At 46.3% G+C, this 65640-nt stretch overlaps 1 protein-coding gene across 1 annotated transcript; it reads right to left on the reverse strand.

Moving 5' to 3' along the window:
- Nucleotides 1-16032: 16032 nt before the first annotated feature.
- Nucleotides 16033-28270, reverse strand: LOC120036680 (tumor suppressor candidate 3-like). The gene is made up of 6 exons (XM_038983067.1): nt 28104-28270; nt 25102-25219; nt 22345-22485; nt 20269-20409; nt 18821-18910; nt 16033-16053 (listed from the first exon to the last, which is right to left on the reverse strand). Exons 1-6 carry the CDS (start codon nt 28268-28270, stop codon nt 16033-16035), a joined length of 678 nt encoding a protein of 225 aa, XP_038838995.1.
- Between the last annotated feature and the right edge of the window lie 37370 nt (nt 28271-65640).

Here is a 65640-nt window from a genome sequence, read left to right on the forward strand (position 1 = left end):
TAGGCGGATTAATGGGAGGGAATGTAAAATTATAATGACCTTTTGACCCCCAAACACCCCTTGAGCAACAGCAAATGGATATAGGAGTCATAATATGCAGATGGAAGTGTATGCAGGTGTATTACGAGTGATTGTGTGTGTGTGTATGCTTTGGGGCCTCAGATCTACCTGCCTCCATCACTTTTCCAGTGACTAGAGACACTGAGTGTGTGTATTAGACCTCATTTGGCCCATAGGGAATATGTCTCCACGCTAACTAAACAACAATACATGATTCTTACTCTGGTTATTTCACTACATTTCAGTAGAAATTTCCACTCATTGCACTTTCAAAATCGCTTTGGCTTTTCCAACTAGAGAAACTAATGGAGAGAATTTGTCAAACAGAATTTATGTTGATGATTTCTCATCAGAGAAAACCCATCTCGGCGATAAGCAACCTGATAACATCGTCTTCTCACGCGATCGGCACGCCCAATAAAATATTACTCATCCCGGTTTCTCAATTAATTTCCCCCATTTTTCCACTTGGATGGTTAATCTCATTTTCAATCAAGGAAAACAACGGAATCAGAACAGCATCCCCGTCGCTCCCGAGTCCCAACCCCCGACTCCTAGTCCCAGAAATACAGGCTGAACCAGCATCCCCGTCGCTCCCGAGTCCCAACCCCCGACTCCTAGTCCCAGAAATACAGGCTGAACCAGCATCCCCGTCGCTCCCGAGTCCCAGCCCCCGACTCCTAGTCCCAGAAATACAGGCTGAACCAGCATCCCCGTCGCTCCCGAGTCCCAGCCCCCGACTCCTAGTCCCAGAAATACAGGCTGAACCAGCATCCCCGTCGCTCCCGAGTCCCAACCCCCGACTCTTAGTCCCAGAAATACAGGCTGAACCAGCATCCCCGTCGCTCCCGAGTCCCACCCCCCGACTCCTAGTCCCAGAAATACAGGCTGAACCAGCATCCCCGTCGCTCCCGAGTCCCAACCCCCGACTCCTAGTCCAGAAATACAGGCTGAACCAGCATCCCCGTCGCTCCCGAGTCCCAACCCCCGACTCTTAGTCCCAGAAATACAGGCTGAACCAGCATCCCCGTCGCTCCCGAGTCCCAACCCCCGACTCCTAGTCCCAGAAATACAGGCTGAACCAGCATCCCCGTCGCTCCCGAGTCCCAACCCCCGACTCCTAGTCCCAGAAATACAGGCTGAACCAGCATCCCCGTCGCTCCGAGTCCCACCCCCGACTCCTAGTCCCAGAAATACAGGCTGAACCAGCATCCCCGTCGCTCCCGAGTCCCAACCCCCGACTCCTAGTCCCAGAATACAGGCTGAACCAGCATCCCCGTCGCTCCCGAGTCCCAACCCCCGACTCTTAGTCCCAGAAATACAGGCTGAACCAGCATCCCCGTCGCTCCCGAGTCCCAACCCCCGACTCTTAGTCCCAGAAATACAGGCTGAACCAGCATCCCCGTCGCTCCCGAGTCCCAACCCCCGACTCTTAGTCCCAGAAATACAGGCTGAACCAGCATCCCCGTCGCTCCCGAGTCCCAACCCCCGACTCCTAGTCCCAGAAATACAGGCTGAAGCAGCATCCCCGTCGCTCCCGAGTCCCCAACCCCCGACTCCTAGTCCCAGAAATACAGGCTGAACCAGCATCCCGTCGCTCCCGAGTCCCAACCCCCGACTCCTAGTCCCAGAAATACAGGCTGAACCAGCATCCCCGTCGCTCCCGAGTCCCAACCCCCGACTCATAGTCCCAGAAATACAGGCTGAACCTAGAATGGTCTGGCGACATAAATCAGAATGCAGAGCGTGAGCGTGGGACGGCAGGTTGAAAAACCTCTGCAATACGCCGCACGGACGCATCCAATTAATCTGATGGATTAGGTTTTGTTCCCTCAATTCATTAGAGGGAATATTCCTCTCCGTCTGGGATTAAAGAGCCGCGCCTCATTGGCTGCTGCCGGCTTTAAGATGAATGCAACAACAACTTACAGCAAACAGTCCGTAACTACACACCTTTACATAGAATGGAAGCTTACATTAGGTTCATATCTTCAATGTCTACAAACGTTCAATGACATGTAAAATAGGTTCCCAAAGAGGTCAATAACTAAAAGACACACATATACACTGAGTGTAGAAAACATTAGGAACTAATATTGAGTTGCACCCCCCTTTTGCCCTCAGAACAGCTTCGATTCGTCGGGGCATGAACTCTACAAGGTGTCGAAAGCGTTCCACTGGGATGCTGGGCCATGTTGACTCCAATGCTTTACACAGTTGTGTCAAGTTGTCTGGATGTCCTTTGGGTGATGGACCATTCTTGATACGCACGGGAAACTGTTGAGTGTGTTAAACCCAGCAGCGTTGCAGTTCTTGACACACTCAAACCTGGCACCTAGTACCATACCCCGTTCAAAGGCACTTAAATCTGTTGTCTTACCCATTCACCCTCTGAATGGCACACATACACAATCCATGTCTCAATTGTCTCAAGGCTTAAAATTCTTCTTTAACCTGTCTCCTCCCCTTCATTTAAACGAGTGGTCACCAACTGGTCGATCGCGATAGACTGGTCGATCTCCAAGGCATTCCTAGTCGATCACCAAACATTTCTGTAAAAACACAACGATAAAGCCTTGCATTCCTATTTTTTTTATTTGTCACGCGCTGTTGGCGGTAGGCACACCGGATTCAGTTGCCCTGCGCTACGGGTAGGCGAAGTGTTTCTATTTTCAGCCCTTACATATGTTTTAAAAAGGTACAAACTCTGCCTTCCCGGGGGGTGCAAATCAAGTGCACTATAGGCCTACCACTGGCCAATCGGATGGCTCAGATTACCGTGTCTGCAGTAACTAGGCAGGCATAAAATAGATCTACAGCAAAGTTGATACTGTGAGACTTGTAAACTTTGAAAACCATGACTTTGAGAGTCAACGAACACATCAAAGAGCTGCTGTTTTTATGAGTGACTTCATGTTCTCACCCAGCACTGTCAAGTCAACACTTTTATACGCCATAAAATGTGCGTTCTTCCTATTTCCACTCGCCCTACAACCAGCACTGCAGCAGTAATGAATGACTACAACCAGCACTGCAGCAGTAATGAATGACTACAACCAGCACTGCAGCAGTAATGAATGACTACAACCAGCACTGCAGCAGTAATGAATGACTACAACCAGCACTGCAGCAGTAATGAATGACTACAACCAGCACTGCAGCAGTAATGAATGACTACAACCAGCACTGCAGCAGTAATGAATGACTACAACCAGCACTGCAGCAGTAATGAATGACTACAACCAGCACTGCAGCAGTAATGAATGACTACACCAGCACTGCAGCAGTAATGAATGACTACAACCAGCACTGCAGCAGTAATGAATGACTACAACCAGCACTACAGCAGTAATGAATGACTACAACCAGCACTGCAGCAGTAATGAATGACTAAAACCAGCACTGCAGCAGTAATGAATGACTACAACCAGCACTGCAGCAGTAATGAATGACTACAACCAGCACTGCAGCAGTAATGAATGACTACAACCAGCACTGCAGCAGTAATGAATGACTACAACCAGCACTGCAGCAGTAATGAATGACTACAACCAGCACTGCAGCAGTAATGGATGACTACAACCAGCACTGCAGCAGTAATGAATGACTACAACCAGCACTGCAGCAGTAATGAATGACTAACAACCAGCACTGCAGCAGTAATGAATGACTACAACCAGCACTGCAGCAGTAATGAATGACTACAACCAGCACTGCAGCAGTAATGAATGACTACAACCAGCACTGCAGCAGTAATGAATGACTACAACCAGCACTGCAGCAGTAATGAATGACTACAAACCAGCACTGCAGCAGTAATGAATGACTACAACCAGCACTGCAGCAGTAATGAATGACTACAACCAGCACTGCAGCAGTAATGAATGACTACAACCAGCACTGCAGCAGTAATGAATGAGTAGGAAAGTGGATCTATAGGCTTGTGTTGTTATTATTAGCGACTCAAGTTTCGCCATCAGCTGGGTGACGGTGTCCCTTTTTGGTCAGTGTCAGAGGAGGAAGGGGAGAACCTGACCATCAGCTGGGTGACGGTGTCCCTTTTTGGTCAGTGTCAGAGGAGGAAGGGGAGAACCTGACCATCAGCTGGGTGACGGTGTCCCTTTTTGGTCAGTGTCAGAGGAGGAAGGGGAGAGCCTGACCATCAGCTGGGTGACGGTGTCCCTTTTTGGTCAGTGTCAGAGGAGGAAGGGGAGAGCCTGACCATCGGCTGGGTGACGGTGTCCCTTTTTGGTCAGTGTCAGAGGAGGAAGGGGAGAGCCTGACCATCAGCTGGGTGACGGTGTCCCTTTTTGGTCAGTGTCAGAGGAGGAAGGGGAGAACCTGACCATCAGCTGGGTGACGGTGTCCCTTTTTGGTCAGTGTCAGAGGAGGAAGGGGAGAACCTGACCATCAGCTGGGTGACGGTGTCCCTTTTTGGTCAGTGTCAGAGGAGGAAGGGGAGAGCCTGACCATCGGCTGGGTGACGGTGTCCCTTTTTGATCAGTGTCAGAGGAGGAAGGGGAGAGCCTGACCATCGGCTGGGTGACGGTGTCCCTTTTTGATCAGTGTCAGAGGAGGAAGGGGAGAGCCTGACCATCAGCTGGGTGACGGTGTCCCTTTTTGGTCAGTGTCAGAGGAGGAAGGGGAGAGCCTGACCATCAGCTGGGTGACGGTGTCCCTTTTTGGTCAGTGTCAGAGGAGGAAGGGGAGAGCCTGACCATCAGCTGGGTGACGGTGTCCCTTTTTGGTCAGTGTCAGAGGAGGAAGGGGAGAGCCTGACCATCGGCTGGGTGACGGTGTCCCTTTTTGATCAGTGTCAGAGGAGGAAGGGGAGAGCCTGACCATCAGCTGGGTGACGGTGTCCCTTTTTGGTCAGTGTCAGAGGAGGAAGGGGAGAGCCTGACCATCAGCTGGGTGACGGTGTCCCTTTTTGGTCAGTGTCAGAGGAGGAAGGGGAGAGCCTGACCATCAGCTGGGTGACGGTGTCCCTTTTTGGTCAGTGTCAGAGGAGGAAGGGGAGAGCCTGACCATCAGATGGGTGACGGTGTCCCTTTTTGGTCAGTGTCAGAGGAGGAAGGGGAGAGCCTGACCATCAGTCTGGGTGACGGTGTCCCTTTTTGGTCAGTGTCAGAGGAGGAAGGGGAGAGCCTGACCATCAGCTGGGTGACGGTGTCCCTTTTTGGTCAGTGTCAGAGGAGGAGAGGAGAGCCTGACCATCAGCTGGGTGACGGTGTCCCTTTTTGGTCAGTGTCAGAGGAGGGAAGGGGAGAGCCTGACCATCAGCTGGGTGACGGTGTCCCTTTTTGGTCAGTGTCAGAGGAGGAAGGGGAGAGCCTGACCATCAGCTGGGTGACGGTGTCCCTTTTTGGTCAGTGTCAGAGGAGGAAGGGGAGAGCCTGACCATCAGCTGGGTGACGGTGTCCCTTTTTGGTCAGTGTCAGAGGAGGAAGGGGAGAGCCTGACCATCAGATGGGTGACGGTGTCCCTTTTTGGTCAGTGTCAGAGGAGGAAGGGGAGAGCCTGACCATCAGCTGGGTGACGGTGTCCCTTTTTGGTCAGTGTCAGAGGAGGAAGGGGAGAGCCTGACCATCAGATGGGTGACGGTGTCCCTTTTTGGTCAGTGTCAGAGGAGGAAGGGGAGAGCCTGACCATCAGATGGGTGACGGTGTCCCTTTTTGGTCAGTGTCAGAGGAGGAAGGGGAGAGCCTGACCATCAGCTGGGTGACGGTGTCCCTTTTTGGTCAGTGTCAGAGGAGGAAGGGGAGAGCCTGACCATCAGCTGGGTGACGGTGTCCCTTTTTGGTCAGTGTCAGAGGAGGAAGGGGAGAGCCTGACCATCGGCTGGGTGACGGTGTCCCTTTTTGGTCAGTGTCAGAGGAGGAAGGGGAGAGCCTGACCATCAGCTGGGTGACGGTGTCCCTTTTTGGTCAGTGTCAGAGGAGGAGAGGAGAGCCTGACCATCAGATGCAGGTACCATCAACCCAGTAAAAAAAAAAAAAGTGAGTTATTTTAATGTCTGCTGTGCCTCACAAGTAATACAACAACTGATCTACTACCGGTGTGATCATATAGCCTACCTCGCATGTTAAAACAATGATCTATTACCGGTGTGATCATATAGCCTACCTCGCATGTTAAAACAATGATCTATTACCGGTGTGATCATATAGCCTACCTCGCATGTTAAAACAATGATCTATTACCGGTGTGATCATATAGCCTACCTCGCATGTTAAAACAATGATCTATTACCGGTGTGATCATATAGCCTACCTCGCATGTTAAAACAATGATCTATTACCGGTGTGATCATATAGCCTACCTCGCATGTTAAAACAATGATCTATTACCGGTGTGATCATATAGCCTACCTCGCATGTTAAAACAATGATCTATTACCGGTGTGATCATATAGCCTACCTCGCATGTTAAAACAATGATCTATTACCGGTGTGATCATATAGCCTACCTCGCATGTTAAAACAATGATCTATTACCGGTGTGATCATATAGCCTACCTCGCATGTTAAAACAATGATCTATTACCGGTGTGATCATATAGCCTACCTCGCATGTTAAAACATGATCTATTACCGGTGTGATCATATAGCCTACCTCGCATGTTAAAACAATGATCTATTACCGGTGTGATCATATAGCCTACCTCGCATGTTAAAACAATGATCTATTACCGGTGTGATCATATAGCCTACCTCGCATGTTAAAACAATGATCTATTACCGGTGTGATCATATAGCCTACCTCGCATGTTAAAAAAATTATCTGAGAAGAACATTGCAATGGGCAGGGCAATTCAAGAAAAGTCCACATGCAGCGATAATGTATTGGGCCTATAGCCTACTGCACAAACCTCATTACTACAGTACTGTTTTGAATAGGTTAATGTTGCATAGGCTAACGTTTTTTAAGTCATGTTAACAAAAAAAACCTGAACGGTGGATCTTGGCTTGCAGTTTGACTCAGAAAGTGGTCTCGACAAAAGGTTGGTGACCACTGATCTACGATGATTGAAGTGGATTTGACAAGTGACATCAATAAGGGATCATAGCTTTTCACCTGGAGTCACCTGGTCAGTCCGTGTTCCTGGAAAGACATTCCTAACGTTCTGCACTCAGTTTATTTACATAGATCAACTCTCACGTAGTCTTGACAAGGTCTACAAACTTCTAATGACATTTATAAAAGCTCCCAGGTTTTCCGTGTTTAAAATAATCCTATAAAACTACGGGTTTAACCTTTTAATACAGAGATAGGAGTATAGACAAGACACATCAATTGACGGCTCAATCTACAGTGGGAGACACCAGCTAAGGTAACCCTGTAAATAACAGAGACCTTTTCTCAAAACTACCAAACAAATGTATTTTCAATCGTCTTTTTCCTTCTCATGCATACAGACCCTGAACACTGAGGAAATGGCTCTTCAGGTTTCCATCTACACACGTCCTGTTCTCAATCTCATCTCAACACTCTGACATTCCAAACAACAGTACATGCTACTAAAAGTAAGTTCCCAATGAATTAGTAATACAAATTTTAATCTGGTAAATGACGGCGAGCTCACACTCACAGCTTGAGAAAAAGAAAGCATCCAGTCCAACACGGTTAACTTGTTATTTTCCAGAGGGCGCTCCAAAAACAAATAGTTTCCCAGAGAGCCACGGCTGGTGCCTAATGGGGTTTTGTGTTGTAACCTTTAACAAATGATTCTGTTCATTGTTTTTACCCAATGTTTCCGCGGCCTCTGTCTTCAAAGGTCAAAAGACGTGGCTCGAGGAGCCAGATAAATGAGGAGTTAACCAAGCAGAAAGGAGAGGCGGAGTAGGGAACAGGGAGAAACAGAGAGTGTGTGTTTTGGTTGGCGAGAAGCAAAGGGAGAGAGATGATTCTTAATTATACTAATTGTATACGGGGTAGAAGGAAGGAGGAGGAAGTTCACCAATCACCCATTACTGATCCCTGTATTCTAACAGGTTACAATGCCACCCCATCACCCATTACTGATCCCTGTATTCTAACAGGTTACAATGCCACCCCATCACCCATTACTGATCCCTGTATTCTAACAGGTTACAATGCCACCCCATCACCCATTACTGATCCCTGTATTCTAACAGGTTACAATGCCACCCCATCACCCATTACTGATCCCTGTATTCTAACAGGTTACAATGCCACCCCATCACCCATTACTGATCCCTGTATTCTAACAGGTTACAATGCCACCCCATCACCCATTACTGATCCCTGTATTCTAACAGGTTACAATGCCACCCCATCACCCATTACTGATCCCTGTATTCTAACAGGTTACAATGCCACCCCATCACCCATTACTGATCCCTGTATTCTAACAGGTTACAATGCCACCCCATCACCCATTACTGATCCCTGTATTCTAACAGGTTACAATGCCACCCCATCACCCATTACTGATCCCTGTATTCTAACAGGTTACAATGCCACCCCATCACCCATTACTGATCCCTGTATTCTAACAGGTTACAATGCCACCCCATCACCCATTACTGATCCCTGTATTCTAACAGGTTACAATGCCACCCCATCACCCATTACTGATCCCTGTATTCTAACAGGTTACAATGCCACCCCATCACCCATTACTGATCCCTGTATTCTAGCAGGTTACAATGCCACCCCATCACCCATTAATGATCCCTGTATTCTAACAGGTTACAATGCCTCTCATGTGAGCTGTACCTCTCCACTGTCTACCCATTCACTGGTCTCCAGACAGACACTGTAGCATTCCTCAGATAAGAGTCAGAATGTGGTCTACAGCGGAGGCATTGTTCAGGAGTAGGACGCCTGGTGTATAGGATCAATATTGCACAGAGCCTGGCCCATTGTGAGTGAGAAAACGTGCATGTGTGAGAGAGAGAGGCAGAGACACAGAGAGAGAGAGAAAGAGAGAGAGAGAGAGACACATAGAGAGAGAGAGAGAGAGAGAGAGAGAGAGAGACACAGAGAGAGAGAGAGAGAGACAGAGAGAGAGAGAGAGAGAGAGAGAGAGAGAGAGAGAGAGAGAGAGAGAGAGAGAGAGAGAGAGAGAGAGAGAGAGAGAGAGAGAGAGAGAGAGAGAGAGAGAGAGGCAGAGACAGAGAGACAGAGCGAGACAGAGACAGAGAGGAAGAGAGAGAGGCAGAGAGAGAGGTAGAGACAGAGAGGCAGAGAGAGGTAGAGACAGAGAGAGCGAGAGAGAGAGAGAGAGAGAGAGAGAGAGAGAGAGAGAGAGAGAGAGGCAGAGAGAGAGGTAGAGAGAGAGGTAGAGAGAGAGAGAGAGAGGCAGAGACAGAGAGGCAGAGAGAGGTAGAGACAGAGAGAGAGAGAGGCAGAGAGGCAGAGAGAGGTAGAGACAGAGAGAGAGAGAGAGAGAGAGAGAGAGAGAGAGAGAGAGGCAGAGAGAGAGAGAGAGGCAGAAACAGAGAGGCAGAGGCAGAGAGGCAGAGGCAGAGAGGCAGAGATAGACAAAGAGAGGCAGAGACAGAGAGGCAGAGACAGAGAGAGAGAGGCAGAGACAGAGACAGAGACAGAGAGAGGCAGAGAAAGAGAGAGAGAGAGAGAGAGAGAGGCAGAGAGGCAGAGGGAGAGCGACAGAGAGGCAGAGGGAGAGCGACAGAGAGGCAGAGGGAGAGCGACAGAGAGGCAGAGACAGAAATAGACAGAGACAGAGAGAGGCAGAGAAAGAGAGAGGCAGAGAGAGAGAGGCAGAGAGAGAGAGAGGCAGAGAGAGAGGCAGAGGCAGAGAGAGAGACAGAGGCAGAGAGAGAGGCAGAAACAGAGGCAGAGACAGAAAGAGAGAGATACAGAGAGAAAGAGAAAACACAGTTCAGATGAATGGAGTATGTTTGGATTCCTGTCTGTCTCTGTCTGTCAGAGAAAATACCTAAATATTCTGTCTGTCCTATCCTAAGGTATCTGGATAAAGTTTGTCAACCTTCCACATTCTTATCATCAACCATCGTAATGTCACTATTACCAATGCCAGATCACCATCCTCACTGTCATCATCACTGTTATCATCATCATCACCACTACCACAATAATCATATAATATATCACCTGAAACATCACACACACACACACACACACACACACACACACACACACACACACACACACACACACACACACACACACACACACACACACACACACACACACACACACACACACACACACACACTACAATACAATAAGGACACTAGCGCTGCACGTCTCAAATGTGGCGTTAAAGTCCCAGAGAGTCCTCGCTATCCTCATAAGTCATTGTCCACATAACCCTGAGATTTTCCAGGGGCCAATACTAGCCGGGCCATAAAACGTTACGCTGTATTCTGCCAGCGCCCCTGTATGCTGAGCAGGAGGCCTGGAATTCATACAGCCACATTATAATATTTCAATAAGAACCTCCCATAAATTCAATATAGCAATACCGCTGACACATGCAGCCATATTGATTCAATCTCTGGGCTGGGAGACAGATGGCCTGGGAGAGAGAGGAGGAAGTGTTGCGACCACAGAGGGGTGGGTAGATGGATACAGACACGGAGCCAGCGGGTTAAAGTCCATTAAGGTGAATGGGGGAAGACGATAGCCAATTGTGTTGAGAGTTCCGGGAATGATTGACAGGTGGAGGGGTTGTTTAGGAGATTTCTCTCCCGCCCTAGCAACCACCGTCGATAGAGAAGCACTTCTGATCATCTACTTCAGACCTCAGTAAAAAAACATTGGTGCCAGACAGTAGAAAAGGCTTCTCTCTGGGCTGGGAAGCTGGTGGGTGTGAAGGGTTTTTGCTCCAGCCTAGCACTAGCACACATAAAAAAGATATTTAGAAAAAAAATCACATATTTAAAAAAAAAAATATATATATATTTATATAAATAATTTACCTCTTGCTCCCGGCGAGCCTTTAGTTGTTTTCTACTGCCGGTCCCCGTAAGGAAACGTTTTCCATCAAAGTGATTCATTCACAGTTAATCAGCGTTTGTTTTTCAGCTTGTTGTTCTCCTTCTGTTTCCTTCCTCCATCCCTCCTAGGTCTCCCCATTCTTAATTAAGGCGCTCGTTCGCCACAAACATTCATTTTTAATGCTCCAGTCCCTTGGAATGGAGAGCTAAGCATCCTGGAAAAGGGCCCAAAATACAAATACAAAAATCTCCTGTCTGAAGTGTTCTTTTATTTCACGCTTTGGTTCACAGTTCAATTCACTTAATATAGACTCAGCCCACCCCCCCCCCCCCCCCCCCCCTGAACATCTCCGGGAGAAAACCTACATATTTGCTAAGACGCAATAAGTGACAACGTTCTGCTCGGATTATGAAAAAAATATGAGATTTATATATACTTGAGTCGTGTCTTTGGGAAGCAGGGCGGAGGAGGTTGTGTGCAGACAAACTTAATGAAGTAATGGGTTGGGATGATATGGGAATGGGACGTGAGGCGTGGCTAATGTGTAGGCGGAGGAGATAGCCGCCCTAGCGGCTCGCTTTCACAGATGGATCCGGTCAGGGTGAACTCAAAAACATCCAGATGGAGCTTCATTAGACTCAAACGTTGAAGTAAAACATATTTCTAAGGGGTCGAGAGAAGAAGGTTCTCAGGCTCTGAACATCCTTTTCTGACCGTCTGTTAGGCTGCTGAGGTGACGTTCCACCAAACCACAGATACGGGGTCAGATATTGTTTCGTCTCCCTCATAGCTAAGGTTCAGATTGGGGTTAATATAATCTGATCCTAGATCTGTGGTTAGTGGCAATGTCTACTTCGAGCATCCTCCTCTGGAACTGCTTGAGTACACCATTTTGGAGCGAAAGGCTAGTCACTCTGAGGGATTGCTTCAGCCATTTTGGAGCGAAAGGCTAGTCACTCTGAGGGATTGCTTCAGCCATTTTGGAGCGAAAGGCTAGTCACTCTGAGGGATTGCTTCAGCCATTTTGGAGCGAAAGGCTAGTCACTCTGAGGGATTGCTTCAGCCATTTTGGAGCGAAAGGCTAGTCACTCTGAGGGATTGCTTCAGCCATTTTGGAGCGAAAGGCTAGTCACTCTGAGGGATTGCTTCAGCCATTTTGGCTCAATCTAATGCCACAGTTTAAGTTCCTGGATACGAAAGTCCACTTCTACGAATTGGTGCTCTTGAATGGCAGTTGGAGATCTCCTTTTGACCCAAGGGAGAACGACTGCCCCCTCTCGTTGAAGCCACGGAGGCTGACCGCGGTACTGCAGGAAGTGTTAGCAGAAAACAGGCCCCACATTATAGTGAATGCAGATCTTTCTGGTCAATCTTCCTGTAAATAAAGATGTTTTTAGAAGGCATTCATGGTACCTCTAATTGCTTCTAATATAGCAGATGTATATCCTGGTATATTTTATAAGGATAACTGACTTACTAAATGGTAGCCTGCAGTACCCTGGGTGGCCTTCAACTTGAGTTCCTCAATGAGAGAGGGCAGCACTGAGCTAGCCTGCAACGTAACTTCCTGAAGTATCTCAAACTGCTCATAGACTAACAAATGGACTTTGTTTAGTCACCAACATCTCTCATTATCCGGGATCCTCCAGAGCAGTTCTTGGGCACTGATCAGATACAATTTAATCTAGTTTAGTCCTGTTTGGTTCCCATTCATCAATTGATACATTCAATATACTCTTCCAGGATTGGGCCATTTTTTATAATGTTATTATCCTGTCTGGTAGCCAACTGCCTGCAGCCAAAAATACAAACAAAAAAAGACTGTGGGCAGAGAGGGCTGTACGGATACAGACCAGCCTGGTTTGTGGTGTACCTTTCTGTTCAGATAGAGAGAGAGAGATAGATGGTAAGAGAGAGACAGAGGGAGAGAGAGTAGGAGAGAGAGAGAGAGAGAGATAGATGGTAAAAGAGAGAGAGAGAGATGGTAAGAGAGACAGAGAGAGAACCTACCCACTTCTTGGAAAATTTGAACATTCTAAACAAACAACACAGAGTTATCTATCCAAAACGGAGATGTATGGATAAACCACTTCTCTAATCGTTTTGGCTCTATAACAAAGAACGAACAGCAAAAACATATACATGATCAAATACAAATGTTAGAATCAACTATTAAAGACTACCAGAACCTACTGGATTCTACAATTACATTGAATGAACTACAGGAAAAAATACAAACCCTCCAACCCAAAAGGCCTGTGGTGTTGATGGTCTCCTAAATGAAATGATAAAATATACAGACCACAAATTCCAATTGGCTATACTTAAACTCTAACATCATCCCCAGCTCTGGCATCTTCCCCAATACAACACTGTATATAGACATAATGACATTTGACATGTCTTGATTCTTTTGGAACTTTCTAGTGTAATGTTTACTGTCATTTTTCTATTGTTTATTTCACTTTTGTTTATTATCTATTTCACTTGCTTTGGCAATGTAAACATACGCTTCCCATGCCAATAAAGCCCTTAAATTGAAATTGAATTGAGAGAGAGGAGGTAAGAGAAAGAGGGGGGAGGTGAGAAAGAGCGAGGGGAGGTAAAAGAGGGAGAGAGAGAGGGTGTGAGAGAGAGAGAGGAGGTGAGAGAAAGAGAGGGGGGAGGTGAGAGAACGAGAGGGGGGAGGTGAGAGAACGAGAGGGGGGAGGTGAGAGAACGAGAGGGGGAGGTGAGAGAATGAGAGGGGGGAGGTGAGAGAACGAGAGGGGGGAGGTGAGAGAACGAGAGGGGGGAGGTGAGAGAACGAGAGGGGGGAGGTGAGAGAACGAGAGGGGGGAGGTGAGAGAACGAGAGGGGGGAGGTGAGAGAACGAGAGGGGGAGGTGAGAGAACGAGAGGGGGAGGTGAGAGAACGAGAGGGGGGAGGTGAGAGAACGAGAGGGGGGAGGTGAGAGAACGGGAGGGGGAGGTGAGAGAACGGGAGGGGGGGATGAGAGAACGAGAGGGGGGAGGTGAGAGATCGAGAGGGGGGAGGTGAGAGATCGAGAGGGGGGAGGTGAGAGAACGAGAGGGGGAGGTGAGAGAAAGAGGGGTGAAAGAAAGGGAGGGGGAGGTGAGATAAAGGGAGGGGGTGGTGAGAGAAAGAGAGGGGGGAGGTGAGAGAACGAGAGGGGGGAGGTGAGAGAACGAGAGGGGGGAGGTGAGAGAACGAGAGGGGGGAGGTGAGAGAACGAGAGGGGGGAGGTGAGAGAACGAGAGGGGGGAGGTGAGAGAAAGAGAGGGGGGAGGTGAGAGAAAGAGAGGGGGAGGTGAGAGAAAGAGAGAAAGAGAGGGGGGAGGTGAGAGAAAGGGAGGGGGAGGTGAGAGAAAGAGAGAAAGAGAGGGGGGAGGTGAGAGAAAGGGAGGGGGAGGTGAGAGAAAGAGGGGTGAAAGAAAGGGAGGGGAGGTGAGAGAAAGAGCGAGAGGTAAAAGAGAGAGAGAGAGAGAAGGGGGGATAGTAAGAGAGGGAAACAGAGAAAAGCAGACAGGATTGTAAGAGGTCTATTTGTGGGTTATCTGTGTGGAGTGTGAATGGCCTTCTCTCTCTCTCTCTTCTCTCTCCCTCTCTCTTCTCTCCCTCTCTCTAACTCTCTCCTCTCTCTCTCTCTTTCTTCTCCAACTCTCTCTTCTCCAACTCTCTCTTCTCCAACTCTCTCTTCTCTCTCTCTCTCTCTTCTCTAACTCTCTCTCTTCTCTAACTCTCTCTCTTCTCTAACTCTCTCTCTTCTCTAACTCTCTCTCTTCTCTAACTCTCTCTCTTCTCTAACTCTCTCTCTTCTCTAACTCTCTCTTCTCTAACTCTCTCTTCTCTAACTCTCTCTTCTCTAACTCTCTCTTCTCTCTAACTCTCTCTTCTCTCTCTTCTCTCTCTTCTCTCTCTTCTCTCTCTTCTCTCTCTTCTCTCTCTTACTCTCTCTAACTCTCTCTAACTCTCTCTAACTCTCTCTCTTCTCTCTCTAACTCTCTCTCTTCTCTCTCTAACTCTCTCTCTCTTCTCTCTCTAACTCTCTCTCTAACTCTCTCTTCTCTAACTCTCTCTTCTCTAACTCTCTCTTCTCTAACTCTCTCTTCTCTAACTCTCTCTTCTCTAACTCTCTCTTCTCTAACTCTCTCTTCTCTAACTCTCTCTCCTCTCCTCTCTCTCTCCTCTCCTCTCTCTCTCTTCTCTGTGTCCTGAAACAGCTCCAGTCGCCCATGAGCTTTTCTGCACAGTCTGAACCGACTGGCCAACCGCATCAGTCGCTTTTATTACCCAAACAACCCTGGTCTCTCTCCCTCTCATTCTCTCTCTCTCTCATTCTCTCTCTCTCCAAAGGGTTTTGAGCCCGGCCAGAGATGAAGGGAGAAGGTGATAAGGGAGAGAAGAGTGAATGGGCCAGATGAAGGAGGGAGGAGAGGAGAGAAAGAGGGGGAAGAAAATGCAGAAAGGACATCCAGTAGTCTGACAAGAGGATAATTTCATGCAAATGTAGCTTTTAGTTTGGAAATCAAGGCAGCGTTTTTTCTCTCCTCCCTCTCCACTAAATGTTCTTCTCTCTGTTTTTTTAATTTCACACTCCGATGCACAACTATAAATGATGACCGGGAAATCTTTCTGGAAAAACACCCTGTAGTTTGAGCACTATTTTTAGTTTTTGGTTGACTTTCGACAACAATAATATTTCCCCAGTAAATAAGCACAGTAACAACAACCGGTGCTTAGGGTTTGGTGGGAACATATCTGTGTGAAATAGCTTCCCTTTGTAGCCTGCAAAATCTGTTGGAACTAAACTGCTCCAGACGCTGATAAACACACACACACACACACACACACACACACACTTTTGTTCTTCTATGCTCGTGGGGACCTAAAATTGATTTCCATTCAAAATCCTATTTTCCCTAACCCCTAAACCTAACACTAAACCTAACACCTGTTAGATTCTAAATGAACCTATTAAAACACACGGACGCTTAATAAAGCTCAACCCAAGTTTATTCACCCATTGGGTCGATACAGCTGAGTAAGACAAAAGACATCCACACAAGCACTGATATTTAACCCTTTCCCCTATGCCGAGTCTCCTCCTACACATCTGAACAGCCAATGCGTCTCTGTTGCTAGACCAAACCTTAATGATATCTGTTCTATCTGTTCATAAATACAAATCAAATTGTTAAATTATGAGCCTAGTTGGTTTAGCCACGGAAAAAGTCAGGAACCTTCCCACTAGCCATGATTGGCTGAGATAATGGATGGGCTGGACATGCCAGGAGATGAGTTTGGATTGGTCTGCCATGTAGCCGTTTCTGTCTATAACGTGAGCTGTTCAGTATGTGTTGACAGTCCTTTCTACTGTGCCGTTTTTGAAAGACATAACGTTAGCCATCGAGAACTACAAACTTTTTGCTACTTTTCTCAACATTGATGCCCTGAATTTAGCAGGCGCTATCGACAGATCAGTAAGAGTGATGGGCTACTTTCTGCACACGCCACGGTCAATGTGAACCGAGTGACTTGACACAACGCTGGCCAAACAAGATGTAGCTACAAACAAAACGTTAAATGGTTCCAATCTGCCCTGAAGCATTCATCCATGTATACGGGTAAGAGTGTAGCGACATTTTCAAGATATGCGTTTCTAATTTTGTCAGGGAGTCATTTTCTATTGCAAGTTAAAGCATACTGTTAGGTAGCTAGCAAACGTTAGCTTGCTGGCTCGCTAGCTAACGTTACGTGTATGATCTGTGTAATATTATTTGAATCAGCAATCAATTTGCATTGCTAGTTACAGCCTAACATTAGCTAGTTAACATTGAAACGAATTTGTTAGCTTTAGCTACTTGCAGATTCATACTACAGCTATGACAATGTTTGTATTGGTAGCAGTATTAGTTGAGGTTATGCCGGTTCATTGTTTAGCTAGCTAGCTAAATGTCTAAACAAAAGACTCCACTCCGGCCGGATTATTACATGACCCATCAAATTAGCAGGTGTGTCTGGGGGTGACTACGGCCATCGGTTGTATTTAATGAACATGTGTACATGTCTAGACAATAGTGTCCCATCCACTTAGCTAGATGTGGCTGGGGGTTGGTTATAGCATTTCCTTCACATGACCCATCCATTTAGACAACCGTGTCGGGTCAGCGTCATCTAATAACGAGAAAATATTTATTAAATATTTTTATCCTAGATTTTATTTGATACAGCGTGTGTTTACCACATGTGAATCCTTAAAGAGATGGGTGGGGCTAAAGCTTAAGAGGGTGTGAACGATGCTGAATCGGCATAGACAAAGAAAAGCTCTCCACAAGGTGTACCAAAACATTCAAGGGCCATTTTCTCAAAAGTGTGGTTACAAGCTTATCAACTTTCAAAGCAGAATTACTTTCCCATTGTCTCTCAACTGCAGTGTATGATATACCATCTTCTAGTCTCTACTTTTATCCAATGTAAAAAACACAATTTCAAATTTTGCTACATAAGACCAAATCGAGGAGGTCGGTCACATTTTACTGTCCTTGTGGGGACTTTGGGGAATATAGGTCCCCACAAGGACAGAGGAACCAACCCACCCACAGCCTCTCTCTGATACAGTCCACCATCTTCTCACTCTGCTCACAATGTGTCGTTTAACTATTTATAGCCCATTAGTAATTATCTCTTCCTCTTAATTGTCATCCCACAATGCTCCTTTCATTTCTGTCTGTCTGTCTGTCTGTCTGTCTGTCTGTCTGTCTGTCTGTCTGTCTGTCTGTCTGTCTGTCTGTCTGTCTGTCTGTCTGTCTGTCTGTCTGTCTGTCTGTCTGTCTGTCTGTCTGTCTGTCTGTCTGAAAACCGACTCTTCAAGAGGAGAACCTATTTTTCTTCTAATCCTCTAACTGTGTCAAGCTCTCCCCCTCTTTCTCAGAAAACTGACTATAGGAGACTAAAAACTATTTATCGATCTGTCTGTCCATCTCTTAATGTGCCATTCCAATGTTACATCCATCCATTCTACCTAATGCTATATTGCTTTTCTGACTGTTGGGAGAAACAGATATTATACTACATATATATATATATATATATATATCTTATAGATGGTTTAGAACAAACATATCAAACTGGATCTAAAACGTCACTGCTGATGAGTGAGTCCATCTTGAACAAAATGTTTTTACTTGTCCCTGTCTGTGTGTGTGTCTGTGTGAGTGAGTGTGTGTCTGTGTGTCTGTGCGTGTGTGTCCGAGTGTGTGTCATGGCCTTCTCCCCCCCCCCCCCATAAATTGTATTTCCTAGCTGAGTCTCCTCGTAATCGTCCAGACGGGACACGTCGACATACAACCGTCTGAGTGTCTGGGACACAGCAACCCTGACGTGTCTCTGGACTGACATAAAGCCACTGTGACTGCTCCCAGCTGGCCGCTCACACACACACAAATGCATGCACACACACCCACACATATATAATTACACCCACACTCAAGCCTACGCGCACACACACACACACACAAATATTTTATCTTGCCCATTCACCCTCTGAATGGCACACGTACACAATCCATGTCTCAATTGTCTCAATACTTAAAAATCCTTATTTAACCTGTCTCCTCCCCTTCATCTGCCCTGATTGAAGTGGATTTAACAAGCGACATCAATAAGGGATCATAGCTTTCACCTGGATTCACCTGGTCAGTCTATGTCATGGAAACAGCAGGTGTTCCTAATGTTTTGTCCACTCAGTGTATATAGCCCCAGAAAAACGGCAATCAGGAGTGGATGTAGAGGTGGACAGACTCACCACTTGGCCGTTCTGGGGGTTCTTGTGTGCGTAAGGTGGGCCGCGGATGTGGTTCCACATCTGGCCTGACGTCATGGCAAACACCACACACTAAGGGAGGGAGGGAGAGAGGAAGAGAGAGAGAGAGGGATGGGGAGAGATGGACAGACAGAGAGACAAACAGATAGAGACAGACAGACAGAGACAGACAGACAGAGACAGACAGACAGAGACAGACAGACAGAGACAGACAGACACAGAGAAAAGTTAAGTTACAGAAGCAACAGGTAGAAATTACTATACACTCATCAACACTCCTGCTGCTATTTCTTCACAGTCACACACACAGAGAAAGAGAGAGAGAGAGAGAGAGAGAGAGAGAGAGAAGACAGAAGTAGAGACAGAGAGAGGCTACACACCCGCATCGATCCATCTCGCCACTCCAACAGAGCAGAGGAGAGGTAAAAACCACATTGAACCTGACCTCCGTGACTTGCCCGCTGCTCCCTTTACGATCAATACTCTCTGTGGCTTCCTCAGCCTTCTCCCTGTCTCTTAACATATGGGATAACAACCCTCTCTGTCTACACATAGGACCCTCGTCCACTCTGCCTCGTACTGCCCTCACTATAAATAAGAGCATTGCTGCTGATGAAGACGGACCAGCATGCTGGATCATGCTCATTGATTGTAGTTTACAAACAACTGAAGAAATGCAGAATCTACATCTGTATATGTTTCATATACAGATGTAGGATCTTAACTTGAGCCTGTTTGAATTATTTAGTGGACTATAATTAATGGACATTTTTGTAGGGGTTGAAACATTTTTCATGAGGGAAATCAAGTCTGAGATTTCAAAGTGGAAATTACAAACTTCAGAAGCCTTTTGAAACCTCAAATACAGTACAAGTTTTACACTTCCTGCAACAAGGTGATCAGATGAAGATTCTTAGACCTGTATGGACCTTATAGACTGCCTTACAGACTGCCTTACAGACTGCCTTATAGACTGCCTTATAGACTGCCTTATAGACTGCCTTAATAGACTGCCACCATATAGACTGCCTTACAGACTGCCTTATAGACTGCCTTATAGACTGTACACAAAGTGCTTTTCTGCCGAAGTTGAGTTGAGTACAAAGGCTTTTCTAACCATTATATATATATATATGTAACTATGGTGTTGCACCTCCCCCTAGGCGGGCAGAACGTGTGTGGTGTGGGCAGCTTCATCAATAGCTTGTTAGCGTACGTGTTCTAAACCATTATGTGGAACACTTAGGAAAGACAATATCACGCTGTGAGAAGCGTTCATAGGAACATTCTGCTTACCTACTTCAGGGATGTTGTGCTCTCACCAGTCCATTGTGTGTGTGAATGTGTGTGCCTGTCTGCATATGCATACATGTTGGTATGTGTGTGTGATTGAGCTGATGTGTGTGTGTGTGTGTGTGCTCCTCTCTCACCAGTGCGGCCATGGCCCAGCCAGTCTTGTTGTAGATGAACTCCAGGTTGTTCCTGCGGAGGTAGAGCAGCCCTCCTACCAGGGACACCAGCAGGGCCAGGGCTATGGTGCCAGAGTAGTTAGGAGGACGGAACACACGGATCTGGAGGAGGAGAGGGGGGGAGGGAAGGAGAGGAGGAGGAGGGAGAGAAGAGAGGGAGAGAAGAGAGGGAGAGAAGAGAGGGAAAGAGAGAGTGCGTGTGTGTGTGAAAGGGGGTGAGGTAGAGGGAGGGAGACCCAGTGAAAGGAGGTAGAGGGAGGGAGACCCAGTGAAAGGAGGTAGAGGGAGGGAGACCCAGTGAAAGGAGGTGAGGTAGAGGGAGGGAGACCCAGTGAAAAGAGGTGGGGTAGAGGGAGAGAGACCCAGTGAAAGGAGGTAGAGGGAGGGAGACCCAGTGAAAGGAGGTGAGGTAGAGGGAGGGAGACCCAGTGAAAAGAGGTGGGGTAGAGGGAGAGAGACCCAGTGAAAGGAGGTAGAGGGAGGGAGACCCAGTGAAAGGAGGTGAGGTAGAGGGAGGGAGACCCAGTGAAAGGAGGTGAGGTAGAGGGAGGGAGACCCAGTGAAAGGAGGTGAGGTAGAGGGAGGGAGACCCAGTGAAAGGAGGTGAGGTAGAGGGAGGGAGACCCAGTGAAAGGAGGTGAGGTAAAGGGAGAGAGACCCAGTGAAAGGAGGGGAGGTAAAGGGAGAGAGACCCAGTGAAAGGAGGTGAGGTAGAGGGAGAGAGACCCAGTGAAAGGAGGTGAGGTAGAGGGAGGGAGACCCAGTGAAAGGAGGTGAGGTAGAGGGAGGGAGGGAGACCCAGTGAAAGGAGGTGAGGTAGAGGGAGGGAGGGAGACCCAGTGAAAGGAGGTGAGGTAGAGGGTTGTATTCATTAGGACATACTGTTGAAAAACTTTTGGGAAACGGAAAACGATAATGAGCTTTTCATATTGGACAAGTTCAGGTAGTCCCCTCACTGTTTCAGTCCGTTTTTTATCTTCAGTTTGAACACAACCCAGATCTGAGTCTTCTTGTTGGTCGATCGCCGGCCTTGCCTTCTAATGCTATTGGATTAGCTCAAATGAAGGGAACCACATATCCCATAATTCAGTCTGCTTGTGGAACCGAGAGGGAGAGTGTGTGCGCGTGTTAGAGCATTTGGCCAGTAACCGAAACGTTGCTGGTTCGAATACACGAGCCGACAAGGTGAAAAATCTGTCGATGTGCCCTTGAGCAAGGCACTTAACCCTAATATGCTCCAGGGGCGTTGCACCACAATGGCTGACCCTGTAAAACAACACATTTCACTGCACCTGTCCAGTGTATGTGACAATGAAACATTATAAAGTGTACCAGTCGCTTTCTCTCCACTGTCAACCGGCGTTTTTCAAATCCGCAGGACGACGGAGCCCAAAGGATTAATGGGCGACTGGTGGAGACGTCGCCCCGTAATGGAGGACGGTGGCTTTAAAAAAGGAGCCCCTCGGAGCCTTAATGGACGCCATGGATCTAATAAGGATAATAGTTTCTAACCTCATTGGAATTCAGTGGACCATATAGAAAGCATTGGATACCACAGCCATTAGCTGGTCATTGTGTTTTTGGGGCTGTGTAAAAGGTTGTGCTCAAAGTGATCTTGTCCTTCTTGCATCTCTAAGATGGATCTGAAACTGATGATGCCATCTCTGACGCAGCTATAAAAATGATAACCTTTGGTATTCTATTCATGTTTGGCTGCAAATATTATATCTGATATGTTGTGGTGATGCTTGTCTGTTTTGTGACAGGTAAATAGTTGTGTGCACTTTGTAAAAGCTTTCAACTGTGATAGGCAGGCCTGGGTTTAAAGAGTATTTGTTGTCTTTCAAATATGTTGAGCGTTCAATTGAGCCTGCTAAATTGGTGGCATTTGCACTTTTGGAACAATTCCATTTGCTCCATTGCTCCAGGCAAGCCCGATCAGGCGCAGCTGACAGAAATCAGATACTATTTGAACCCGGGTCTTATGTCACCTGTACAACCATCACGGGTGTATTATGTTATAGGAGGAATTGTCACCTGTACGTCGGTGCGGTCTGCAATCCACTTGGCCAGCTGCTCCGAGGCAAAGCCGATCCGCTGGAGGTCAAAGGTGTCTGCCCTCTTAGGCTTTCCCTTAGCTGGGAAGTGCATGAAGGTAGGGGCTGAGTTCATATTCAGCTGGAGAGAAAGAGAGAGAGAAAGAGAGAGAAAGAGAGAGAGAAAGAGAGAGAGAGAAAGAGAGAGAGAAAGAGAGAGAGAAAGAGAGAAAGAGAGAGAGAAAGAGAGAAAGAGCGAGAGAGAGAGAGAGACAGAGGGATGGAGGGAGAGGGACAAGGGAGATGGCGGGAGAGAGAAGAAGAGAAAGAGAGAGAGGAAAGGATTGGTGATAGATACAGTAGGTAGGAGAGAGAGACAGGGACAGATACAGTTGGAAGGAGGCGAGAGAGAAAGGGACAGATATAGTATGTAGGAGGAGAGAGGGAGGGAGGGAGGGAGGGAGGGATACAGTAGGTAGGAGAGAGAGGGAGGGAGGGACATAGGTGGAAAAGGCAGAAAGAGAATCAAGAGAAGTGGTGAGAACGCCAATTACATGATGTGTGCATATATACCACTGCCCCTACAAAAACATCCCCTGTACACAGTTCACTTTCCCCAGTGGTGTTATGATCAAGCAGGGGGCCCACCACATGACGTGTGCATATATACCACTGCACCTACAAAAACATCCCCTGTACACAGTTCACTTTCCCCAGTGGTGTTATAATCAAGCAGGGGGCCCACCACATGACGTGTGCATATATACCACTGCACCTACAAAAACATCCCCTGTACACAGTTCACTTTCCCCAGTGGTGTTATGATCAAGCAGGGGGCCCACCATGAGGCCACCTACCGAGGGAGGGAGGAGCACGGGGCAGAGAACTCACTGGTGGCACTAACACACACCTAATTACTAGACTCTCCCTCTGCACAGGCTGGCCATTAGGCCTAATGAATGGTTAGGCATGCACACTGCGTACTTATTATGCTAGGTGTCTGCCTCCTCCCTCTCTCCCTTTCTTTCAACAGTAATCTCTCTCTCTCCCGCTCAACGATATTCCCTCTCTCTCTCAAAAGTATTCTCACAATTGTTTCTCTCTCTTTCTCTCAATCTGTATCTGTCTTGCCTGATTCTGTCTCTAAAATGAACTGCTCTTTCCCTCTTAGATATATCTCTATCTACTTGTGTCAATACCTCTCCACTGTGTGATTCTCAGTCTCTCTCTTTCCACTTGGTTTACCTTCCAAACCCCTCTTCTTGCAATTCAAATCAACTAAAAAGTCAGGTCTATTCCCACCTCCTCCCCATTCCAAACTCACAGAGAACAAAGTGAGGATCATTACAGAGGTTATTTCTCTTAATTGCGTGAAAGGAGCCCACCGCATCCTCCCTGGAGCGTAGAGGTGATTCGCCCATTAGGAGTACTACATTAAGCACTCTCTCCATTATAACAAAAGAAAAGCTAGACAAAGTGATCTGCATTTAATTACATGTCCTTTTAATCTTAGAGGCCCGTAATCGCATAATTGCTCGAGTGGAGAGTGTGAGGCGTACCTCAGGGGTGAGTATTTAACCCAGATTAATTGCTCATTGGCTATGGTAATGGACGGTTGGAAGCTTCACATCTGTTTATTGTCATGCAAACGACTGTTAGTGATAAGAAACCAACGTTCTATTATGGGTTTCTCTGGTGCTGAGTTGCTATGGCGATGTGGAATATGTTATTTATACGGTTGTTTTCCCACTGTATCGAGGTCTGCACTGAGTGACACAGCAGGCGGTGCTGTACTGTAAGAAACTCCGGTGCCCGGTGACATGCACACACATACGCCCACACGGGCTTCGCCCACGGCCCACCTATGGATGCACCCTGGGAAAATAATGACAACCCCAGGGAAAGAGGTTAGCTGTGCAGAACCGACTCGTATCAATCTCCCACACTGGTGTTTATCTAGCGGCCAGCCTGCAGTGAGTGCACGACAGTGGCTGCTATGGCCAATATACCACGGCTAAGGGATGTTCTTACGCGCGACACAACGCGGAGTGCCTGGACACAGCCGTTAGCCGTGGTATATTGGCTATATACCACAAACCCCCGAGGTGGCTTATTGCTATTATAAACTGGTTACAAATGTAATTAGTACAGTAATACCCGTGACATACGGTCTGATATACCACCGCTTTCAGCCAATCAGAATTCAGGGCTCGACAAACTCAGTTTATAATATGGATTATACATTCAGAGTACTGTATGCAGGGTGTGCATGGACTGAGTTATGAGTACAGTATGTGGGTTGGATAAGAGAGCTCATCTACATAAATCAAGACTATACATCCAAGGTACATGAGTGTTTGTGTATGTGAGTACTTCACTAAATGTCATTCGACACGATCGTATATATATAATTGACAATCAGAGGCACGTCCAAAACAATGTTCAGCTGATGTGAAACCCCAAACTCTCTCCCTAAGTGGCCTGAGCTTAAAACGGCCGCCGGACAACGAGCCCCCGCTGGTAAATAAAACCATGCAGAGAGCCTGTCAGCCACCTCTGATTTATTTACCTTATTTCAACGATTCATCTCTCCTTTAAAACTTCACCTGCGTGCTAATTATCATGCTGTGTCTCCGCGCCGAGGCTGACAGGCAACTATGAACATGGAAATGAGGGCTTTGGGGATGGAGGGAGCGAGCGGGGGAATGGAGAGGGGGACGGATGGAGGGGGACTGGGGGGGTAGATCCAGACGGTTACCTGCTGAAAGACGTCCGCCCCCTCATCATAGTCCACCACGGTGAAGAAGAGTTTGTTAGAGAAAGCTGAGGAGTAGCGCCAGGAGTTAGCCAGCACCTGGTACTCCTCGTTAGCTTGTCTGTTAAAAAGACAGGGAGAGAGAGAAAGAGAGGAAGAGAGAGAAAGAGAAAAGGGAGAAAGAAAGAGAGAAAATGGAGAGGGGGAAGTGGAGAGAAAATAGAGTTGAAAAGAGGAGAGGAAGACAGAGGGGCAGAGGCGAAGGCAAAAGGGAAATTGAACAAGAGAGGGAGAGAAAGAGGGAAGAAGAAACAGATGAGTAAATGCTGGTGATGATCATGGCCACGTTGGCTTGAGGAGGCAGTTGGAAGAGACGGACGAGAGAGAGATACTCATGCCACATGTTCCTCCCCAGAGAGAGAAGGATAACGACGCCATGCCGTGAAAACGAGTGTCTGAGAAGAACGTGGCTCCAGCTCTAATTACTGCTGCTCTATCCTGTCCTGGACAGACGAGGAAAACATCACGACGAACCACCATCTCTCTACCCATCGCTTTCCTTTAAACTCTGGCGATGCTGCCACTTCTTATGCCTGTCGCAGTTCCCCTACACTGGCATGACAGGGGAAACCATAACAACAAAAACTAAAAATGTGACAATTAGAGGGGAAATTAGGGCAGACATTTTGCAAATTGAGCTGTAGCCACTCAACCTGTCACGAAGACAGCGGTGGACCCACCAGGTCTGTCACAGTGGCGGCTAAAAAGATGAAAATGAATGTACAGCAAACTTCTTTATATAATGTGACGTAATAGAGTTGAAAGTAGGGTTACAAAATTCCTGAAACATTCAATAAATTCCCTGGTTTTCCAGAAAACCTTCAGGATTCTGGATTTTCTGCTTCTTCCCTCCTGTTTCCGGGAATTCTCCAAGCGGGATACCGGAAAATCCAGGGAATGTATTGAAAGTTCCAGGAATTATGCAACCCTATTTAAAAGTACACTTAAAACTAGTGGGAAGAGAGTTTGGGCCTGTGGAAGTCTTGAAGCTTCATGGCACACATTTAGAGCTCAAATAACCTCATAAAAGTGTGTTTACTCCAGATGGCTTCGTAAAGTCGCAGCGCCAACGTCTGGTGACAACTTTAATGTCCTCTGACAACTTTAATGTCCTCTGCCACACGTTGGAGTACATGAATTAACAAACGGGACAACAAAAAAGCATGAATAAAACAAGTAACAAAACACTCTTTTCTGGTGGGAATTATACACAACTGCCATAAATTGCATGTCGACTTGCATCAATGTTGCATTGCCTTCATGTACTATTCATGCTCCTACATAAGTGATATGGTTTGTAGTGTTACGCGCTCTGCGGTGCTCTACGTATAGTGTGTCTCTTCAGAGGGCGTTGTGTTTGGTTGGTCTTTTGGTGATAAAAGTCTGTAAACAATTAGTAGCTTTCAGTACAGTGCACTTTAAATCGTACCGTCATTGGAGGGAGGGAGAGAAAGAGCATGAGGAACTGAGATGGAGAGAAGGAAACAAACAAAGAGAGAGTGGTATAGAAAAGAGAGCGAGAAGAATGAAAGAAAGAGTGATGGCAGTGCGAGGACCCCGGCGATTAGCAGTCCCTCCCGGTGCCCGTCTGTACTTTGAACGCTGGCGGGGGGGGGGGGGGGGGGGGGTCACAACCCAAAATGTGTCTTGGGCGCCCGCTGACTAGCCACGCGATTGTATCGTTTATGTAAATGGTCCGTCCCAATTGCGAAGCAGAGAGAGGTGGCGCGTGACATTAACTAATGCGCTTCGGAGTGACATCCTCAAATTGAAAGGAAACCTTGTTTCCTTGTTAAGATTAATCATTTTAATAGAAATGGATAAATAAATGCATACGTCGAGGTTGGCCCTGCCGTCGTTGAGAGCCGGAAGAGAGGGCGAGAGAAAATCAAAAAACAAGAGGAACAGAGAGAGCGAGAGATAAATAATTAAGTGATTTGAGTCGACAGCAGATGATTAAAAAAGCATTATGGGTCACGGGGAACAGAGAGGATGATGGGAGTGGGAAAGGTCAGTGTGGATTAAATTAACTTCCTCTATTTCCGTAATACACATGATTATTCCCTGGTCGACGTCATCTTTATTCAATGAAGCGAACGGCTGGGTCCTCCTAGTTAAGGCTCCTTGAGGAGAGAAACACTCTGGTGAGACACTGGGCCCCAAAACGGAGATCTAGACTGAACACACTGGCTGTTATGTAGAGTAGATCACTGTCTGGAGGTCATCACTAGAGGTCAACAGGTCATGATGACTTCAGCCTATGTCCTTGTCTTTAAACTCCCCCCTATACCCAAACGTAGATCTAGACTGAACAGACTTGCAGGTTGATGGACCATGACTAGAGGTCAAAAGGGCATGATGACTTCACCCTCTTTAAACTCCCCCCTATACCCAAACGTAGATCTAGACTGAATAGACTGACTGTTCTGTAGAGTTGTTGATGGGTCATCACTAGAGGTCAAAAGGTCATCATACTTTTCTTTATTCTGTGTTGTCTCTTTCATCAACTGTATGATTGATTTGTATGATCATGTATTGACTGATGGGGCCGAGGTGGGACACTCCAGTCCTGAAGGGCTGCTGTGTGTGCATCATTTTGTTCCAAAATAATCAAATAAATCTATGTTTTAATGTCACACACACCAGACAGGTGCAGTGAAATGTGTTGTTTTACAGGGTCAGCCATAGAAGTGCAGCGCCCCTGGATCAAACTATCATCAACATGTCTTTCACCTTGTCGGCTCGGCTATTCTAACCAGCCATCTTTGGGTTACTGGCACAACCCTCTGACCGCTAGGCTACCTGCTGCATACCTGATTCAAATAAACAGCTCATCCTGATCTTCAAATCACTATTTATTTCAAGTGTATTTCACCAGGTCTCAACACACTGTTGTGTAGTATAGCGCCTCCTGTCAGTGGTTGTGTGGCGGAGCGGTTCCATACCTGCAGACGGAGCACTGCCTCTGCGGCTGCAGCGCGGTGAACATCACGATGACCGAGTAGTTCCGGGGCGGGGCCTTGACGAACCTCCGGAACTTATCGCCGTTCATCCGGATCACGGAACGCCTGGAGCTCCACTCCATCATCTGATCCACCTTCTCCACCAACATGTTCTGGAACAGCAGGGAAACCAGGGATGGAGAGAGGGAGGACGAGAGGGGAGGAAGACGGAACGGGAAAAGGAGAGAAGAAGAGTGAAAGGGAAGGGAAAAGGAGGGGAAGGAAGGAGGACGAGTGAAAGGGAAGGGAAAAGGAGGGAGGAAGAGTGAAAGGGAAGGAAAAAGGAGGGAGTAAGGGTGAAAGGGAAGGGAAGGGAAGGGAAAAAGGAGGGAGGAAGGGTGAAAGGGAAGGGAAAAGGAGGGAGGAAGGGTGAAAGGGAAGGGAAAAGGAGGGAAGGAAGGAAGGAGGACGAGTGAAAGGGAAGGGAAAAGGAGGGAGGAAGGGTGAAAGGGAAGGGAAAAGGAGGGAAGGAAGGAGGACGAGTGAAAAGGAAGGGAAACGGAGGGAGGAAGGAGGACGAGTGAAAGGGAAGGGGAAAGGAGGGAGGAAGGGTGAAAGGGAAGGGAAAAGGAGGGAGGAAGGGTGAAAGGGAAGGGAAAAGGAGGGAAGGAAGGGTGAAAGAGAAGGGAAAAGGAGGGAAGGAAGGGTGAAAGGGTGAAAGGGAAGGGAAAAGGAGGGAAGGAAGGGTGAAAGGGAAGGGAAAAGGAGGGAGGAAGGGTGAAAGGGAAGGGAAAAGGAGGGAGGAAGGGTGAAAGAGAAGGGAAAAGGAGGGAGGAAGGGTGAAAGAGAAGGGAAAAGGAGGGAGGAAGAGTGAAAGTTAAGGGAAAAGGAGGGAGGAAGGGTGAAAGGGAAGGGAAAAGGAGGGAGGAAGAGTGAAAGATAGAGGGTAAGGAAAACAGGAGAAACCATTATGAACAGGTATTAAACTAGGTGTCAACCAGGAAATAATTGGTGTTTTCTAGAATGAATGAGTCACACACACACACGAATCTCAAGGGGGGGTGCTATCAAACGTTGTGATGTGTGACAGCCATTGTGCTGTACAACTCTCCCACGGAATACATTTTTGTTGTTGTTGAAAATCTACACGTTCAAGGGTATGGCTTCACAAAAGGGCATTGTGGTAGAAGTCGAAAACGTTGATAAACTATTTTGTGGCCTGGCTCTCATTTGAAGTTTTATTCATGTGCACTGAATACGAGCTCTGAACAGAAGCGCTGTACCTAACAACTTAGGCTAGTGTTAAGAGTCTAGAAACTCATAGTAAAAGCCTAAAAAAAACATTGAATAACTCGTGGCATCGCTCTCGTTCGAAGTCTCATTCACAACGGCCAGCAACTCAAGGCCAAACAGTTCCAAATTCACACGGGGAGATTACAGATGCTTCTTCTTCAACAGTTCTCTTCAGAGTTGTGGAGTAATAGACTTCCTGCTGTCGCCATGACAACAGCCAGCCAATGTCCTGCGCCACTAACTGGATAGTTACTGTATAATGCAGAGGGATAGTATTTGAACTGTCCAACGTGAACAGAAGACTTCCTGACAGGTATAATGGTAGGGTATCAGTGAAACATGGCAGCCCTCAGCAACTGCTCAGCAGAAGTTTGAATCAGATTGATATCACTGGTGCCTAGACAAGAAGAAGTGCTCTTCAACCAGACTCTGTAGACAGCCTAATACTTAACCTCCTGGTCTCTTATGTGTGTGTGTGTGTGTGTGTGTGTGTGTGTGTGTGTGTGTGTGTGTGTGTGTGTGTGTGTGTGTGTGTGTGTGTGTGTGTGTGTGTGTGTGTGTGTGTGTGTGTGTGTGTATGTGTCTGGGTCACGCGTCCATGTCACCGCCTGTCTGTAATGGCACCTTCAATTATAGCATCAGTGTTGCAGAAAGACATCTAGGACTCTCTCTTTCTCTCCTCCCTCTCCTCTTTCTCCCCCCTCTCCTCTTTTAATCTGCATCTCCACCTCTCTCTCTCACCCCTACCCTTCTTTACTCTCTCTCCTCCTCTCTCTCTCTCTCTCTCTCTCCCCCTCTCCTTCTTTACTCTGTCTCTCCTCCTCCTCCTCCCTCTCTCCCCCTCTCCTTATTCACTCTCCTCCTCCCTCTCTCCCCCTCTCCTTATTCACTCTCCTCCTCCCTCTCTCCCCCTCGCCCTCTTTACTCTGTCTCTCCTTCGCTCTCGCTCCCCCTCTCCTCTGTATCTCCTCCTCTCCCCTCTACTCTGTCTCTCCTCCTCGCTCTCTCTCCCCTCTACTCTGTCTCTCCTCCTCGCTCTCTCTCCCCTCTACTCTGTCTCTCCTCCTCGCTCTCTCTCTCCTTTACTCTGTCTCTCCTCCTCGCTCTCTCTCTCCTTTACTATGTCTCTCCTTCGCTATCTCTCCCCCTCTCCTTTGTATCTCCCCCTCTCCTTCTTTACTCAGTCTCTCCTCCTCGCTCTCTCCCCCTCTCCTTCTTTACTGTCTCTCCACCTCTCGCTACTCTCCCCCCTCTCTCTCTAACAGCAGATGAGGGCTGTCATCAACTTTTCTGTATTTATTTCCTGATTTATATGGTTTCTATTAATCCTCATCAAATGGACACGTCAAGAGAGGGAGGGATCAGAGGGCGAGCGGCGAAGTCGCTGAATAATTTAACGGTTGGATTTTGTAGGAGTCCAAAGTTGACAAAAAGGACTGAGACTGACTGTCTTAGTGAGTGTGAGGCTAAATGAAATATATTTTGCTGGGAGGGTGAAAGGTTTCTGACAGACTAGGATGTTTGATACAGTAGAGGGCAAAGAAAGAGAGACAACACTGCATAGAGACAACCCTGCATAGAGACAACCCTGCATAGAGGCAACCCTGCATAGAGGCAACCCTGCATAGAGGCAACCCTGCATAGAGGCAACCCTGCATAGAGACAACCCTGCATAGAGGCAACCCCGCATAGAGACAACCCCGCATAGAGACAACCCCGCATAGAGGCAACCCTGCATAGAGGCAACCCTGCATAGAGGCAACCCTGCATAGAGGCAACCCTGCATAGAGACAACCCTGCATAGAGACAACCCTGCATAGACGCAACCCTGCATAGAGACAACCCTGCATAGAGACAACCCTGCATAGAGACAACCCTGCATAGAGACAACCCTGCATAGAGGCAACCCTGCATAGAGGCAACCCTGCATAGAGACAACCCTGCATAGAGACAACCCTGCATAGACGCAACCCTGCATAGAGACAACCCTGCATAGAGACAACCCTGCATAGAGACAACCCTGCATAGACACAACCCTGCATAGAGACAACCCTGCATAGAGGCAACCCTGCATAGACGCAACCCTGCATAGAGGCAACCCTGCATAGAGACAACCCTGCATAGAGACAACACTGCATAGAGACAACCCTGCATCGAGACAACCCTGCATCGAGACACAACATGCCATTATTGTGTATGGATGGATGCATGTCTCAGTGTGTGAGAGAGAAAGCTTGGCAGTCTTCCCTTGCGGAGCAGAGCGACAGGTTCCCTCCACTGCCTCCCCCCATAGGAGGCCCTGTCAGGCCTGCTGCCAATCACACACAGCGCTAATGATGCACCGGTCAACACACACACAGACACAGACACACAGACACACAGACACACACGAGACAAGCGATGGAAGGAGGGATGGAGGTAGAAAAGAGTAGTACAAAGGCACTGGAGAGGAAAGATGGAGGGACAATAGGAGAGAGAGAGACAGAGAGGGGATGGCAGAAGATGAGAACCAGAGGGATCAAATGAAAGACAGAAAGAGAGAGAAACAAAATAAGAGAGGAGTGGATAAAGTGGGCGAGAGAGAGCAAAAGATAAAAGGAGGTGGGAGAAGTAGGGAGAGAGAGAATAAAGAAAGATGGAGGAGGAGGAAACGCTGCACAAACAACAAAGAAGACCAGCCAATGTCAGCATTCTCTATCAAATTGAATCAAGTCTAGTTCTAACCATGCAGCCATTAAATAAAACTCTGTTTTGGCCACAAGGGGCAGTATCTTCCACCAGACCCATCACAATGTGATACCTCTCTCTCTTCCCCTGTCTGACAGGCACCGACTAAACAACCTTCATTCACCCCCACAGCAATGTCTCTGCAGTGTCTCAGTTCACACTCACACTCACTCACAGGCACCTTCACCAGGTGGCTAACTAAAGTGACGTGTCGGAAGACTGTTGACAGCTTGATCCCTGGTGAGCGTCCGCTTCACGGAGACGAAGCACGGAGACGAAGCACACATTTCCTCCGTCGGAAGTGTCGCCTCCCTCACACACTCACAGAAGTACGCACGGGGGCACACACACATTGTGTACTCATGGGATAGCTCTATGACTGGGTATCACTGGGTAGTGTATCCTGGCAGCACTCACTGCCAAGGTACCTCGTAGGTACAGCAAGCATCTGGTATCTCACTGGCATTTAGATATTTTCAATATTTGAACAGTCATGTAAATATGTCGCTGATAAATAACAAATCCCAGAATTAGAAAGGAATGTGGTATTTTTCCACAGACAATCACACATCCCATCAGATGATGATCTCACCACCCAAAAATCAGCCCATTTAATGAGCATGGTCAACATAACCAACCTACATCTAATCAACATGGTCAACATAACCGACCTACATCTAATGAACATGGTCAACATAACCGACCTACATCTAATGAACATGGTCAACATAACCGACCTACATCTAATGAACATGGTCAACATAACCGACCTACATCTAATGAACATGGTCAACATAACCAACCTACATCTAATGAACATGGTCAACATAACCAACCTACATCTAATCAACATGGTCAACATAACCGACCTACATCTAATGAACATGGTCAACATAACCAACCTACATCTAATGAACATGGTCAACATAACCGACCTACATCTAATGAACATGGTCAACATAACCAACCTACATCTAATGAACATGGTCAACATAACCAACCTACATCTAATGAACATGGTCAACATAACCAACCTACATCTAATGAACATGGTCAACATAACCAACCTACATCTAATGAACATGGTCAACATAACCGACCTACATCTAATGAACATGGTCAACATAACCAACCTACATCTAATCAACATGGTCAACATAACCAACCTACATCTAACGAACATGGCCAACATAACCGACCTACATCTCCAGATTATCACTCTACATGGTCAACATAACCGACCTACACCTCCAGATAAATCTCTTGACGCTAGAGGTCAGATTATTATTATTTATTTTTTTTAAATAACGTTCCCAAGGTAAACGGACTATTTCTCAGGCCCAGATCGTAGAATATGCATATAATTTACAGATTAGGATAGAAAACACTCCAAAGTTTCCAAAACTGTCAAAATATTGTCTGTGAGTATAACAAAACTGATTCTGCATGCGAAAACCTGAGAAAATCTAACCCGGAAGTGATTTTATTTTATTTTTACAAATCTGTGTTTCCTGGCCAGTCTTTCTTCCATTTAAAGGGGTATTAACCAGATTCCTTTTCCAATGGCTTCTTCAGGCTGTGACCAGGCTTTAGACATAGTTTCAGGCTTTTATTTTGAAAAATTAGTGAGATTTTTCAAAACTAGTCAGGTACTCTGATTAGTTCCTGCACACGAGAGGGGTAGCTCTCCATTTTCTTTTTCTCTCTTATTGAATAGGTTACGGTCCGGTTGAAATATTATCGATTATGTTTGTTAAAAACAACCTGAGGATTGATTATAAAAAACATTTGACATGTTTCTACGACCATTACGGATACTTTTTGGAATTTTCGTCGAACGGAACGAGGCTTTGGTTTTCTGAACATAACGCGCAACCCAAATGGCGTTTTTTTTGTTATAAAAGTAATATTTATCGAACAAAAAGAACATTTGTTGTGTAACTGGGAGTCTCGTGAGTGCAAACATCCAAAGATTATCAAAGGTAAGCGATGAATTTTATTGCTTTTCTGACTTTCGTGACCAAGCTAACATAAGGCTAACTGTTCTAGCATTGATTGATACACTCACAAAAGCTTGGATTGCTTTCGCTGCAAAGCATATTTTCAAAATCTGACACGGTAGATGGATTAACAACAAGCTAAGCTGTGTTTTGGTATATTTCACTTGTGATTGCATGATTATAAATATTTTTAGTAATATTTCTGAATCTGATACGTTTGGGAATTTTCTTCTGCCTTTCAGGACCGGAACGAGCCTGTAGTTTTCTGAACATAACGTGCAACTCAAATGGCGTTTTTTTGTTATAAAAGTAATATTTATCGAACAAAAATAACATTTATTGTGTAACTGGGAGTCTCGTGAGTGCAAACATCCGAAGATTATCAAAGGTAAGCGATTAATTTTATTGCTTTTCTGACTTTCGTGACCATGCTAATTTGGGGCTAGCTGTTCTAGCATTGATTGATACACTCACAAAAACTTGGATTTATTTCGCTGTAAAGCATATTTTCAAAATCTGACACGATAGGTGGATTAACAACAAGCTAAACTGTGTTTTGGTATATTTCACTTGTGATTGCATGATTATAAATATTTTTTATAATATTTTGCGCCCTGCAATTCAGCGGTTGTTTAGGAAAATTATTCCGTAAAAGGGATCCATAGCGCAGAGAAGTTAACACTCTACATGGTCAACATAACCAACCTACACCTCCAGATTAACACTCTACATGGTCAACATAACCGATTTACACCTCCAGATTAACACTCTACATGGTCAACATAACCAACCTACACCTCCAGATTAACACTCTACATGGTCAAGATAACCGACCTATACCTCCAGATGAACACTCTACATGGTCAACATAACCGATCTCCACCTCCAGATTAACACTCTACATGGTCAACATAACCGACCTCCACCTCCAGATTAACACTCTACATGGTCAACATAACCGATCTCCACCTCCAGATTAACACTCTACATGGTCAACATAACCGACCTACACCTCCAGATTAACACTCTACATGGTCAACATAACCAACCTACATCTCCAGATTAACACTCTACATGGTCAACATAACCGACCTCCACCTCCAGATTAACACTCTACATGGTCAACATAACCGATCTCCACCTCCAGATTAACACTCTACATGGTCAACATAACCGACCTCCACCTCCAGATTAACACTCTACATGGTCAACATAACCGACCTCCATCTCCAGATAAACATTGTCTAAACACTCTACATTGTCTCTTCATTATAAACAACATTAACCATTACTGCTAACAACATGTCCTCTCTTCCATCTGGTTTGGCAACATAGGCCAGTTAGTGAATCATGGACCAGTGTGTGTTTAACAGCATATGTTCTGTTCTGCTCCAGTGGCCTGTGTATTTCTGTGTGTGTGTGTATATTTCCGTTAGTGTGTATGTGTATTTTTCTATACGTGTGTATGTGTATGTTTCTGTAAGTGTGTATGTGTATATTTCCGTTAGTGTGTATGTGGATATTTCCGTTAGTGTGTATGTGTATGTTTCTGTAAGTGTGTATGTGTAAGTGTGCATTTCTGTTCGCCCACCTCCCTGTTGACGCTTGGTGAATTTGAAGCCCTGACTCCCCCTCAGGTCTCAGGTCAGATGTTCCAGGCTTAGAGGCTACTGTTTCTGGACTGCAGGCACTGCAGTGGACTGAATCTTTAGTAAACCTCTCTCGACTCAAACATGTATTATGTTGTTGAGGAGTGAGGGAGGGGAAACGAGGTGAGGGCAGGGAGGTATATGAGAAAGTGTGACAAGACAAGAGAAGGAGGGGGGAGAGAGAGATTTTATTCCTTTGGAACTTTTGTGAGTGTAATGTTTAGTGTCCATTTTTTGTTTATTATCTATTTCACTTGCTTTGACAATGTAAACATAATTTACCCATGCCAATAAAGCTCCTTAAATTGAATTGAGAGAGAGAGAGAGTCATACTGACTCTTAGGTAGCTAGTGGCTTCTCCAGAGAGGTCATAAAAGAAAGAGAGAGAAAAAAGAGGGAGAGAGAAAAAGAGAGGGAGGGAAAGCCAAACGGACTCACTGAAAGCCCTGACTGCATCATCCAGGACTCCTCGGGGCTCTTGAGTAGAAGAAACAATATAATATAATCTTGGATTTCTGACAGCAGGGAAGCCATTTTGTGTCAAACTGTGACTTGTAACTGCAAAGTACAAGAGCTAAAGTACTGCAACTGGTCCAGGGGCAAATCCGAAATGGCACCATATAGGAATATTATTAATAGTGTTCCCTAACACCTGACCAAAAGTGTTTCAGTTAATACACTGCTCAAAAAAATAAAGGGAACACTTAAACAACACAATGTAACTCCAAGTCAATCACACTTCTGTGAAATCAAACTGTACACTTAGGAAGCAACACTGATTGACAATAAATTTCACATGCTGTTGTGCAAATGGAATAGACAAAAGGTGGAAATTATAGGCAATTAGCAAGACACCCCCAAAAAAGGAGTGATTCTGCAGGTGGTGACCACAGACCACTTCTCAGTTCCTATGCTTCCTGGCTGATGTTTTGGTCACTTTTGAATGCTGGCGGTGCTCTCACTCTAGTGGTAGCATGAGACGGAGTCTACAACCCACACAAGTGGCTCAGGTAGTGCAGTTCATCCAGGATGGCACATCAATGCGAGCTGTGGCAAAAAGGTTTGCTGTGTCTGTCAGCGTAGTGTCCAGAGCATGGAGGCACTACCAGGAGACAGGCCAGTACATCAGGAGACGTGGAGGAGGCCGTAGGAGGGCAACAACCCAGCAGCAGGACCGCTACCTCCGCCTTTGTGCAAGGAGGTGCACTGCCAGCGCCCTGCAAAATGACCTCCAGCAGGCCACAAATGTGCATGTGTCTGCTCAAACGGTCAGAAACAGACTCCATGAGGGTGGTATGAGGGCCCGACGTCCACAGGTGGGGGTTGTGCTTACAGCCCAACACCGTGCAGGACGTTTGGCATTTGCCAGAGAACACCAAGATTGGCAAATTCGCCACTGGCGCCCTGTGCTCTTCACAGATGAAAGCAGGTTCACACTGAGCACGAGCACATGTGACAGACGTGACAGAGTCTGGAGACGCTGTGGAGAACGTTCTGCTGCCTGCAACATCCTCCAGCATGACCGGTTTGGCGGTGGGTCAGTCATGGTGTGGGGTGGCATTTCTTTGTGGGGCCGCACAGCCCTCCATGTGCTCGCCAGAGGTAGCCTGACTGCCATTAGGTACCGAGATGAGATCCTCAGACCCCTTGTGAGACCATATGCTGACACATGCACATTTGTGGCCTGCTGGAGGTCATTTTGCAGGGCTCTGGCAGTGCTCCTCCTGCTCAAAGGCGGAAGTAGCGGTCCTGCTGCTGGGTTGTTGCCCTCCTACGGCCTCCTCCACGTCTCCTGATGTACTGGCTTGTCTCCTGGTAGCGCCTCCATGCTCTGGACACTACGCTGACAGACACAGCAAACCTTCTTGCCACAGCTCGCATTGATGTGCCATCCTGGATGAGCTGCACTACCTGAGCCACTTGTGTGGGTTGTAGACTCCGTCTCATGCTACCACTAGAGTGAGAGCACCGCCAGCATTCAAAAGTGACCAAAACATCAGCCAGGAAGCATAGGAACTGAGAAGTGGTCTGTGGTCACCACCTGCAGAATCACTCCTTTTTTGGGGGTGTCTTGCTAATTGCCTATAATTTCCACCTTTTGTCTATTCCATTTGCACAACAGCATGTTAAATTTATTGTCAATCAGTGTTGCTTCCTAAGTGTACAGTTTGATTTCACAGAAGTGTGATTGACTTGGAGTTACATTGTGTTGTTTAAGTGTTCCCTTTATTTTTTTGAGCAGTGTATATTGTAGGGAATAGGGAGCCATTTGGGAGTTGGGACAAAGCCTAGGTCAATCCAAACTCTGGCCACTGTAAGGCCATCGACCTTCAAGGGTCAATGACGTCCGATTCAAAGGTCACAAGGTCACGAAGCCCTGCCACTTTCCCCTCAAAATGAAAGCTGAAAATCCAACAACCCCCCTGCAGAGCTCACCAGCGCCGGTCCCCGGCGTTAACCTGGGAAGACGGGATTACAGGATGTCTAATTGGCGTTGCGGCGCTCACGCCTGTAAAGCGTCGGGGTAACTAACTGTAGCCAAGAGATAAGGTTACCGGGACGATGCAGCATGCAGTCTCAGAGCCAGTCATCTCTCCCCTCCTCCTCCTTCCCTCATTCTACCCACCAGCCACCCCTATGGCTGTAACCAGTGAGTCAACAGATGGGCGTGTCAGAGCCGTCTTAAAATCAGGCCCACAGGTGAAACATCAACGCTAACCAAGGGAGGGTATTTTGGGTGGGTAGGATTTGGTCACACACATCCCCTCTACACACACCTCTCTCTACACACACACACCTCTCTCTACACACACACACACACACACACACACCTCTCTCTACACACACACACACACACACACACACACACACACACACACACACACACACACACACACACACACACACACACACACACACACACCTCTCTCTACACACACAAAACTCTCTCTACACACACCCACAAAACTCTCTCTACATACACCCACCTCTCTACACACACAAACCCCTCTACACACACACACAAAACTCTCTCTACACACACACACACCTCTCTACACACACACACACCTCTCTACACACACAAACCCCTCTACACACGCACACAAAACTCTCTCTACACACGCACACCTCTCTACACACACCCACCTCTCTACACACACAAAAAACTCTACACACACACACAAAACTCTCTCTACACACGCCCACCTCTCTACACACGCCCACCTCTCTACACACGCCCACCTCTCTACACACACACACATCTCTACACACACACACACACACACACAAAATGTATCAGTTGTGAGGACTTACACATTAAAGGACATAGCAGATAATATTCAATTTTTGGTGATTTTAATATTCACACAGACCCACTCCAAAAGGCTTTCGGAGCCATCATCGACTCAGTGGGTTTTGTCCAACATGTTTCTGGACCTACTCACTGCCACAGTCATACTCTGGATCTAGTTTTGTCCCATGGAATAAATGTTGTAGATCTTAATGTTTTTCCTCATAATCCTGGACTATCGGACCACCATTTTATTACGTTTGCAATCGCAACAAATAATCTGCTCAGACCCCAACCAAGGATCATCAAAAGTCGTGCTATAAATTCTCAGACAACACAAAGATTCCTTGATGCCCTTCCAGACTCCCTCTGCCTACCCAAGGACGTCAGAGGACAAAAATCAGTTAACCACCTAACTGAGGAACTCAATTTAACCTTGCGCCATACCCTAGATGCAGTTGCACCCCTAAAAACTAAAAACATTTGTCATAAGAAACTAGCTCCCTGGTATACAGAAAATACCCGAGCTCTGAAGCAAGCTTCCAGAAAATTGGAACGGAAATGGCGCCACACCAAACTGGAAGTCTTCCGACTAGCTTGGAAAGTCAGTAGCTTAATTGAGGAAATTAAGAACAATCCGAAATTTATTTTTGATACTGTCGCAAAGCTAACTAAAAAGCAGCATTCCCCAAGTGAGGATGGCTTTCACTTCAGCAGTAATAAATTCGTGAACTTCTTTGAGGAAAAGATCATGATCATTAGAAAGCAAATTACGGACTCCTCTTTAAATCTGCGTATTCCTCCAAAGCTCAGTTGTCCTGAGTCTGCACAACTCTGCCAGGACCTAGGATCAAGAGAGACACTCAAGTGTTTTAGTACTATATCTCTTGACACAATGATGAAAATAATCATGGCATCTAAACCTTCGAGCTGTATACTGGACCCTATTCCAACTAAACTACTGAAAGAGCTGCTTCTTGTGCTTGGCCCTCCTATGTTGAACATAATAAACGGCTCTCTATCCACCGGATGTGTACCAAACTCACTAAAAGTGGCAGTAATAAAGCCTCTCTTGAAAAAGTCAAACTTTGACCCAGAAAATATGAAAAACTATCAGCCTATATCGAATCTTCCATTCCTCTCAAAAACATGTGAAAAGGCTGTTGCGCAGCAACTCACTGCCTTCCTGAAGACAAACAATGTATACGAAACGCTTCAGTCTGGTTTTAGACCCCATCATAGCACTGAGACTACACTTGTGAAGGTGGTAAATGACCTTTTAATGGCGTCAGACCGAGGCTCTGCATCTGTCCTTGTGCTCCTAGACCTTAGTGCTGCCTTTGATACCATCGATCACCACATTCTTTTGGAGAGATTGGAAACCCAAATTGGTCTACACGGATAAGTTCTTGCCTGGTTTAGATCTTATCTGTCGGAAAGATATCAGTTTGTCTCTGAATGGTATGTCCTCTGACAAATCAACTGTACATTTCGGTGTTCCTCAAGGTTCCGTTTTAGGACCACTATTGTTTTCACTATATATTTTACCTCTTGGGGATGTCATTCGAAAACATAATGTTAACTTTCACTGCTATGCGGATGACACACAGCTGTACATTTCAATGAAACATGGTGAAGCCCCAAAATTGCCCTCGCTAGAAGCCTGTGTTTCAGACATAAGAAAGTGGATGGCTGAAAACGTTCTACTTTTAAACTCGGACAAAACAGAGATGCTTGTTCTAGGTCCCAAGAAACAAGGGGTCTTCTGTTGAATCTGACAATTAATCTTGATGGTTGTAAAGTCGTCTCAAATAAAACTGTGAAGGACCTCGGCGTTACTCTGGACCCTGATCTATCCTTTGACGAACATATCAAGACTGTTTCAAGGACAGCTTTTTCCATCTACGTAACATTGCAAAAATCAGAAACTTTCTGTCCAAAAATGATGCAGAAAAATTAATCCATGCTTTTGTTACTTCTAGGTTAGACTACTGCAATGCTCTACTTTCCGGCTACCCAGATAAAGCACTAAATAAACTTCAGTTAGTGCTAAATACGGCTGCTAGAATCCTGACTAGAACCAAACAATTTGATCATATTACTCCAGTTCTAGCCTCCCTACACTGGCTTCCTGTTAAGGCAAGGGCTGATTTCAAGGTTTTACTGCTAACCTAAAAAGCATTACATGGGCTTGCTCCTACCTATCTTTCCCGATTTGGTCCTGCCGTACATACCTACACGTACGCTACGGTCACAAGACACAGGCCTCCTAATTGTCCCTAGAATTTCTAAGCAAACAGCTGGTCGCAGGGCTTTCTCCTATAGATCTCAATTTTTATGGAATGGTCTGCCTACCCATGTGAGAGACGCAGACTCGGTCTCAACTTTTAAGTCTTTACTGAAGACTCATCTCTTCAGTGTGTCATATTATTGAGTGTAGTCTGGCCCAGGAGTGTGAAGGTGAACGGAAAGGCTCTGGAGCAACGAACCGCCCTTGCTGTCTCTGCCTGGCCGGTTCCCCTCTCTCCACTCGGATTCTCTGCCTCTAACCCTATTACAGGGGCTGAGTCACTGGCTTACTGGTGCTCTTTCATACCGTCCCTAGGAGGGGTGCGTAACTTGAGTGGGTTGAGTCACTGACGTGATCTTCCTGTCTGGGTTGGCGCCCCCGCCCCTCCCCCCTTGGGTTGTGCTGTGGCAGAGATCTTGTGGGCTATACTCTGCCTTGTCTCAGGATGGTAAGTTGGTGGTTGAAGATATCCCTCTAGTGGTGGGGGCTGTGCTTTGGCAAAGTGGGTGGGGTTATATCCTGCCTGTTTGGCCCTGTCCGGGGGTATCATCGGATGGGGCCACAGTGTCTCCCGACCCCTCCTGTCTCAGCCTCCAGTATTTATGCTGCAGTAGTTTGTGTGTCGGGGGGCTAGGGTCAGTTTGTTATATCTGGAATACTTCTCCTGTCTTATCCGGTGTCCTGTGTGAATTTAAGTATGCTCTCTCTAATTATCTCCTTCTCTCTTTCTTTCTCTCTCTCGGCGGACCTGAGCCCTAGGACCATGCCTCCGGACTACCTGGCATGATGACTCCTTGCTGTCCCCAGTCCACCTGGCCGTGCTGCTGCTCCAGTTTCAACTGTTATGCCTGTGGCTATGGAACCCTGACCTGTTCACCGGACGTGCTACCTGTCCCAGACCTGCTGTTTTCAACTCTCTAGAGACCGCAGGAGCGGTAGAGATACTCTTAATGATCGGCTATGAAAAGCCAACTGACATTTACTCCTGAGGTGCTGACTTGCTGCACCCTCGACAACTACTGTGATTATTATTATTTGACCATGCTGGTCATTTATGAACATTTGAACATCTTGGCCATGTTCTGTTATAATCTCCACCCGGCACAGCCAGAAGAGGACTGGCCACCCCTCAAAGCCTGGTTCCTCTCTAGGTTTCTTCCTAGGTTTTGGCCATTCTAGGGAGTTTTTCCTAGCCACCGTGCTTCTACACCTGCATTGCTTGCTGTTTGGGGTTTTAGGCTGGGTTTCTGTACAGCACTTTGAGATATCAGCTGATGTAAGAAGGGCTATATAAATAAATTTGATTTGATGACGATCAACTAGTTAGAGAGCTGACTGGGAGGAAGTCCTCAGTTGGTTTATGTTAATGTCACATAACTGGGGAGTCCAGTTGTTGAACATGTCTGGGCATGTCTGCCTTAGAGGGACATTAGGCGGCTCTCAGTGGTCGTGCCTACACTTGACATTTACATGCGACTTCTGCTATCAGAATACAAAGATCACATTGAAAAGACGTGCCTAGACACACAAAAGTGGCTTCGTGGTGCGATTGTGTTCAGATCTGTCTGACCACTTCAGGAGCTGGTCAGGGCTGCATTGTGTGTGGATTTCTCCTCAGTCTGGACGCAATCAGGCTACTGAAAGCGCACACAGTGGGCGACGTCATCATCACTCCTACCACAAGTCTCCAGAAAACCTGTGTTTTGGGACCGAGAGGCACCTTTTCATTATAACGTTGGAAGAAGTACGTTGAGGAACATGTCTGCTGGCCTCAAATGCTAGCCAGTGAGCTTTTCACTTAGAAAAACTTGTTTCTGTCTGGCTAAGAGTTCCGTTTGCAATCCCTTTAGAGTTCCTTGCTAGCTACATAGGTTAGCTACAGTAGTTAGCTACTGCCATCAGTTGTTGCTTTATCATATTTTGCCTATTCTACTGTTCGTAGAATGCATACTGGCGCTGTAATATAGCGCAGGAAAAGGGAATCCGGACACACTGTGGACATGGTAGACACATCTAAATGTAGTTGTAGACGCATGACGCGTTCGGAATTCCATGATCAGAATCAGAATACTAAAGCTACATGAAGTGTCAAGTATAGACAAGGCTTCTGTCTCCCGCTGACTCTCTTGTCAAGTTGTCTCTCTTCATCTCCCTTCTGTCAATTCCTCTCTCCCTGCGGTCTCTCCTTCTCATACTTTTCTCCATCTCTCTCTCTCTCTCTCTTGCGGTGTCGTCCTCTGAAAACCTTAATCTCCCTGCTATTTTTCCCAACAATTCTTCCTTTCTTTCCGTCTCTTTTCCTAGTCACTTCCCCCTCTTTCACTCTCTCTGAATCTCTCTCAACCACTCTTCCTTTCTTTCCATCTATTTTCCCACCGCTTCCTTCCTCCCGGTTATCTCCCGTCCCTCCTTCAACCCGTCCCTCCATCTCTGTCCTCCTGTGGTTCTCGGATCTCCTCCTGTCGCCCCATGCAGTGCTGGGACAGCTGTAGAAGACCCAGCCTTCCTGTGTGACCCACTCTGTCATATTCCTCTCTGCTGCCATTTGCATTAGTTATCTCTCCTCTCCTGCCTTCACTCATCCCCCTCTCCCTCACAACCTTATCGCTAACATGTTTGACTGAGGACGCCGGACGCATACTGACACACTGCAATCATCCCAGTTGCTGCACCACGTGACGTCAAGTGCAAATGTGATTTGGAGCTGCATTAAAGTCGTTTATGAATATTCAAGGGGTATGCAAAAACAACAAGCCCGTCGCATATTTTGAGGTGGATGTTGTTAGACTGTATCAGAAGGCCAGTCATTGTGTGCCGTGATTTCTGGCAATATGAGAGGTGCAATACCCAAGTACTTGGTTATTTCTAGATAAAATGTATTGTTAAACTGAGATTCATTTCAAGACCTACTTGGGGGTACAATGAAGCTACAGTATGACCTCACTCTAGAGAGCAGAACACATCCTTGGGAAGCCACTCGGACAGAGAGGCTATTTATTGCTCACAGAGCAACCGCAACGGGGAACAAATTACACTGAGAGCAAGCACTTCCTCTCCCTCTCCTGCCATCTCTCTCTACTCTTGGGCACTACAAGCGGCGTGATTGAAAACGGCTAGGTCAAAGCGCTGCCGGCTTTGGAATTCCCTATTGAGTGGGGGGATTTAGAGAAATTGTCCCGGGATGACTCACCACAAAAGGACATCAATCCTACTGAGCCAGACCGTTTAGAAACCGGCGAGGAAGGAGGGACGGAAGCATGGGAAGGAGGTTGGTCTCATGATCACACATTTCAATTCCCCCCTTATCTGGCAGAAAGAGGTTAATCCTTCCTGCCCCCCCTCCCCAACCACCCCCTACCCATCCCAAAGGTACTAAGGGCCAAAGGTGACGAAAACAATCCAACATGGTCGTTACCCTCCGTAAGAGCGTCCTATTTACCTGGCCTGACCCTCATCTCTCAAGGCAAAGGAGAAATTCTTGGGAAATGGGTTTGACAAATCTCTGGAGCAAGTAGACGTCAGATACAACAACAGCAGCAAGGTGGGGAGGTTTACGGGCTGATGGACAAACAGACAAACAGAGAGAAAGATGGAATCACACACAGAGAGAAAAACAATCATGTTTTTGTGGTTCTTTCACTGGGTCGGCCATTGTCGTGGATTCTACACCTATCAGTCAACATTGGTTGAGAAGCGACGAGGGTGGACTATTGACTCTGAAGTGGGCCAAGGAATAAGCGGTCCACAAAAGCATGTGTGTCTCTCTCAGTGTGTCATTGTTCGGTCTATCTGTCCTTCACCTCTATCCCTCATTTTAAATGTACATTTTAGTCATTCAGCAGACGCTCTTTTCCAGAGCGACTTACAGTAATACATACATTTCCCCTGTGGGAATCCAACCCACAACCCTGACGTTGTAAGAGCCACGCTCCTCCGCCAGCTGAGCCACGCTCCGCCAACTGAGCCACGCTCCTCCGCCAACTGAGCCACGCTCCTCCGCCAACTGAGCCACGCTCCTCCGCCAACTGAGCCACGCTCCTCCGCCAACTGAGCCACGCTCCTCCGCCAACTGAGCCACGCTCCTCCGCCAACTGAGCCACGCTCCTCCGCCAACTGAGCCACGCTCCTCCGCCAACTGAGCCACGCTCCGCCAACTGAGCCACGCTCCGCCAACTGAGCCACGCTCCGCCAACTGAGCCACGCTCCGCCAACTGAGCCACGCTCCGCCAACTGAGCCACGCTCCGCCAACTGAGCCACGCTCCGCCAACTGAGCCACGCTCCTCCGCCAACTGAGCCACGCTCCGCCAGCTGAGCCACGCTCCGCCAACTGAGCCACGCTCCGCCAACTGAGCCACGCTCCGCCAACTGAGCCACGCTCCGCCAACTGAGCCACGCTCCGCCAGCTGAGCCACGCTCCGCCAACTGAGCCACGCTCCGCCAACTGAGCCACGCTCCGCCACGCTCCGCCAACTGAGCCACGCTCCGCCAACTGAGCCTCGCTCCGCCACGCTCCGCCAACTGAGCCACGCTCCGCCAACTGAGCCACGCTCCGCCAACTGAGCCACGCTCCGCCACGCTCCGCCAACTGAGCCACGCTCCGCCAACTGAGCCACGCTCCGCCAACTGAGCCACACTCCGCCACGCTCCGCCAACTGAGCCACGCTCCGCCATCTGAGCCACGCTCCGCCAACTGAGCCACGCTCCGCCATCTGAGCCACGCTCCGCCAACTGAGCCACGCTCCGCCAACTGAGCCACGCTCCGCCACGCTCCGCCAACTGAGCCACGCTCCGCCATCTGAGCCACGCTCCGCCAACTGAGCCACGCTCCGCCAACTGAGCCACACTCCGCCAACTGAGCCACACTCCGCCACGCTCCGCCAACTGAGCCACGCTCCGCCAACTGAGCCACTGAAACAAGGATGGCCAACCCTCCTCCTGTAGAGCTACTGGAGCTTTTAGAGCTTTTGCTCCAGCCCTTCTAACTCACCTGATTCAGCCAATCAAGGTCCTGATGAGCAGTGGATTCATTTGAATCGGTCCTGTTAGAACAAGGCTGTAACAAAAACCAGCAAAGCCAGTATCTCTCCAGTAGCAGCAGTGACCACTAGCCATCCTAAAACCACTACCCCACTGAAAATCTGGGCCGGATGAAAAGGGTCCATTTCAATGTCTGGATCCATCTTAGCTAGACATGCAGAGAACGGCACTCGGTCCATATGTTTTCAAATGAAGATCAAATGCATAGGGGGCAATAGGGCTTTTGAAGAGACTGGGCCTGACTGTGTGAGGTGAGGATGGCATACGGAAGAGAGAGGCCACTGGGAAGAGTGTACCTGAATGACTGTAGATACTTGGAGCATGCTGAGGTGAAAACCCTTACATATGATTCACTTTACATTTAGGGGCAGGGATGATGTATGGGGCATAATGGGGCTGCAATTCCCCGTCAGAGCCAGCATGAAGACAGTATATACAGTACCAGACAAAAGTTTGGACACACCTACTCATTCAAGGGTTTTTCTGTATTTGTACCATTTTCTACATTGTAGAATAATAGTGAAGACATCAAATCTATGAAATAACACACATGGAATCATGTAGTAACCAAAAACGTGTTAAACAAATCAAAATGTATTTTATATTTGAGAATGATCAAAGTAGCCACCCTTTGCCTTGATGACAACTTTGCACACTCTTGGCATTTTCTCAACCAGCTTCATGGGAAATGCTTTTCCAACAGTCTTGAAGGAGTTCCCACATATGCTGAGCACTTGTTGGCTGCTTTTCCTTCACTCTGCGGTCCAACTCATCCCAAACCATCTCAATTGGGTTGAGGTCGGGTGATTGTGGAGGCCAGGTCATCTGATGCAGCACTCCATCACTCTCCTTCTTGGTCAAATAGCCCTTACACAGCCTGGAGGTGTTTCCGATATATTGTGCATCCCAAGTTTTGGGTCAATGTCCTGTTGAAAAACAAATGATAGTTCCACTAAGTGCAAACCAGATGGGATGGCGTATTGCTGCAGAATGCTGTGGTAGCCATGCTGGTTAAGTATGCCTTGATTTCTAAATAAATCACAGACAGTGTCACCAGCAAAGCACCCCCACACCATCACACCTCCTCCTCCATGCTTCACGGTGGGAACCAAACATGCAGAGATAATCTGTTCACCTACTCTGCATCTCACAAAGACACAGCGGTTGGAACCAAAAAGCTCAAATTTGGACTAATCAGACCAAAGGACAGATTTCCACCAGTCTGATGTCCATTGCTTGTGTTTCTGGGCACAATCAAGTCTCTTCTTATTGGTGTCCTTTAGTAGTAGTTTCTTTTCAGCAATTCGACCATGAAGGCCTGATACATGCAGTCTCCTCTGAACAGTTGATGTTGAGATGTGTCTCTTACTTGAACTCTGTGAAACATTTATTTTGGCTGCAATCTAAGGTGCAGTTAACTCTAATGAACTTATCCTCTGCAGCAGCGGTAACTCTGGGTCTTCCTTTCCTGTGGCGGTCCTCATGAGAGCAAGTTCTTGACATTTTCCTCATTCACTGACCTTCATATCTTAAAGTAATGATGGACTTTCGTTTCTCTTTGCTTATTTGAGCTGTTCTTGCCATAATATGGACTTGGTCTTTTACCAAATAGGGCTATCTTCTGTATACCACCCCTACCTTGTCATAACACAACTGATTGGCTCAAACTCATTAAGGAAAGAAAGAAATTCCACAAATGAACTTTTAACAAGGCACACCTATTAATTGAAATGCATTCCGGGTGACTACCTCATGAAGCTGGTTGAGAGAATGGTTACCACAGCATTCTGCAGTGATACGCCATCCCATCTGGTTTGGGCTTAGTGGGACTATCATTTGTTTTTCAACAGGACAATGACCCAAAACTTGGGATGCACAATATTTCGGTGAACATATCGATGTCTAGTTTAACGCCCGATATGCAAAACCGATGTCAAAGCTGACGTGCATACCTATATAACGAAGGTACATGATGTAATGACGCCACATAAAATGTTGCGCTATACGTGCAACACAGCATTCCTAAACTAGCCCACAATGTCTGCTGTGTGGATCGAGCAGTCGACAAGTCAAGCAGTCATTTGAAAAAATAACAACATTTCAGTGAGACAACTCAAAGGCAAAATCCATTAAAGCCAAGATAATGGAATTCATTGCCCTTGACAATCAACCGTTCTCTGTCGTGGGTGATGTTGGCTTTCGCCGTCTGGTTGAGCACCGGTTAACACTACCAAGTGCGCTATTTTTCCGATGTTGCCCTACCGGAGTTACACAGTAATAGCATCACTGCTATTAGTTTCATGACATACATACTATGGAACGCCGTTTCGGTCTTTACGTGTCAAAAAAGATACAGTAGCACTGTCAAAGCTGTACAAAAAAGTCTGAAACAAGCAAACACCGGCCACGAACGACGTGTTTACAATACCGCGTTGGTAATAAAGCATCATTTGTTCGACCACAACTTCTGGGGTAGCTAGCTTTAGCTTGATACCTAGCTAGCATCAATACAACCAGCCTGATAACAATGACTAGTAAAAACTGCAGTCATTTTCATTGTTCTTAGCAATGATTTAGGAATCCTTGTGAGTAAGCATTAGCTAGGTTGCCACTTGTTGTTCACCTATTGAAATTGAAATTCAGTTCATGAAAATAAATAGCTAGTCAGCTACTTAACCCTGTTGCCCAAAGCTAACATTATAAGCAGCCAGCTAGCGTCATAAGGCTAGTGAGGCCCAACCGGACTGGGTTATGTGTTGTGAAGCTAGCCACAGTAAGGATTAGGCATAATAGTGGAATTTGCAATTTGCCTTCAAAATAAAAGTATGTCATTGACAGTGATGCAAATGAATACTAATTGTAGAATTATGCCATTCTTTTATTTTGAAGGCTAACCACAAAGTCATTGTGGCTATCTTCACATAGATGGGTCCGACCACCATTAATCAAATAAGAACTGTCTTATAAATTAGGATTATTTTAGATGATGACACCTAGCTATATAGTTAGCTAGCTAACCATAGTTACTGAAACAGATGATGTTGTTTTGCTATGTTTTGGGGGAAGACCATTGTTTGCATCCATGAGCTAGCTAGCTTTTTTTTTATGACCAGCACTGTAGGTGCGTGAGACAACTTTACCAGCATCATAGCATACGTATCGATGAATCGTTGTGACATATGAAATACGAGTGATAGTGTAATCAATGTGTAATAACTACGTAAAACATTTATCAATGCGTTAAATTATTATGTGACATGCAGTCATATTCAGGTCCTGATTGACACGTCAAATAGTGTTAAATAGTATATTTTTTGACACGCAAAGACCCAAACGGCGTTCCATAGAAATCCTGGTTGAGAATGAAACGACTGAACAAATGAACAACGAAACAGCACAGCAAGTAAGTGAAAGAAATAGGTTTTAATTATGTTTTACTGGTAATGGGGACATATGTAAATGCTAAACAAATAACTTTTGTGTGTGTAACCTTTATTTAACTAGGTAAGTCAGTTAAGAACAAATTCGTATTTACAATGACGGCCTACCCCAGACGACGCTGGGCCAATTGTGTGCCGCCCTATGGGACTCCCAATCACGGCCGGATGTGATACAGCCTGGATTCGAACCAGGGACTGTAGTGACGCCTCTTGCACTGAAATGCAGTGCCGCATTCCTCATGAAGCTGGTTGAGAGAATGCCAAGAGTGTGCAGAGCTGTCATCAAGGCAGAGGGTGGCTACTTTGACCAATCTCAAATATAAAATATATTTTGATTTGATTAACACTTTTTTGGTTAGTACATGATTCCATGTATTCCATAGTTTTGATGTCTTCACTATTATTCTACAATGTAGAAAACAGTAAAAATAAAGAAAAACCCTTGAATGTGTAGGTGGGTCCAAACTTTTGACTGGTACTTTAGATATCACTGTATCCCTTATCTACATTTAGCAGCGGCGCAACGCACTGTCGCCTCCAAAAAAGAACATCTATTTTAATATAGACGTATACATGCGTATTACATTTAGGAGCACGGATGATGTATGGGGCATAATGGGGCCGAGGAGCATGAAGACCGAATATAGATATCCCTGTTTCCCCTGTATGCACGTCGCCGCCGCAGCAGAAAACAATCTTAGGGGAAACCCTGGCTATAACACCTGACTCAGGAAAGGACAGAGCCCATGTCAGGTTGACAGGAGCTGTTGGGCGTACACTGTTCTCCAGGGAGCTACATCCTAGGCATTAACCTGGGGAGCTAATGCAAGTGTTCAGATCTCAGACAAGGTTACTCATAATATGAGCGTGGTTCACTAAACCGACTACGTTACACAGTGAAGGGGGAAGAGCGTCACTCTTTCAGGTCATCTACAGTATAATTACACACTGTGGCTAGGCTAGTATTAACGTCTCCCTCACCTTTCACTCCCCACACCATCTGACTCTCCCTCGCTCTTCCTTCTCCTTCTGCTGCCATTCCATAGGCCTGTACATGTATCTGTTGTATAACCCCTCCCTCTCTTCCTCCCCATCTCTCTCTCTGATAATCACATCTGCTAGGCCTGTCTGTTCCCTCTCTCTCCCTCCCTCCCTGATAATCACATCTACTAGGCCTGTCTGTTCCCTCTCTCTCCCTCTCTTCCTCCCTCTCTCTCCCTCCCTGATAATCACATCTAGTAGGCCTGTCTGTTCCCCCTCTCTCCTTCTCTTCCTCCCTCTCTCTCCCTCCCTGATAATTACATCTAGTAGGCCTATCTGTTCCCCCTCTCTCCTTCTCTTCCTCCCTCTCTCTCCCTCCCTGATAATTACATCTAGTAGGCCTGTCTGTTCCCTCTCTCTCCTTCTCCTCCTCCCTCCCTCCCTGATAATTACATCTAGTAGGCCTGTCTGTTCCCTCTCTCCTTCTCTTCCTCCCTCTCTCTCCCTCCCTGATAATTACATCTAGTAGGCCTGTCTGTTCCCCCTCTCTCCTTCTCTTCCTCCCTCTCTCTCCCTCCCTGATAATTACATCTAGTAGGCCTGTCTGTTCCCCCTCTCTCCTTCTCTTCCTCCCTCTCTCTCCCTCCCTGATAATTACATCTAGTAGGCCTGTCTGTTCCCTCTCTCCTTCTCTTCCTCCCTCCCTCCCTGATAATTACATCTAGTAGGCCTGTCTGTTCCCTCTCTCTCCTTCTCTTCCTCCCTCCCTCCCTGATAATCACATCTACTAGGCCTGTCTGTTCCCTCTCTCCTTCTCTTCCTCCCTCTCTCTCCCTCCCTGATAATTATATCTAGTAGGCCTGTCTGTTCCCTCTCTCCTTCTCTTCCTCCCTCTCTCTCCCTCCCTGATAATTACATCTACTAGGCCTGTCTGTTCCCCCTCTCTCCTTCCCTCCCTCCCTGATAATTACATCTAGTAGGCCTGTCTGTTCCCTCTCTCCTTCTCTTCCTCCCTCCCTCCCAATTACATCTACTAGGCCTGTCTGTTCCCTCTCTCCTTCTATTCCTCCCTCCCTCCCTGATAATTACATCTACTAGGCCTGTCTGTTCCCTCTCTCCTTCTATTCCTCCCTCCCTCCCAATTACATCTACTAGGCCTGTCTGTTCCCCCTCTCTCCTTCCCTCTCTCTCTGATAATCACATCCCTCTCCCTCCCTCCCTGATAATTACATCTACTAGGCCTGTCTGTTCCCTCCTTCCCTGATCCAGTGTTTGTATTCCATTGCCCTTTCACCTCTCTCCTGTACTTCCTCCTCCCAGGGCATCAGCTGACTATTCACCTTCCTGTCAACTGCTACTTGGGTTTACCCATCTTCCAACCCCCAGGCCTCTGTGCAGTGGAAGCTCATGCGCGCGCACACGCACATACACACTTAAAAGATATCGCTTTTCCCAGTGCGGCTGGGTCATCACATCTCCACAGGCTGCTAGTCAGTCCGCCACGGTAGACCTGCCCTGCTTCGCTCTCCATTTCTCTCTCTCCCCATCCATCTCGCTTTCTCCGCATCTCTACACTCTCCCTCCTGTATCTACTCCATTCCATTCCTGCTCAGCCTTTCTCCATATCTCCTCTCTCTCCATCCCCCTCTCGTTCCTTTCCAACCCATTTCCTCCTGTAAGACCAACTGAATTCAGAATCTGAAGCAGAGAGCTCAGCAGCCTGGCGCTGCCCTGTAAGACCCTCATTATGCCTAGTTTCTTCAGAAGTCCGTGGCACGTACAGGTCATCAGAGTGGTCATACAGTATAGACACGGCCCTTAATTAGCGCACCCTTATTACAAACCACTCACAACGTCCAATTCCGATGCTATGGGAATTTACTAATTCAAAAATGGGTGTGTTGTATTTGATATTGATGGCGACTGCTGTGCTGTCGGTCTACCTCGGAGATCGTTCATTTCTCCTTTGCTTAATTACATAAGAGAGGAAGAGGAAACCTCTGGAGAATCGTGATGAACATTTGAAGTATGAAATCGTATCACTTCATGGCCCTTAAATCACTCGAAACCTTATCCATAGAGCTCAATGTGGGTGAATATGACACACAAAATAAAAATCGTAGCCCGTCATGTTATTTAGATGCTTCTCTTTAACTGCGAGCATTTTGATAAAAGTGCTTCCCTGTACCCTCCGGGGCATGTGAGAGAAAAGAACGCTTTGATTATCTTGATGAATGTGCATTTTGTCATGAGATGAAGTTCACACCCTCGTTGCTTTTATTCCTTCCCCTATCTGGAAACATGGCACTTTGAAACAACTGGCAATCTCTAGGGCTCCGCTCAGACACAAAATGGCTCCTTGTGCCTTTTGTCTGTACGACAACCACACGACAACCGTACCTCTCTCATAATCAATTAGCTTTGTAGTGGTGGCGGATTGGGAGAGTCCCCGCAGTGCTTGGTGCCGCTTGTTTAACGGCCCGGAGGTGGGATTTGACTATAGTTGAGATGTCCCTGGTAGACAGCACTTTCCTCTTCTCTTTTATTTCCCTCCTCCCTCGTTCCCTCCTGCGCTCTTCCATTATTGCAGGGGAAGCACATTTGCCCCTGTCTGTTTACACTCGTCCTCTCCATTACTGGCCTCCGCTGCAATAAAAGTCCCCCTCTGTAGCCGCCGACCATCCTTTTATTATGCCACGTTTATAACAAAATCAAAACGTTGAGCTCAATAAACACGGTGGCTGCGGTGGCCAGGCTCGGGGTAACTGGTGCTGAAGGGTGGATCTACTGCTGAGGTGGCAGGTCGATGGACGCAATGGACGGAGGAGCTTCTTTGGCGGCAAACGCAACATCGCAAGAGAGACTGAGTTAAATAGAGAGTTTGAGAGAAAGCGAGAGGAAGGAGGGAGAGTTTTCCCACTGATGCCCATGTTTGTTTCTCCTATAGATATTTTACCGGACGGGGTCCAAAGCTCCCCAAACCAAAATCTATTCTAGAGCCTCTTCAACATTCCTGCCTATAGCTCAATGGAACATACACTTCCACTGCTAATTCATGAGAATAGGGAATAAAGCACATTGCACATGTTAAGTGGCTCATAAGCCACAAATTAGACTTTATTCCATGTATTATTACCATTTACTTAGCAAATGCTTAATCATGTATGTAACCAATTAGAGAACGGTAGGTTGAGAATAGTTAACCTTTTAATATGAGGTTTCTATGCTAGAACGACCTCAAAACTGTTTTTACTGGGGGCGGGACAACACCCGTATTGCGATACTCGTTAGTATCACGGCAAGGAAACAAAACGTGAAGCGGATTTCACTTCTTTGGGAAAACAGCCTCAATGTTGCAAACGAACAAGCTATAACACAATATTTTACATACATTCTTTGTTTTAAAAATTTTGCCATTGAAAAAATATTGCGATATCATCACAGCCCTAGTTTCTACATCAAGATTTGTAGATTGGAACTTAAAGATGCAATCTGCAGAAAACGCTCCACCATTTCCTGGTTGCTAAAATTCTAATAGTTCGCCTAATTTCTGTTTGTGACACAAAACAAGCAATAGTGTAGAGAATCATTGTACCATCTAAACCGCTGTGAAAAATATTTCCAATAACAAAAAATAGTGTATTTTCAGCTGTTTGAAGCTGGTGAACAAAACCGAAAGTAAAAGACACAAAAACTAAACTTAAGAACTGGAAGCATAGAAATAGCACACATAGAACAGATCTACAGATTCTTAGACTTGCTTTCAATGCGAATGACATATCTATAACTAACATTTCTATGTCAATTTGGTCGGTTCGACCAAAAAGTTACATATTGCAGCTTTAAAAGACACAAAGTCACAACAAGTAACAAGCATCACCTCTCACAGCACACACATTCTGCAGTCCTGACAAAATGAACGTTTGACCGGGTGTAGTAAAGCATTGTTATCGAAGGCTCCACTGCTCCATAACTCGATAGGAGAAAAAAATATGTAAAGTGATAAAGATGCAGAGAGAGAGACAGCCTTGTGTTGGACCCAAACAAGTTCCCCTCCGCCCCAAAACTAAGGAGGGAAGAGAAGTTGCTGTTGGCTGCAGGTTTATCGTGGCCAATTACAGAATGTGAATTAGTGGCTGTGATTTGGTCATCGCCTCAGAGTATTAAATACTAAGCAACTCAATTTATGATTTGGAGGCTATAGTCTATTGTTTCACGGCCAAGTCCATCTTGACATTTCAAAAGAGGAAGAGGAGACTAAAGGCCTTTAGCTGTTGAATAGAGGCGACTTGACAAATTAGTTAAGTAACGGGTGTGTTGGGGGCAATTAGCGAACGCAAGGCCAGAAGACTATAAGTGTCATTTAACAGTTGTCTGAGGCGATATAATGCAGTCTCTAACAGACACTAATCAACTGAAGTTGAATATTCAATCGAGTGGAGATACAGACAAAAACACAAGACCCTACCAAAGAATATAAAGACTCACTTATTTACAACGTGGGTTCTTTTAATCACGTTAAAATTATTTAGACTTAGCTTCGGCCCTCCTGAGTGCTGATGGGAACTGAAATGTCAACGCCATTTAACCAAAAAAACTAAAGTAATAAAAAAGTTTTAAAACGATGCAAGTGCCGTTCATCTATTATTTTGTGACTCGGGCAAAAATGTCACCGCTTACTTTTAGAAGATTCATCGTAATGTTACCCGCATTTTCCCATTCACTGAGAGTCGCTCGGTGCACCAAAGTGGCATTTAGCATTTAGCATTCGCCTGAACCTTTTATGCAAACTCTAATTTATCATGTTTGATTTGCATATGCCTTTGTGTGGCGCATAAAACTGCCTGTCACTCTTAGGACATGGCAGGCTGGCAGACAGGCACCTCTGGGGGAGGCAGGTGATTATTAATGCAATCAGTCCAGGGAGGGGGACTCGCCTTGCCTTCCTCCCCTACACACCCGTCTCTCTCCCTGGCTCTGTGCCAGAGACACGTCTTTGGGATGTCGGCACTATGACGCTGACAGCTCTGGCTCCAAAGACAGTCGACCGGCCGGGCGGTAACGGTAACAGGGCTTGGTCTTAAGATGACCACTGTTGCTGTAGCATAGGCTAGCTAAACTACAGCGGGAGTTCTCCCTAACCTCTGCCTTCTCAAGTGCCTCCAAGAAGGGCCGCCTTGAGAACCTCTCTGGCTCCGGCGTAAACGGAGCAGGCAGAGAGGGAGAGAGAGCATTAGAGATGAATAAAGGATCATTGGAAATATCTGTGACAGTCAGGACAAAGGAGATACAGGGCACTGGGTTCACCCCCCGTCCCCGTCGCTCTTCTCTGCCCTGGGTTGTGAAATGGAGAGATGTTCCCCCTAATGAAGGAAGGAGAGTTTGTATACACTTTAATGTGTCTCTCGCCCCATTGGAGGCTCGCAGAGACTTGTCCCGGCGTGTCTGGTGCCGGGCTGATAAGACGTCACGCCTTATCCTGCTCGACAGACCGTCTTCGTCAGGGGGGGGAACGGCACCCACGTCTTTTCCTCCCGTCGGGACCGGGATCATCTTTTCCCCGGCGGGAGTGATGAGGTCCTGTCGTTGACAACGCGCAGATAAAAAGCGATGGAAGATGTCACGTGGCGGTCGGAGTCGTTGGGGGGCTTCGGCGTGGATGGAGCGGTGAGAGGAGGGAGGGACAGAGGGAAAGGGCAGATCAGTGGAGGGGTGGACAGGTGATGAAGGGAGGGATATAGATGGAGGTATGGCAGGGGGCTTTAAGCTCTTCATAATCTTCGGCAGAAGCAACACGTGATAAACATGGAATCAAAAGGGTGTGTACTACTAGATTCATACGGGTAATGCAATGACATCCCTAGTTCAATCCCGCAGGCCCTCAGTTTAAATAACAAGGGCTGGTTCCCTCACCAGGTCTAGAAAGCATTCTCAATTAAAAATATTTTTAGTCCAGGAACAGGCTTAATCTGGTTCCAGCAAACAGGCCTTGAAATAGATTCTGCTGAATGATATTAATGGTAATATAGGGAAGTGGCCAAATCATTGTCGCATGATCAAAAGGTAGCCACATATGCCAGGGTGCCTACTCAAACCTCAAAACCAACCTGAAATCAAAAATACACTTTAATCACTTCACGGCTTCTTCCACTCATCTCCGGGACTTGGAGTACTGTTCTTCTCTGATTAACGGACCAGAGAACGCATTTTCGCAAGAATGTCAAGTCACACACCATCGAGAGAGAGGGGCCCGGCCCCTCCCTTCGATTCAGAGTTACTGCCAGGGAAATGAGTTGGAAAATGTCAAAAAAGAAGGTGGGAACGGAAATGTCTGTGGTTCAAAGCATCCATCACCAGAACGGCTGGCTGACAATGTACTGTTATCAATTATTCATAACCCTGGTAGGTAATGAAATCACAACAACCCCCCCTCCCCTCCTCTGACAACCAATTACAGATGGTTCGCCTTTCGAGGACCAAAATAACGGCACTGTTGTGGCTTAGTTGTGGAGGGTGTATGTCTGTGTGCCCTTCCTCCTCCCTGTTCAGAATCATTCTCCTCTTAACACTGGTGCCGCTGCAATGGGACATGCTCTGTAATGTTGATATATCACGTAACTTCCCTCTATAGCCCGGGGCACCAGGCCTTGCTGACATGGACAATCCTTTTCGCAATGCTTCCAGGGCACAATACAAATCATCCCTCATCTCTGTCTAGGGCCTAAACATGGCTGCCGAGACACCTTAGCATTAGCTATGCTAATAATAACAGCACCACTGGGATGCTGATGTTTCAGAGTCCAGTCAGAGCATAGAGGTTTCCATTAGGCCATCATTCCTAATTTATTACGCTGAGCGAGAGAGCGAGAGAGAATGAGACAGGCAGAGACCGAGGAGAGAGAAAGAGAGAGAACGAGAGAAAGAGAGAGAGAGCGCAAGATAAAGAGAAGAGAGGGCGAGTAGAAAAGAAAGATGATAAATAACCTTACCAAACCTAACGCTGCATTCACAGAATTACAACAGCTCAAAACCAACTCGATGGGTCACCGCGGACGTGCTCACCCATCAACTCCACACGCCAGCCCCCGTGTGGCGCCCCCGCACAACGTCATCGTTTTTGAGCGGGCATACGAGGGTGCGGAGCCCGGAGATGAATACGCAGAGAGTCGTGGTGCACTTATAACTCCAATCGTGCTGAGTCTTTCGTCTCATTATGAGAATGTATACAGATGTAGGATCTTCATTTGGGCCTGTTTGCTACAGCAGGGAAAATATCCTTCAGCAACAGGAAATGTGAATTATTATGTGGATTATAATACATGGAATAGGTTGTAGGGGTTGATACATTTTAAGTTAATGCAAATCATGTGTGAAATGTTAAAGTGGAAATGACAAACTTTAGAAGCCTTTTTAAACCTTGACTACACTACAAGTTTGCAAATCCTGCTATGCAGGAAAATTCTCATCAACAAAAGTACGATCAAATTAAGATCCTACTTTTGTTTATGTGGGGCTACACTCTGTATGCTACCTCAGCCCAATGAGACTAACATGCTGAGAGGGAGGGAGAGAGAGGGAGGGAGAAAGTGAGAGAGAAAGAGATGAGAGAGATGAGAGCAAGCAAGATAAGAGCGAGAGTGAGAGATGAGAGAGAGCGAGCTAGCAAGATGAGAGAAAACAGAGGAGAGAGAGAGAGAGAGAGAGATGGGAGAACGTGGGAGACCAGACCAGCGTGAAACCCAATCTCTGTCCATGCGCGTCCAACCACATGCATCACACAGCGCTGGCGGTTTCTGCTTTTAGCATTTAACTAACTCCATCAAAACCCAGTAGGCGCACCACTCAAAGGAAGCATGGACTCAGCATGGACAAGGCTTCAACCAATACGGCTCTTAGAGGAGAAAAGGGTCTCCCTCACTCCCTCGCTGTGTCCCAAATGGCACCCTATTCCCTACATAGTGCACTACTTTTGACCACAGCCCTATAGGTAACAGGGTGCCATTTGGGACACACATGTCCCTCCCTCCCTGACTGTTCAGTGGGTAATGTCTATCTGCTAATAGGAGAAAACACAGTTAGTGCGTAGGTGTGTTGGACTCAAGTTGACTCATTGTTCTAGCTCTTCCACAGCAATAATCTTAACCTCCTTCAGACTCTTTCCAGTGTCAGGCCAAGGCTGAGTCCCTGGGGAGAAGGACTGCAGTTGAACGTATTGTTCTGACTAGCGGGACAGCATGGCTCTCCAATCACAATCATGTTCTGGAGCGATGAGAAAGGCCTATATTCCCCTATGCATTACGTAATGCATAGGTCTACGTCTACATACAGGATGTATAGGGAGAACATGTTTGTTCTCAAGCCCTTGATAAGGCTATGTGGATCAGTATTGCTCCGGGGCTGGGACTAAGGTTGAAAAGCTACCGGTAATTTACCAAAGTTTCCGGAATCCTCAGTAGTGTTGGTACTTAGAAGGTAATTTATGGTAACTTTGGTCAGTTACACTTGAATCATTTTTTTCTTTGTCCATGAGATTCTAGTGAATAGACCATATGGTTCAAGAGAAAATAGCTTAGGCTAATTAATGAAAAAAGCAATTAATCAACAATGGCATTATTTAAAATTAACTCTGCATCTCTTCCAAGCATTGACTTTTTTCACAACTGTCACCAGTTTGGCGCCAAAACAGAGACATGCTGAAACCCTCATATTAAACACCAACGGTATTCACTTGACGGTATTTATGTAGAATACTGTTTTACAGCCTTGTCATTCTATTTCTTTATTTTTTAATCATCTTATTTGATTATGTTATATATTTTACATGGATCAGGCCACTCAGAGGGCCAGAGATAATCTCAAAAAAGGCCAATAGATGTCATCTGTTAAAATTCCCCCCAAAATTGAAAATCCCTCAAGTTCTGTCAGTTTACTGATGAACATCAAACGTTTCCCGTAACATACCCTCCCTTTACAACCTGAGCTGGGAGGGAAAGGTGGAGCCTGGCGCAGCCCTATTGGATTGAAAAGCACCGCTATAGGGCCTATAAAGTTACTCTGGGAAAACAAAAACAAGTGATGGCACAAAAACAGTGACGCTGTGCTTTATCCCAATCCCCAGCTGGTCCCGGGGAGCCAGAACTGCTTACAGTGTCCTTTCAGTCCCCATTTCCATTAGGCAGACATAAAATGGGGGGGGGGGTATCATATTTAGTTTCTGTGATGAACGGTGTACCATCAAACTGACATAAATATACCTCACTGTGACTATTTCCCCTCCTTTGGTCCATTCCAATACTCTCCGCACTCCCCCTCCCCCTTCTTTCCAAAACACTCCAGGGAGAAGTGAAACCTGGGCTTTCAACAAATATATTAAAGACTTTTGAGACAGTGCCTCAGAAATACTGCGGCCCTCAGCGCTCTGGGGTCTCGCGCCAACACTCGCAGGGGCGATTTGGAGAGCGGGCCGTGATGCCGCCGGGGCGAGCTAGCAGAATGCAAAGTTGCTGCTTCGCCGCTTTACCCCATTTGGGCTCAATAAGATCTTCCGCCCCCACAGTTTCCGCCTGAGGGAGGTCACAGAAAGATCATATTTTCTCACAGCCAGACAAGGCGCTATTTCTCTCCACTAGTCCCAAACGTGCAGCTAGCGAACTAGCAGGGCCGCCTGTCCGCCTGCCTGCCACCCTGCATTAACACAGCAGAGAGAAATGAAGGGAGACTAGCGAGGAAAGAAGGAAGGGGAGGTATGTACAGCTGTTGTAGAAACAAGAGGGTAGTAGTGGAGTTTTATACATATACATGCGTCTCAATGGGAGGTACATATTGAGAGACACAGACTCTGCCACTATGGCTTGTAGATTAAAAATATTTTAGCATAGGCCTATGTTATCACAAATTGCCTGGTGCCAGATCCATTTGTGCCCTTGCCAATCCATTACTGTCGTTGTCAAACCAAGCATGACAATGAGTGACAAGGAGTTGGCATGATAGCACAAACAGAGACTGGAATTCAGGCTAACAAACAGACAGTTGTGAGTTCAAATGAAGTACAGTCGGGCATATGTAGCTTGAATTCTAATTAACATTCTTATTAATAGGTAGTGCTAAGCGATTAACCAACATAGTTTTTTTTCTGGTTATTAAACAACTAATTGACCTACATCGGTTCAATTACTTGAATTCCATTTAGTCATTTTTGGGGGAGAGTCCAACCCGCTGTTTCTCTAGTGAGAGAAATCAAGTCAAGAACTGTGGGACGCTAGGCTGAAGGGAGTTGTAGTTTCATTACACAAATATTCAACCTAGTTCAGTGCAGAAACGTGGTAAATAACTACAATGGCTATAATCCATTGCGCCTTTTTTTCACGGCTCGGACAGAGATGGACCAGAGAGGAAGAGACGAAGTGAGAGGTTTCACTCTCGCCAAAATGTGTGCAAAATAAGCCTAATGCGTTTCTATGGGCTTATTTTGGACCTAAGCTTGTCGCCTGCTTTCCCACCTTTGATACAAAGACACCCATTGCTAGGGTGGAAACGTGAGCATCTCGTCATTATATACAGATCTCTGGAAAGATACACTTTTACGCCTGCTACGTTAGGTTAGATGTACACAGACCGCATGAGATAGTAATGTACACGATGACCAGAGGGACAGAGACAGTTCGAGAAAGTATGCCTCATCTACTTTGAAGAACTAGTAAAATGATGGTCAGACAGCTCTGCAGCATACTTAGGCAGGCTAGCCGAGCTAAATAGAATGACTAAAGACAGTACAGTATGGGGAGTAGATAACATTAGATGGTCTGGATGGCTGACTGTTACTGCCTGAGCAGAGATGATGACTTTAAGGAATGAAAAAGTCAAATAAAACAAAGTTATATAAACAACTGAAATATTTAATTATTTCATAGTAATTTCCTATTGATGTCTAATGTGGACCTGACAGAGACAATGGAATATTTTCAATGTTTTAGCAATTGAATGTTCTAAATTTTTGGCTTTGGGATTTCTATTAAAAAAAGCTCTAAAATCATTGTAATGTCATTATTTACTAATGCATTTAATGTTTAAAAAATGTATTGAAACCGAAAACCGTAAATATTTTTTAATAATGGGGATTTAGTAGCCTAATTAGGGATCTACTTTTTCTGATACACACAAAGCAACATTGGTCTTTGTTACATTTAATTGGGTATTCTAGTTTCTGGATATTTGTGGATGAAATCCTGCAGGTTACCCAGACAATAATTAAATAGGCCTAATGTGTCAATAGTATTCTATATATGGTTAACTGCATAAGTAATGGTTTGAAAATGCCTAATTCACATCAACCTGGGGTGTAATCATTAATATTGGACCAATTCAGGGGTACGTGCTCAGTCCCCTCCTGTACTCCCTGTTCACTCATGACTGCACGGCCAGGCCTGATCACCAACGACTACGGATTATTTTGTTTTTAAAGCAGTACCGGAGCGCCAAGTCTAGGTCCAAGAAGCTTCTAAACAGCTTCTACCCCCAAGCCATAAGACTCCTGAACATTAAATAAAATTACTCCCCTGACTATTTGCATTGCCCCCCCCCTCCCCCCTCCCCTTCTCTCTCTTTTACTCTACTGCTACTCTCTGTTATTATCTATGCACAAGTCACTTTCATAACTTTACCCAAATGTATATATTACCTCGACTAACCGGTGCCCCTGCACATTGACTCTGTACCGGTACCTCCTGTATATAGCCTCGATATTTTTATTTGTTACTTTTATTTCTTTTTTTTTGTTGGTATTGTTCTTAAAACTGCATTGTTGGTTAAGGGCTTGTAAGTATGCATTTCACTGTAAGGTCTAAGCCTGTTGTATTCGGGGCACGTGACAAATACAATTTGATTTGAATTCACCTAGGTCCCTGCGCGTTTCGTTATGTTTGCTTCCGTTTATGAAACAGAATCGGCGCAATGAATACAGCCCTGCCGTGTTATGATGACGTATCCTAGGTATGCCAACTAGAGTTGATCAACATAGCCTATCAGAATATAATCTGTGGCTAACAAAAAAGGTATACATTCTGTTAAAACAATCAACTGTATCCAATGCGCCTGTATAATTCCGTATATATCCATTATTGTGAAAAGTTGGAGAACGCGCTGCGATAAATGAAAACATTTTGCGTCATTTGGGACAACGGCCTCGGTCTGTATCTACGCTCGAGCATCATTCTGGAGACCGCAAAGGTGGCCTATCGCTCAGCTGCACCTTGGTCCAAAATACGCCGAATATTCATACTGTTATGCTTTTGAAACGTGTTTATATAGAAACGCCGTTACCTCTTTCTTCTTCTGGCCTCCCCCAGAATGCAGGCATAGCAGCAGGATCAGCAACAGAGATGCAACCGGCAGGTTGAAAGGGAATCCCGAGGATACAAACGCCATGTTGGAAGATGCTCTTGCTGCACTACACGTCTCTCTCGAATGTGATTGGCTACTGAAAGGGCCAATCAGGAAGTTTCTGAGAAAGCGTCTTATGGATGTTGCAGTCCATAAATAGAGCTCGCCCGCTTGTAGTCCTAAAACCTGAAAATTCCTTTGAGGGAAGAATAGGGTTTTGGGATAAATGCCGAAAATAAGGTCTGTGTGTTTAACACAGGCTTAGGAGATCTTATACGTTTTGTTCTATGAGAGAATATCAGTCAGTTAACATGACCTTTATGAATTATGAAGCCTTTTATGTGCTATATGTGTTTTAACTGATTACATAAATTATTCAAATTTCACAAAAAGTGACGTTAGCTGAGGGAGATTATCTCATAGAATAAAATGTATAGGATCTAAGCCTGTGTTTGTCACATGCGCTGAATACAACAAGGAAATACTTACTTATAAGCCCTTACAAGAGCTTACAGTCGGATGTCGAGCAGTTGCCATACCAGGTGTTGATGCAACCGGTCATGATGCTCTCGATGGTGCAGCTCTCAAACTTTTTGAGAATCTGGGGACCCTCGCCAAATCTTTTCAGTCTCCTGAGGGGAAAGGTGTTGTCGTGCCCTCTTCACGACTGTCTTGGTGTGTTTGGACCATGATAGTTTGCTGGTGATGTGGACACCAAGGACTTTGAAACTCTCGACCCGCTCCACTACAGCCCCATCAATGTGAATGGGGTTGTGTTCGGCCCACCTTTTCCTGTAGTCCATGATCGTCTCCATATTTTCGGCATTTATCCAGAAACCCTACAAAAATCTTCCCATAAGCTTTGTCCAACAAACCATGGCGGAGTTAGTTCCTACAAAAAGACGACATTACTATTGCTCTCTATAAAGATCATACATTGATGGAATATATGTAATGTGTATTTCTAGCAAACCCTGGCTGATTAAATTATCTAGGGCTAACAATAAGAAAAGAAATTCAACAATGAAAGTCCACTCTATCTATAACGTAGGCTAATAGCTAATTTATTTAAATTATAAATCCCTATTAACTGTTAATTTTTCATTTACCCTGATTATTTAAATGACCAATAATAATAATAATAATAATTGTCTGTGCATAGCCTAATGCAAACAAACCAAGGAGGCAATGTTAAGCTATTGTGAATTATTTACCCCCGTTGTTTTACCATTCCAATTCATTTCAGCAACATTGACTTTACACAGACTTACTAACTTCAAATCAAATTGTATTTGTCACTTGCGCGGAATACAACAAGTGTAGACTTTACCGTGAAATACTTACTTACAAGCCCTTAACCAACAGTGCAGTTCAAGACGAAGAAAATATTTACCAAGTAGACTAAAATAAAAAGTGATAATAAAAAGTAACACAATAAGAATAACAATAACGAGGCTATATACAGGGGGCACCAGTACTGAGTCAGTGTGCGGGGGTACAGGCTAGTTGAGGTAATCTGTACATGTAGGTGGGGGCGAAGTGACTATGCATAGGTAACAAACAAACAGCGAGTAGCATCAGTGTACAAAAGGGAGGGGGGTCAATGTAAATTGTCCGGTTGCGATTATATGAATTGTTCAGCAGTCTTATGGCTTGGGGGTAGAAGCTGTTGAGGAGCCTTTTGGTCCTAGACTTGATGCTCCGGTACCGCTTGCCGTGTGGTAGCAGAGAAAACAGTCTATAACTTGGTTGACTGGAGTCTCTGCCAATTTTATGGGCTTTCCTCTGACATTGACTATTATATAGGTCCTGGATGCTTGGCCCCAGTGATGTATTGGGCCGATCGCACTACCCTCTGTAGCGACTTACGGTCAGATGCCGAGCAGTTGCCATACCAGGCGGTGATGCAACTGGTCAGGATGTTCTCGATGGTGCAGCTGTAGAACCTTTTGAGGATCTGGGAACCCATGCCAAATCTTTTCAGCCTCCTGAGGGGGAAAAGGTTTTGTCGTGCTCTCTTCACGACTGTCTTGGTATGTTTGACCATGATAGTTTGTTGGTGATGTGGACACTTAACTTAAGCCTAACTGTAGGATCCATTTGGCCTGCTTATGTGCTCATTTAGGGCGCGTTCCACAGCTAAGGCGAAGTGACGCAACAACCAATGGTTACGTGCCGCTTCGTCGACTGTGTCATCGACTGACAGATTGCTATAACATACAGTATGGTGTGGTTAGCTGATAGGTTAAAAAAACTACCCAGGCGTTGTAAAATCTGGCAACGTCTAAGCAGTGGAAAGCGACGTACCTGTTGGCCGCGGTCCCCTGCTCAGACGTTTCATGGATCAACCAATGGTTGTGTGGAACGTCGTTGACTGTGTCATCGACTGACATATAACATATGGGGCGTGTTCCTCTGCCCAGGCGTTGCTGACGCCTGCCAGATCTTACAA

Source organism: Salvelinus namaycush, unplaced genomic scaffold, assembly GCF_016432855.1.
Source record: "Salvelinus namaycush isolate Seneca unplaced genomic scaffold, SaNama_1.0 Scaffold1433, whole genome shotgun sequence".
Taxonomy (NCBI): Eukaryota; Metazoa; Chordata; class Actinopteri; order Salmoniformes; family Salmonidae; genus Salvelinus; species Salvelinus namaycush.

Coding starts and splice junctions, on each gene's coding strand:
- LOC120036680 (XM_038983067.1), bottom strand. CDS start 28,270: ATGTTGGTGGAGAAGGTGGATCAGATGATGGAGTGGAGCTCCAGGCGT. Junction 18,911..20,268: donor GCTGGGCCATGGCCGCACTG/GTGAGAGAGGAG, acceptor TCCCTCCCTTAG/TGTGTGGTGTTTGCCATGAC. Junction 16,054..18,820: donor ACCCCCAGAACGGCCAAGTG/GTGAGTCTGTCC, acceptor TGTCTTACTCAG/CTGTATCGACCCAATGGGTG.